Source organism: Lepidochelys kempii, chromosome 1 (assembly GCF_965140285.1).
Source record: "Lepidochelys kempii isolate rLepKem1 chromosome 1, rLepKem1.hap1, whole genome shotgun sequence".
In the NCBI taxonomy this organism is placed as follows: domain Eukaryota; kingdom Metazoa; phylum Chordata; order Testudines; family Cheloniidae; genus Lepidochelys; species Lepidochelys kempii.
Genome location: NC_136380.1, coordinates 144,268,834 through 144,340,922, shown reverse-complemented (window position 1 = coordinate 144,340,922; position 72,089 = coordinate 144,268,834). Strand labels below are relative to the sequence as shown.

Genomic DNA, 72,089 nt, shown 5'->3' with positions numbered 1-72,089 from the left:
AACTCTGTCAAATTTGCTGAGGAGTTTCTGTTAATCTGTGAAACCTATGAACCCTCTGAGACAGATCTCCTCCAACTGTGTAAATTGTTAGCTCCTGCCAGTTATTATGAAAAATGATTGGCTGCTGCAGACTGGCCAGCTGAGGCACACCACTCAACCATAAAAAGTACTGGCCCAGATTCGGCATACAGAGACCGGTGTATGGCTCTTTGGAAGCACCTGCATCAAGCCATTCCCAAAGTGTGGTCTCCTAAAACAAACTGGACAGCAATACGTTGCTGTAAGCAAGGGCAAGGAGAAAGCCCAGGCGACTATAGGTCCCGGCTAACTGATGTTTTCCTACAACATTCAGGAATACAAGAGCCCGATGTAAATGGGGAGGGGGCCTTGGCACATGCATTTGTTGATGGTCTTCTCCCTGCCACAGGCAGCATGTTAAAACGAATGAGTGTGGGATGGGAGACTGAAACCATGGACAAATTGCTGGCAGTAGCAGAGCATTGCCACTGCACTTTAAAAGGAAAGGAGGAACAGTCCTCCCAAAAGTTAATGGCTCTGCAGATACAGCATTATTCAGGATTAAGCAGACCACACCGGGGACAGGGACGGGGTTGCGGAAGGGGGTGGGGGGCTGGATTAACTGGGGTTTGTAACTACTGTAAATAGCCTGGACACTGGAAAAAAGAGTGTCCCAGATGACCTAATAATTGTATGGGAAATCAAGTGAACCCCCCGCTGGTTCCTCTAGCTGATCCCCAACCCTATTTTTCACCCCAACGACGGGATGCTGGGGAACCTCACAAAGTTTTAGCTCCCTTATTACCTCTGTCCCCTACTGGAGAATGTGTCCTGACTGTAAATGATCTCTCTCTCCCTTTCCTTGTTGATACTGGAGCTTCTCTTTCTACAATCCGCACCACTGACTTGCCTGAGGTTCCCCGATCTGGAAAATCTGTGTCTGCTGTTGGCATTACAGGGATCCCTACCTCTTTTCCCCTCTCAAAACCTTTGTCTGTTCAGGTCGGTCCCCTCTCTGAGGAGCATGCATTCCTTCTCTCTGATTCCACCCCTGCAAACCTTCTGGGACGGGACTTGCTATGCAAACTTGGCTGTTCTATTTACTGCTCCCCAGATGGTGTCTATCTGCAAATCCCTCAGCCTTCCGTATGAGATTCTGTAGCCTCCCTGCTGTCTGAAACTTCCCTCTCCACTCCGGTCCTTTGCTGTCCCTTAACTCCGTCCCTAGGGCACCTAATCTCTCAGGTTCCTTCCTCCCTATGGCCATCTCACCCATCTGAAGTGGGCCGACTAAATACTGACCCAGTTCGGATTACTGTAGACAATTCCAAACCTCTGCCTCGCCTGTCTCAGTATCCTTTGAATCCTGAGGCAGAGGCTGGGATTGCTCCAGTTATATCTGCATTAAAAGAACAAGGAATTATTGTCCCTTGTTCCAGCCCCTGTAACACCCCTATCCTCCCAGTTCAAAAGGCTGATGGCAAATCGTGGCGATTTGTTCAAGACCTTCGAGCTATTAACCGTATTGTCAGACCTTCTTTTCCAGTGGTTCCTAACCCTGCTACAATACTAGCGTCTATTCCTCCAAATGCAACCCACTTTACTGTTGTAGATTTGTGCTCCACTTTCTTCTCTGTCCCAGTTCACTCTGAATCCCAGTATCTCTTTGCCTTCTCCTACAAGGGTCAGCAATATACATGGACTACCCTTCCCCAGGGGTATACAGAGAGTCCATCCTATTTTTCTCAAGCCCTAGCCAGGGATCTCGCTGATCTGGTTTTCCCATCACGATCCACACTGATCCAATATGTGAACGACTTAGTCCTGTGCTCCCCCTCTCTGTCTGCCTCAGAAACTGATTCTCTAACACTTCTCACAGCTTTAGCTAACAAGGGTCATCAGGCTTCTCGCACAAAATTGCAGCTCTGCCAAACCTCTGTCACATACCTAGGCTTCCTTCTCTCCCAGGGCTCCCGTACACTCTATCCAGCCCGGGTACAAGCCATCCTTAGCTTTCCCCAGCCTTGCTCTCCACAACCAGGTCAGAAAATTCTTAGGTATGACAGGGTTCTGTAGGCAATGGATTCCCCCAATATGCTTCTCTGACTAAACCACTCCAAGAACTCACTCGATCCTCTGTACCTAACCCCATGCCATGGCCACTTGAAGCAAATGCTGCTTTCATCTCCCTTAAGCAGAATTTAGCCTCTGCCCCTGCCTTAGGGTTACCTAACTATGACAAGCCTTTTACCCTTTTCTGTCACGAACAATCTGCTTGTGCCCTCGGGGTTCTTACTCAGGAGCACGGTGACAGAAATCGCCTGGTGGCTTATTTTTCTGCAACCTTGGACCCTGTAGCCCAGGGTTTACCCCCTTGCCTACGCGCTGTAGCTGCTACAGCGCGCCTGGTCGAGATGTCTGAGTCCCTTGTCCTCCGCTCTCCTCTCACTCTCATGGTTCCCCATTCTGTGGAAACTCTCCTTCTGCAATGCAACACTGCTCACCTCTCCTCTGCTCACCTCACTAGGTATGAACTTTTGCTGCTTTCAGCCTCACATATCACTATTAAGCGCTGCTCCCGGTTAAATCCTGCTACCCTCCTTCCTTTACCTAGTGATGGTGAACCCCATGACTGCCTTGCAACTGTCTCCGCTATCACTGTCCCGCGCCCCGACCTTTCAGGTGTACCTCTCCCTAACACTGACCTGGTATTATTCACTGATGGGTCCTGTTATAGAAATGACCAAGGCCACCTTCTTGCAGGGTACGCTGTGGTCTCTCTCTTTGAGACCATAGAAGCTGCGCCCTTACCCTCTGTGACCTCTGCCCAGGTGGCTGAACTGATTGCTCTAACCCGTGCCCGCTTTCTAGCCGAGGGGCTCTCTGCCACTATTTTTACTGATTCTCGGTATGCCTTTGGGGTTGTGCATGACTTTGGCACCCTCTGGCAGGCTCGAGGTTTTCTTACCTCTACTGGTACCCCTATCAAGAATGGCCCCTACATTGCCGCCCTCCTGTATGCAGTTTTACTACCGTCTACATTGGCAATTGTTAAGTGTACTGGCCACTCAGCGGCAGACACCGAGGTGGCAAAAGGTAATGCACTTGCTGATGCTGCTGCAAAACATGCCGCCACTATAAAACCTTCACCAGAAGCGTTTCTTGGTCCCCTCTCTGTCTCTGTAACGCCACCATCCCTGTCTCATCTCGCTCAGCTCCAGGATTCTGCCCCAGAAACAGAAAAAGACTCCTGGAGTGCTTTGGGTTGCTCTTTGCATTCTGATTCCTTTTGGCGATCACCCACCGGTACCTTTGTAGCCCCCCTCTCACTCTGCCTGTCTCTAGCCGCCCTGCTATATGGTGTTTCGCATGTCGGCAAGGAGGGGATGGCCTCTGCTATGAGTAAGGCGGGGTGGTGGGCTCCCCATTTCAGCTCCTTTGCAACCTGCCACTGTGCCGCTTGTGTTACTTGTCAAAGCCACAATGTAGGCAAATCTGTAAAAGTAACACAAGGGTTCCGGGGTTTGCCTCAAGCACCTTTCCTACACTGGCAACTTGATTTTGTACAAATGCCAAAGTGGCAGAAATATGAATTTATTTTAGTTATAATTTGTCTGGTTTTGGGTTGGATTGAAGCCTTTCCCTGTCGCAAAGCTGATTCATTGTCCGTTGCAAAATGTCTGTTAAACCACATTATCCCTACCAAGGGAATTCCTGCCACTTTGTCTAGTGACCGGGGAACACATTTTACTGGAAAAATTGTTCAACATCTAAACCAGGTATTACATGTCACCCACCTGTTGCACTGCCCTTACCATCCACAGAGTGCAGGGGCAGTTGAAAGGCGAAATGGTGTGCTTAAAAATAAGCTGGCAAAAATCCGTAGTTCCACAGGGTTAAACTGGCCAGCGGCTTTACCACTGGCCCTTATGGAAATTCGGTCATCCCCATCCCAGAGACACAAATTGAGTCCATTTGAAATCATCATGGGACGCCCTATGCGAACAATGGCTACTATTACCCCAGCCCCAGACCTAAACCTAACTCACAGCACGCTCCTCCAGTACTGCAAAGGGTTAATCCAAGCTGTGAGCTCCTTCCATTCGCAGGTGCAAGCAGCTTGGCCGACTGAACCCACCTCTGCTGCCTGTCACACTCTTGAGCCTGGTGATTGGGTCTACCTGCGGCACCACCTTCGGAAGCACGCCTTGGAACCCCGGTGGAAGGGTCCATACCAGGTACTGCTCACCACCCAGACAGCAGTGAAATTATCCGGCATCGCTGCATGGATCCACGCCTCACAGTGTAAGCCAGCGCCACCTCAAGGGGACCAAGCACCTCTGCAAGACCACGCAGAACCAGCTTCAACCCCAGAAGACAAAGAGGAACAGCCTGCAATACCTTACAGTCTGCGCTCTCATAAGGGTTGCCAGAAGCAGAGGGTAAGCAGACAGCAGGACCCAACAAAGAAGAAGCAGTAGTGAGCCTAGCACCTGCTGCCTGGTGGACGGAAAACCGTGACTGCGGTTCCCTCGAAAGGGGTTGTCGGACCAGAAAGGGTCCTGCTTCCAACTTGTGTCCTTTGAGAAGCTTAATCCTCAGCTACTATGTCCTGAAGGTCTGGGGAATCCAGAGCGACAGTGACAATTCTTTCATCCAACAACAGGTGCAGATAGCCCAGATCCTGAATATTTCTAATTGCTGGGTCTGCAGCCACATCCCAGCTCACTCACAAGCTAGTATCCCCACCATGGCAATCCCTTTGAATTCCTCAGAGCTTGCTGGAGAACCCTATCCACTTAAAAGGACATGGAAGGAAAATGACACTTGGGGGCTGGGAAAAACATATGTTCCTAAACTTAAGTGTGGTGAAAGGAAAGGGCCACTGGTGCTGGGTGTGTAATGGGACAGGGCTGAATCTAGGGAGGAGCAGCTGTCTCCAATACATCGTGTCCCACGGTGTATGGGACTATTCAAACAAGGTTGGAGAATGGCGAACCAGGTATGGAAAGATAAACTTCCTCTCAACCTGGGACCAAACCAAAGATTCAATCTCTTGTTCCTCCGACAGCCTCCCGGAGAAAAACAGCACCATCTACAAATGTCATGTGAATACTACCTCTTCTCCCAGTGAAAATCATCCTGTGCCCTTTGGGGGATACTATTCCTCCTTCGTAAATTCTTACATGTCAAAGGGTTGCAGTCAACCCTTCCCAGCTTTAATGGGACATCATTGGTTTGTGGGGAAAATGCTTACACTGTGTTACCAGCAAATTGGTCAGGTATCTGTTATCCTGCTCAGCTTTTCCCACAATTCCGGGTGCTTCAATCCCTCCCACGAATCGTCTCTGTAATTTCAGGCGAAAAAGGAGGGACTTGCCAGATGCTAAATGGTATGTGGATAACATAAGCCCCTAACTCGGGAAAAAGCTGTTGGCATTTCTTTAGTCCCAGTAGGGGGGGTAATCCACCATGCAAAAAGGCTTTTAAGGTTACAAGCGGTGGTTGAGATCATGGCCAATGAAACAGGAGAGAGCTTAAAAGCTCTAGCCAAAGAAGCAGGAGCGGTCCGACAAGTGGCCCTCCAAAATCGTCGGGCATTAGATATAATACTGGCAGCCAAAGGAGGGACCTGTGCTCTAATTGGAACAGAATGCTGTGTATATATACCTGATAATACTGATGAGGTAATAAATCGTGCTAGCCATCTGGAGCAAATTGCATACCTTCCCCACGAAGAACCAAGTTCCTTGTGGAAATGGATAAGTAACTTATTCAATTTCTCTAGTCTGGGAAACTGGTTGTTTCAAGGAATCCTGACTATCCTATTTGGAATTCTAATAATCTTTGTGTGTTTTCAATTGATTTCTTGTTGTATCCAAAACTGCATAAGACACACCATCCATCAGGTTACCCCTAACCAGAGTGCTAATCTAATGTTGTAAAATGTCACCAGTGAAAGTAATGAAAAAGAACGATTGATGTACGGAATTGACAATTTGACAATTTTTAAAACCCTATGACCGTGAAACTGACCAAAATGGACAGTGAATTGGTAGGGCCCTAATTATAACCATTCAGAAGACTGCTGCAAAAATTATTTTCCTAACTTTGACCATGTCACCACTCTTGCTGCACTCAACCACTGGCTCCTCTTTCTCTATTGCATCAAACATAAATTATTTGTCCCCACTCTACCTATCATCTTTCCTTCACTATCAAGCTGTCGACTCCCGCCTTCAATGCGCCCACGATGCCAGCCTCCATTGCCCACTTGTTAAATTTTTGATCAAGCAACATCATGCTTTCTTCTATGCTGCTCCTCATGCTTAGGAGAAGCTACCCATAAACATTTGCAAAACTAGCACATTAATCTTCTTAAAACTCTCCTTTGCTGTGATACCTACCAAAATAAAAACTTGATAATGGTTAGGTTGCTATTATGTTGAGGCCATTGCCCATCATGCTAACCAATACCGTCACTCTCTCTTGGTACCCCCAGTCTGTCTGTATCCACATATTGTCCATTATCTTATACTAGTCTGTAAACTGTTTAGGGGAGGGACCATCTTTTTGTTCCATGTTTGTATAGCACCTGGAACAATTGGGACCTGATCTATGATTAGGGCTCTTAAGCGCTATAATATAAATAGGTTTCAGAGTAGCGGCCATGTCAGTCTGTATTCGCAAAAAGAAAAGGAGGACTTGTGGCACCTTAGAGACTAACCAATTTATTTGAGCATAAGCTTTTGTGAGCTACAGCTCACTTCATCGGAGGCATCCGACGAAGTGAGCTGTAGCTCACGAAAGCTTATGCTCAAATAAATTGGCAAGTCTCTAAGGTGCCACAAGTACTCCTTTTATAATATAAATAGAAGTGGGTTTTAGTTATTGTTAAGCCACAACAGCCATTCAAAAAATATTTACGTAAAATACACAGAATTAAACTTTTTTGCATATACAAGGTATTTTCACTCTAAGCAAACTGAATACAATTTCTCTGTACCCCAATTTTGATTTTACTAGATTTAGAGAGTGAAGAAATTCAGGGCTCAAAACAGTGATAATAATGAGGAAAGTCACAACCTATCAAGTACGGACAACTGTCCTAAAAACAATGACATCTTGTGGGATGGGGTGGGGGGAAGGAGTACACGTCTGATAGTGTCGATGAAAATCATGCCTATGTTTTCATGAAACAGCAGGTTTCTTTAAAATTAAAAAGGATTACAGTTCTCTCCTCCCTGTGTTTACTCCATGCACTTGACAGCATTTCGGGTACAGACATTTACCTCTATGTAGGAGCTTAAAACCCAGCCCGGAAAAAAAAAAAAACACATTCTCCCAAAAAAACCCCAAACCAAACAAAAAAGTGATGCAAAACCACAAATTCAGCAGGACGACGGAGACCAGTGTCAGCACTAGCTTCTTTTAACACGCCTGTGTGTTTATTTTTTTAGGACAGACTCGATTTCAACACACCTTCCCTGTCATCTTCCAAGCAGAATCTTGGAGACACCAATGAAGTGTGTCCCCCCCCAAAAAAAAACCAAAAGCGGCCACTCCCAGCTGCCCCACCCAGACCCTGCAGCACGGCCACCCCCGCCCAAGAACTCAGGAGACAAGCTCAAAGGAAGCCCAAATACAACCCCCTGCACCGCCGCCATGCAGACCCTGCCCCCCGGCTGCGCGAGCCCCCCTGCAGGAGTCGCACAGCCCCGCCCGCCCGCCTCTCACCGCCGCGCCGGCTCTCGCTCTCCGCCATGGCCCAGACCACGCACCCTCCGCTCGCGCCAACGCGCCCGAAAGTGGCGCGAGAGAGGCGACCCAGGCGCCCCGGCCGGCCGGCCAGCCAATCAAAAGCCGCGGCGAGTCCCGTCTTTCTGTAGCCCGCCCCTTCGCCCTGTTCCACCCTCTCGTGCAGGTCGAGGGGAGGAGCCGCAGCTGCGCGCGGGCGCACTGGGTGTTGCGAGTAATCTATGTGTTTGTGGCTCCGGCTCTGGAGGAGAGAGGCGCGGGCGGGTGCCTCATGGGGAGAGGTGGGTGGTTGCTGCGCCCTGACTTGCAAGTTACGACCTGGCTTAGCGCCAGCGGCGAGAGGGTTGCTATTTATGGACAGGCGTTCCTGGGGGGCGGTCGCCACTGAGTTCCGGGGGAGGCCTTTTGTGTCCGGGGAAGGGAGTGAAAGGACACAGCTATGGGGCTTTCTTCTCGTCCTGGCTCCGGGGAAATAATTTGCAATTTGTAAACTCATGCTGGAGGCTTCAGAAAAGAGCTATTTCGGCCCAGCATTGCTATTTGCTGCAGCCCGCACCTAGCCCAGAGGGATGCATGTGCCCTGCTGGCCCCTGGGTAGGGCTCTTAGGTGCTATAGTCATAGAATAATAAACGTGTGTACACACTAAAACTAACATTTCACAGCTCACTCGGTGTATGGATAGAAAATGAAGTCTTCATCCTCACCATTTGACCAGAGGAACAGACCTGACAGAAGAGATTGAGCCATTTGAACGTGGGCTGCAGTGTAAACCAATTCAAATCAGTGGTGTTACACCAAGGATTAACTTGACCCACTATGTTAACTTCCCCTCCTAGAAAAACAACCAGGAGTCCGGTGGCACCTTAAAGACTAACATTTATTTGGGCATAAGCTTTCATGGGTAAAAAAACCACACTTTTTTAGATGCATCGAAAGAAGTGGGGTTTTTTACCCACGAAAGCTTATGCCCAAATAAATCTGTTAGTCTTTAAGGTGCCACTGGACGCCTCATTTTTGTGGATACAGACTAACATGGCTACCCCTCTGATACTTCCCCTCCTAGGTTTCTGAGAGCAGGGTTTACAGGAAATACTGGTAAGCAGGATGCAGCCTTTTTTTTCACTAGCACCTGTGGAATTGCACAGTGGTACATCACCAGTGCAATAAAGTCAGGGTAGCAAAGGCCCTCCAGCTCCTGTGGGATCCCCACAGGGCAGAGGTGTTGGGTCCTTAATGGCCTTATAGCCTTGAAATCAAAAGAAGCTGCAGGATTCCTAATCAGCAGAAACTGTGGCTTGTATAACTTCATCATTTCAATGGCTGAACACAACACTGTGGGAGCAGAGGTAGGAAGGACTATCTGGAGCTAAGTCAGAAAGCAAAGCAGAGCACTGGCCTTTTGCATCAATCTTGCCAGTAATGGAAGATGCTGACTCTTGGCAGAGGGCTCATTCGGGGGAAGACATTTCCTCCTGTTGCTTAGCACCAGATTTCTAAAGTGACCAAGTAACTCGGGACAAGGCAAAGAGCCTTGTCTCCTTTCTCCCTGCCCACAACTGCGGGAGCATACCTCGACTTTGCTTGTGTTACTCCTATTGCTACGCAGATGTCTTCAGTCACATGCATCAGTGCCCCAGCTTCAACTCAGGAGCAAAGCTGGGTCTGGAAAATCATACATTTAACCTGAAATGACACAAAAATTATTTGAAATGGTTTTTAAAAGACTCAGTTGAGATTTTGCTAAACCTTTACTATGATTCAACTGGTGGGATCTCCCTGTAACAAAGTGATATTTAGGGCCCTAGTGAAGCTTTGTGGTCAGCATTTTCTATTGCATTTTCTATTTTCTACTTTGACTTTTCTTCAGAATGGCAGTTTACCAACAGTGCTGACCAATCACTACCCATATTACTCAATCCCTCATTTGTATACAGATTGCGTTCATTTGAGATGCACATGCTGCTCACAAAGGGAGAAATGCAGTAACTCCAGAAATGGTGTGAGAATTCCTAGATGCGCAGATTGTTTATAGCCCTTAGTCTTTTCAGCATCTGAATGAGTAGGATGTGCACCATCATATACTTGTTTCCCCGCTGGTGCTAGGTCATTACAGAAATGGTAAGTAGGACAAGATGGTTTATTCTCCAAAATCTAAAAGAGCTACTCTTTATGGTTCTAAAACAGACTGATAACAACTATTTTACTTCTCTGCCAATGGATTGGACATTCCTTTATGTAGATTAGTGAACCTGTGCTGTGAGGAAAGAAGGAATGCTAATTTTTAATCCTAGTTTCTTACCTGTTTACTAGTGTTTTACCTACCATTATCAGAACATTATCAGACTCTCCTTGCCATACTGAGTCTTAGAGCATGAAGGAACATTGAAGACAAGTAAAACAAATTCTTGAGCTACCTATAAATAACCCTCTTCCACTTGGATGTGTGCACATTTTCCCCTGTGTATTCATTGCCTCTTTAATGTGTGTACAACACAAGATCATATCATTGAGGAAAAGTGGATGACAAGCAAACTAGACATTAAAAGAAATCAGTCCAGTACTGCCAATCCCAAAGGTTCAAAATTCATGAGTCAAACCCCAAAACATCATGTTGGGGGTCTCTGTGTGTGCGCACACATGTGTGTTTGAGAGAGAAGATTATATTGTGGTTTTTTGGTCTTTTCGATTTTTGAACTGCCTCTGTCTGGCCTCAGTGTGTGAATGACAATTATTGATGCCAACTCTCTGAAATTTATTGAGTAAAGTGATTGTAGCTCTTACTGCAGGAGCTCTCACTCCTACATCTGCCAACTAGAGTTGCCAATTTTGGTGGGATGTATTTCTGGAGGTTTCATTACATGACAATCTTTAATTCCTGCAGACTCCAGGCCAATCCTGGAGCGTTGGCAATCCTGCTGCCAACCCTCAAACCAGTCTGTCCCCATCCAGTCCCCAAGTAAATTCTGCCCCCACGTTAGCATGACAAGGTGGGTGAGGTAATATCTGTTATTAGACCAACTTCTTCTGGTAAGAGAGACAAGCTTTTGAGCTTCAGGAAGAAGAGTTCTGTGTAAACTCAAAAGTTTTTCTCTCTTACCAGAAGAAGTTGGTGCAATACAAGATATTACCTCACTCACCTTGTCTCTCTAATATTCTGGGACCAACATGGCTACAACAACACTGCATGCCACATTACCATATCACACCAGTTCTGCCCATATCTCTGCTCTCCCTTCACATAAGTTCTGTGCCTCCAGGCCCCTCATCACTTCAACCCCAACATCAGTTTTACCCGTCTCTCAGCCCCCTCCCATAAATTCTGCCCTTAGATCAATTCAGTGTAAAATATGTAAACCATTTCAACAGTTTGTGTTCATTCAGTGCCTTTGTAAAATACTTTGGAATTTTGAACAGAATTTTGAAACATTTTTTTTTAATTTAAGCAAAGTAAATCCATTTCTGGCTCTTTGTCATCTGTCATACAACCAGAAGAACATCTGTCATTCAGGCAGTACCAGCATTTGAGCCAGTACACAATGGCACAGTTAATTTATCAAACAAATTGTTGCCAAAGCTCTACCGTGGGACAGTGCAGATTAAACAATGTCCTTTTCACTAATACCGGGCCAGTTCTGACATTCAGCTCTGGCACAACAGCAATGAGTTTGTTTCCCAGAGCATAACAACTGCTGCAGAAAAAGGGACTGTGGGCTGCAGAAAAGAATAACAGCTAGTCAGACTTGGGTCTTCAAATGCTAAATGGCCTTATCACAGCAGATTAGTTGGAGCTGATCTTTAACCTCTCTTGAACAATTATTTTGCATCACCTTTGTTTTAAGTGCAAGAAGTGGAAATTTCATTGTGTGCTCAAAGTAACTCAAGTTCGGTCAAGGGAAAGTGTGAAAGCTGCAAAGAGAAGTGTGAGAGAAGCAAGTTAAGGGAGATAGTAGGCTGCCAAAAACGCAGGACAGAGGAGGAAGCTCAGGATACCTATGCACCCAAATTTCAACAAAAGGTGATTTAAATTTTTTTCATGTTTTTTCTGCAAACTATAACAAACATACAGGTTATGAATAGAACAAATTAGGAATTATGGTTACAGCTTTAAGAAAAGCAAATAAAATAATTAAAAAGATTTTTTTCATCAGCTCATCTTTATGTCTAGTTGTTGTAGTATGTACTTTATCTTAAGTATTATTGTAAGATAAATAGTTAAAATAATACTTCCTGGTTGAGGTATTGTACACCAAGTTTATACTTGTAAATGTTAGAATCTCTTGAAAATGCAGGAGTAATATATTAATAGAACGCAGGCAGATCATAAATTATAGCAGTGTTAGCAAATTTCACTGCCATACTTTGTTTAGAAATGTCTAACCATTATTTTATCACTTTTATATACCATATAACTTTTAGTGCATGTGTATATATGCACATGCACACACATATGGAGTGTGTATAGTTCAGTAATTCTTTTATCTCTTCTATATATTGGTCTGAATTCAGACTTGCTGTAACTCCATTATCATCAGGGATGAATTTGGCACTTTGTAACTAATCAAGGAATGACTTATCAAACTGTGCTATTTATACCACATTGCAACGTGACCTATTTAAACTAACATAACCCTTAAAAATGAAGTATTGCAAGGAATTTTTAGAAGAATACACCTTTAAAATAAGAATAGATGAAACAACAGGTTTCAGATAAGGATCCTGATAAGAAAGGTTTCCTCCCGTATATGTGCCACCTACTTAGGTGTTATGTTTGTTTCCAAAACATGTTATTTTTCATGTATAGTTAACTGATTGAATCACCACAAAGAAGCGTGTATTTTTTTCATTTATGTTTATGTAATATTCTGGTCAAACATCTATATTTAAACTGTAGCAATCTACCTGCTTACCAGGTCTTCTGTCTGTTAGACACTGTGTCAAGGTTCCTCCCCCACTCTGAACTCTAGGGTACAGATGTGGGGACCTGCATGAAAAAACCTCCTAAGCTTATCTTTACCAGCTTAGGTCAAAACTTCCCCAACGTACAAAATATTCCCCCCGTTGTCCTTGGACTGGCCGCTGCCACCACCAAACTAATACTGGTTACTGGGGAAGAGCTGTTTGGACGCGTCTTTCCCCCCAAAATACTTCCCAAAACTCTGCACCCCACTTCCTGGACAAGGTTTGGTAAAAAGCCTCACCAATTTGCCTAGGTGACTACAGACCCAGACCCTTGGATCTTAAGAACAATGAACAATCCTCCCAACACTTGCACCCCCCCTTTCCTGGGAAATGTTGGATAAAAAGCCTCACCAATTTGCATAGGTGACCACAGACCCAAACCCTTGGATCTGAGAACAATGAAAAAGCATTCAGTTTTTACAAGAAGACTTTTAATAAAAAATAGAAGTAAATAGAAATAAAGAAATCCCCCCTGTAAAATCAGGATGGTAGATATCTTACAGGGTAATTAGATTCAAAAACATAGAGAACCCCTCTAGGCAAAACCTTAAGTTACAAAAAAGATACACAGACAGAAATAGTTATTCTATTCAGCACAATTCTTTTCTCCGCCATTTAAAGAAATCATAATCTAACACATACCTAGCTAGATTACTTACTAAAAGTTCTAAGACTCCATTCCTGTTCTGTCCCTGGCAAGAGCAGCATATAGACAGACACAGACCCTTTGTTTCTCTCCCTCCTCCCAGCTTTTGAAAGTATCTTGTCTCCTCATTGGTCATTTTGGTCAGGTGCCAGCGAGGTTACCTTTAGCTTCTTAACCCTTTACAGGTGAGAGGAGCTTTCCCCTGGCCAGGAGGGATTTCAAAGGGGTTTACCCTTCCCTTTATATTTATGACACACTGTCTTCATACTCCACTTTAAATCACCTGTTAGGGTCAGGTTGAAGAGAAATGGAAATTGAAGTGCAGACATGAAGCCTTAAAGCCATCAAATTCCAACTGTTCCTAATGCAGTAGACTATCAAGCTGGAAAGTAAAGTTCAAGATGGCATGGTGACATCCACAGTTTTTTGTTTTATGGCCTGGCTGCATTAGTGACACTGAAAGAGTCAAAGAAGAGTAAGAGCATGGACTGAGCCTGATGAGAACACATTTTAAAAACCATAGGCCAAATTCTTAGTGCAGTGACATTAGACTAAATCCAAATAACTCCATTGACGTTAATGGAGTGACACTGGATTTACATCACTGTAACATAGCAGTTTTCAAATTTTTTGAGCTAAGCTCCCCACCCCTTTGAGTTGCAATGTTTGGTTACGCTCCCCAATACCTACCCTTCCCCTCTCAGGTTTTTAGGGTTGCAGAAGGTGCATGTGATGGTTTCTGGGGTCAGAGCCAGCACTGGGCATGGAGGCATTGATACTGACCCACAGGCTGGGTGGCCTACTGTGAGTCAGAGGGTAGAGGTAGCACTCCCTCCCTGAGCCCCCGGAATGTTGCTCTGTGCCCCCCTTGTGGAATATGCCCCACAGTTTGAAAACCTCCGCTGTAACAGATATCGGAATCTGGCCACCTGACTATTTAAAACTCTATTCCCATCCAAACCAAGAAGAAAAGTACAAAATATTATAATGTAAATTAAATAGGGAAGACAAGCCAGTGCAAACTCACTGAGAATGAACCTTTACATTATTATAATGTCTAACAATTAATTCTGGTGCCAATGTCTTTCAAAGCATGTAGTTATTGCCACAGCATGAAAATCTCTGTTTTAACCACTTTCAGCACTCTCACTCTACAGTTTCACAAAAATGAACAATTAATATATAAGTAGCACATTATTGCAGAGCGGCTGTTACAATCCAAGACCTGGCTGAAGATCAAATACACACCCACTGGTGAACTAGAAATAGATGTGAGTTCTGAGCTAGCTCAGTATCTGTGTGCTCACTAATTCAAGTTTTTTCAGCAGATAAAAGGAGATCATCATGATAAAACATGTAGTTTCAAATAACATATTTCAAATAATTAGTAGCTTACTACTAAACACACTAAGGCTCCAGACTTGCCATTAGATTTGTGTGTGTGGACCATCATTCCCTTGTAGATCTTACTGCAGAATCAGGGTCTAATTTATCAAAACAAAAACTTAAACACTGAATTGCTTCCACCATTTATATTTGGTTACTTTTGCATTTCAATCAGTTGGACAGTGAAACTACACAAGCCAAACTTCATTCTTGTTGAACTTTCTAGTTCATACATATAGATATTGGTATTTTTTAAACAAAACTTAGCCTAATGACAATAGTTTGCTATTTTATTTATTCAAAAATTCTCCCCGTGCTAAAACTGGAAAAAGAAAATGATGACTCCCACTCCACCTTTCCCTCTGCCTGCCAACCTCTCCCAACCTTCACACTTTAGCTAGTCTTGCAAACCCCTTCGTATGTCTGTCTTCCTCCCTTCCCATCAGGATCATGGTTTGCTTTATCTACATTGTATCAGTCTCTTGCTGCAGCCTTTTCTTTGTGAAACTGTCTTCCCAATGTGGCTATGCTCAGGGCAGTGTCTCAGACCATGTTTGTTTTGTTTTATTCTATTCTCAGGTTCCACATGGCCTCTCTTGATGTTTAAAGAAGACCATTTCTGCAAATTCTATGGCATGACTCCTTTGATTTGTCAGAAGGTGGGATGTACCAGTGTGGCATACCAGCCCATACTAGCTCACTTCAAACACAGCTGTGAAATCCACAAAAATACCAACACTGTGTTTGTACATGAGAGCGAGGAAGTGAAAATGTTCTAGTTTTATTGTCCATTCTGAGTAAAATGCAAAAAATAAACTATAAAAATAGTCCTGGAACTTTCATGAAGTTACTGTGAGTGTGCTTGGATGAAGCCAGCACTTTACTAAAGTAAAGCTTTACTAAAATAATATATCATCAGTGTAGAGGGTTATAATGTTGCTTGCATACTTGAAGCCTAGTGTTGGATAGGAATTTATATTAGATTAAAATTGTGTTTTACATTTAGTATTTGCGAGCTGGAAATTGTACTATGTTCCTTCCCATCTCCCACAGCACCTTCTCTCCAGCCACTCCATTCTATCCAAAACACCACTATTTAGTAGAAGTAGACAGTCTCTTGTGCTCTACCTTTGGCCTTGTCTACACACAAAGTTAAGAAGCTCAGGACTTTCTATTCAATGAATGAGGCAAAGTCTTGTGGAAACATAGTATATGATCATGTAATTAAAAACCATCATTATACATATTCCCAGGAGAGCCAAGTTAAGGGTGTACAGGCAGCCTTAATTCTGGTATTTCCTAACTTTTGGGTGCTTGACTTTGCAACCTTAATAAATGTCCTTTTAGCATAGCTTTTGTGTGTAATTTCATAATTTATTAAATTGTAAGCTGAGAAAAAAAGCTGTCATGCCATCATATTGACACTATCTGGTTCTTCTTCTGGCTTAGAACATTTATAGCCACTACACAGACCTTTGCTACATAAGCTACAGTAGTAACTAAGAGCAATAGTAGGTTGTCATCTGCTATGTGGACTACCACTAGAAAGGGAGGAGGAATACACTTAGCTAGTAGTTTTCACAAATATATTCAGACAGCAGATGCACGCTGAGACTCAGAAATCTTGGATCCCATTCCAGGCTCTGTGTGCTGAAGTGGGCACAGACTCTTCTGCCCAGTTCCCCCAAGCTTGACTCCTTCTGCCCCTAAAACCTGTCCCTGTCCCATTCCTGTCTCTTCTCTGTTCTCAATGCCAGTGCCCAGCCCTACCCTAGGTCAGAGCAGCTCTTTGGGAATGACACACACACAGTCCAGTCAGCACTAGGAGCTATGAAAGTCTCAAGCATACTCATTAAGAGTGGACTGTTAAGAGATTTTAGCAGCTAAAACCTAACAAGTCTCTACTGAGCATGTACAAATTGTGACCTTTCAAAGGTTTATAAGTTGCCCAAATTTGGGTGGATTTGCGTGAGGATGGCAAAAGATACCTCCCTGACACAGATGCCTCTCCCCCTATCAAATTTTGAGTCTTTGCTCCAAAGCAGGGGAGGTCCTAGAGCATTTCAAAGAAAAGGTCTCCAGAATTATTTGACATGGGTAAACCAACATATTAGATCCTAGCCTTGTTCTTGGAAACTGCTAAATGATTTTAGCTGAATTTTTTTAAAAATACTGAGCCTGATGCAGACACCAGGCTTGGGAAATTTCAGCCCAAATGGTTAAAGATTGGCAAAATTATAGGCAACTGAAAACAGGCATAAATATAAAGGGGAGGGTAACAAACCTTCCTGTATACAGTACTATAAAATCCCTCCTGGCCAGAGGCACAAAATCCTTTTACCTGTAAAGGGTTAAGAAGCTCAGGTAACCTGGCTGGAACCTGACCAAAAGGACCAATAAGGGGACAAGATATTTTCAAATCGGGGAGGGGGGGGGAAGGTTTTGGTCTGTCTGTTGTGTGTGCTTGCCAGACAAAGATTAAGGAAGCAAGCAAACCAACTCCATTAGAATTAGTAAGTATTAGCAAGGGAATGTGTTAGCTTATTTTTGTTTTGGCTTGTGATTTTCTCTGTGCTGAGAGGAAGATGTATTCCTGGTTTTCTTTTTGTAACTTTAAAGTTTGGCCCAGAGGGAAATCCTGTGTGTTTTTGAATCTGTTGTTACCCTGTAAAGTTATTTTCCATCCTGATTTTACAGAGGTGATTTTTACCTTTTTTACCTGACACAGGGTCTTAGAATAGGAAGTGTCAGGAAACCTTAATAATAGGCTGTGCTATTTAGATTTTATATATATATATATATGAGTATAGTTGTTGTTGATCCTTTGAGTTCAAAGATGACCATGACATCACTGAGTGATTTTGTTTTTGTGAACACCTGAGTGGGTGATCAGGCCAATTTGAGCTTTGAATTGTCTGTGGCACACTGAATAAGAGATGCCACTATGGGTTACTTGAGGAGGAATAAGCAATAGAATTTGGACACGAAGAAGAATTTTGAGTCTTTGCTCCAAAGCAGGGGAGGTCCTAGAGCATTTCAAAGAAAAGAAGAAATCATTGTTCTTCAAACCCAATAGGGAGATAAAGGCTCTAATTTAACTCTTCTTAAGGCCTCCAATTTTGGAAATGTTGAAATGCTGTGTTGTAAATTTCTGGTGTGCAACTCTAGTATTAACTTGGGGCCAAGTTCTGAAGCCAAAGTGGCAGTTGTACGTGTGTATATAATTTGTACCCATGTCTTTGGTTCTACAGAGGAAATAGACTATTAACAGCTAGCTGAGTTCATCAAAATGCTTCATAGTCTCATCCCTGTGCATTCAACAGATGAGTCTGACTGCAGAAATGTTTGGTTGGCAATCTGTCCTTCCTTGACAACAGATAATTTAAAACCTGCTTTTAAAATCAGAAAAGAGAATCAAGCCAGCCACTCAGCTAATGACAGAAATGGTAGGTCTACTTGGTCTTACCACTAATTGGTCAGCTATTTATGTATCTGAAAGAAGTGCAAGTGTAAGATTCAAACTGTTATCCTCTCGGGAGGAAATCCACTATAATTGCTCATCAACTGGAATTTTGTTCCAAATTAGTTTACAAAAGCAGTGCATATACAGTCCAACCCCCTTGTGGGGGGGGGGGAGTTGGAAAGGGGGGAATAGGGATACATGGAGAAGCCCTAGCATGGGGGAGGGAGAATATGGGATCCTGGTACAGGGGGAGTAGGGCACACACACACATCCTGGCTGGTGAGTTTGGGACCGTGGTATGGAGGAAGGGGAAATGGGGATACACGCAGATCCCTTGGCATGGGTAGAATGGGGGAACTCTGCAGTAGGGGGAATGGGGGCACACAGAGCTCCTGGCATGGTGAGGGGGAGATTGGGGAATCCAGACCTGAGTGGAAGGACATGCACACAGAGCCATGGGGATGGAAGAATGAGGAACCCTCATATGGGGGAAAGAGTAATGGGCAGCACACACAACCACTGGCAGGGGCAGATTGGGAAACTTTGCTGTGGTGGAAGAGGTAATGGGGGATATGGAGGAAAGTGAGAAATAGGGTCACACAGAACCCCTGGCAGGGGGAGACTGGGGGACCTGGTACATTGGACAAAATGGGATATGAGGGAGAAAGGGAAGAATGGAGGAACACAGAGCCCCTGGTATGAGGGGAAAAGGGGAATAGGGGGCACACAGAACCTTGGCCTGGGGGAAGGGGTGGGGAGAAGCACTGAGTTACTTAAATATTGGGGAATGGGAAAATGGCACATCAGAGCTTGTGTGTTTATAGGGTGGGTGGGAGTAGAGAGGAAGCGAAGAGCCCCTGGTGTGTGCAGTGAGTTTGGCCCGCAAAAAACGCAGAGTGCATGACCCCTTACCATAGCAAAGATCTTCATGTAACTTCTTCAAAATGACAGGTTTCAGAGTAACAGCCGTGTTAGTCTGTATTCGCAAAAAGAAAAGGAGTACTTGTGGCACCTTAGAGACTAACCAATTTATTAGAGCATAAGCTTTCGTGAGCTACATCACATCTGATGAAGTGAGCTGTAGCTCACGAAAGCTTATGCTCTAATAAATTGGTTAGTCTCTAAGGTGCCACAAGTACTCCTTTTCTTTCTTCAAAATGTGTATCAGGGCAGCTATTAAAAGGCCCTATTTTCAGGAGTTTATGACCTTGTGATAATTCACCTTGCGATAAAGTTATTTGTACAAAGTGAATATGCCTATAAATTTAAATTGTGTAATTAGAAGTAAATTAAATCTTACAGGCTTTGTGCCTTCTGACCATACCTAGTTCAACTGTGCATTTAAAATATGTTTTCAGATAAATAGGAACACTGGAAAATAAGCAAACTTTATTTATATACACACATGTTTTGTCACACACACTGAGTCCAGTGGGATTGTACTAGGGCAAATGACTGGAAATTGATCAGTGGCCCTGTTGTTGATGCAAAAGAAGGAATAGAATCCAACTCACTCTCCTTGCTGTGCTAGCTGTACAGAGCTAGCAGGAGTAAAAAGACATAAAAATCTTATTTTGTCACTACAGTCAGCAGATATGACTCAGAGGCAAATCTGTTGAGTAGGCAGGTGCTGTTTTTACATTACTTTCCAGAGTAGACTCACATTTTAAAATATGTAATATATCTCAAAAGCCATAAACATGAGTATGTAAAATAAGAACCCAAAAATATGGACTACCGAATCGCCATTAAAAATGATATCCAAGTGGTAACAAACAAAACTCACTAACTCATAGAAGACTGCTATTCTACCTTTACTGTTGTTCCCTTTCTTCCCCCAGGATGTGAGTTTCTCTTAACTTGGAATTTCCTGACTTCTCACTTTAGGTCATATTATTATTTTTAAATAATGGAAATGCCACCTTTGTTGTCCAAGGGTTAGAACTAAGGTCTGTGAGAAAATCACTTTGTTTTGTGACCTCAAGCAAATCAGTCAGAACCCAATTCACTAAAGCATCATGTTGAGGACAGCACTAAAACACATGATTAAAAGCAAGCATGTGCATAAGTTCTGTCCTGGATTGGGGCATTAACTACTGTCTCGCAGTCTGGCCCCCGTGCAGTAAATAGGATTACTCACATGAGCAAATGTATGCACATGCTTAAATGCTTTTTGGGATCAAGACCATTATCAATATGTAAAATTGGTATAGCATTACCTACCTCAGTGTTTTATGAGGCTTAAATAATGCTTATAAACCCTATGTAAATCTTTGGATGAAATGCTTATAGAAAAATCTGACAGAAGTTAATTTGGTAACCTTTTCACAGGGCCTTTAAGTCTAGAGAATTTATAGAAAATTGTATCCCTTCTGTAGAATGACTCAAAAAGCCTATAGAAAGGATATCATGCTGTCTACAATTCTATATATTTTAGAATACTTTCTAAAGAACCCCATCATATTTCTATAGAACCCTAATCCATAATAAAAGCCTTTATTAAAGGGCAACATATGTTTATTAATTACTTTTTCTGTTCCGGCAAATGACAAAAGATTTTAATCAAGACTTTTTCCCCAGACCGGGATATACAATGAGCAGCAGCAAGAGGATATTCCACTTCCATCTTGCATCATTGGTATAGTTTAGATAGGCTGTAGTATTACTGCAAGAGAGAACCATTATTCTTTAATGCTACCATAAGATGAAAAAATAGCTGTACTGTAAACTTACTAAATCAGAATGTGGACAAGATTTAACATGCAGACCTTAAATGAAATAAGGGTATAATTCACCCTTCCCTGCACAATGCTAGAGTAATGGACTTTGCACAATTAACTAAAGAGGAGAGTGAAAAGGATGGGAAGAAATTTACATTGCCAACTCACACACAGCCAATGAGTTGGAAGAATAGCTACGTCCCCTCTGTACTCCCTGATGGAGAGGGGTTTGGACCACTGGGTCCAGCTGAGTAGACATCGAGTGGTACTCCCGCCTCTGCCAGTTATTCTCTCCACACTGGTCTTTTAAGAACTGGCATGCCAGGAAAAGTTTGCAGAGGACTGCTTTATGTCAATACTCTGCCCAAGTCCCCACCTTACTCAGCCCCACTGCATGATGTGAAGGGCCCTGCATTTACTTTCCATATCTGGGTGAGTATTACCCTAAAAAGCACTGCATTTGTTTCTTAAGGAAATGAGTAACAAATTAAGGTCATGGTGCTTCATTAATCATGTTTATAATTATTTCCCCTGAGAATGTCTTTAATAGTGTTTTGAGTCCTGTATATAGGGAAAATAAATGATAGGCAACTTAATTACAAGAGAAAAGATTCAGCAAGGGGGTTTAGTGACATCAAAAACAAAAAACCCCAAACAAAAAACAAAACAAAACATGTTTTGCCTTGTTCAGAGTTTGCCTCTTTTTTATGTGTTTTCTCCTTTCTTTCCCCAATCCAGTCTCTCCCTTGTACTCTCTTTTTGCATTTTCATGGGTTTACATTCCCCATGTCTCATCTCCTCTTCTTCATCCACACCTCCCCTTCTCTTTTGAAGAGTTCCTCTTCTCTACAGCCTGTGCCATGTCTGATATGACATTTTAAATAAAGCTGCCTATTTATGAAGAACAGTTTTGAGTCATGGTTCTCTTATAGTTCATCATGGTGTCAGCTCACTCTAATTTCTATTTTTCCTTTATTAAGCTTGAATTGGAGCAACAAAATCTTCAAATTATTTTTTAAATAAAAGTTAAAAGTAGCCACAGTGGCTAAGTGCTACTGAAAGCCACATCTTTCAGCCTATTACATTTCAAGCCAACCAATGTATTTTCTTCATTACAAAAGCATCAACTCAAAGTTATCCTGACATTACTGCTATGTACAACAAGTCTGAGAAAATCTGGTATATCAGTAGTGAAAACCCATAACCTATGTGTCATAAAATGGCCGTACAGGATGACTAAAGAACAAGTCAATTCCTAAGACACTGTCCAGATTCCTACCCTATTCACTGGAGGTTAGAGATTTAATTCATATTTCGCTGTGGTAAAAATATTTGGTTATATTTTGGGCTGAGGGCATATTTTGGATCAAAGGTCTAATTCCTAAAACTGTGCCACTTTCTGTGTATCTAGAACACAAATACTTTTTGTTGAATACTATATAAATTTCCTTTACATCAAAATAGCAATTTTTATTACCAAAAACTACAAGCATATATAATGATAAGACTTTTCCACATAAGGTGAAGAAATTTTAAAGAAAAAGAATACATTATTAACCCCTGTGTCCTCCTGCTGTCTTTTATAAAAAAGTATATACATCAAAGCAGGAAAGAAATCTACAACTATGGATGTCGGGGCTTGGAGCGGTTCTTCCCTGTCTGCATCAGAGGGAGGCCACTATGCCTCACTACGCCACTTAACGGCTGAGGGCCAATCAACAGGGGATTAGCACTGTAAATCAGTAAGGAGTCTATAGCCAGCCCTCTGGCTGGGCCAGGCAGCAAACACAGCTAGGCTCAAGCCCTCTGGCTGGAGCTGAGCAGAAGCAGTCTGTGGCCCAGCTCCACATCTGGGGCAGAGAAAAAGTAGATTGTGGCAGACAGTAAACAGTTAGGCTCAAGCCCCCTGGGTAGGGCAGAGAAGAAGCAATCTATGGCCGAACTCCCTGGCTGGGGTAGACAGCAAGCAATTACAGGCCATGCGGCCTAAGGTGGGAGGCTGCCATCTGAGGGGTGGGTTTAGCAGCAGGGGGTAGAGGGTTCTGGGCCCACCCTACTCTACCAGGTCCCAGCCCAGGGCCCTAACAGTGGCGGGAAATCCCACCACTGGGTTAGCGGGGATCCTGCCAAAAAACATGCTGACTGTAGCTTCAGCAAACACAACCGGACTAATGTCTGGTTTCCCTGGGCTACTTCCTTCCCCTACCTAGTCATAGGGCTTCATTCCTCACAGGCACTCGGGCTCCTTGGGATACTCGGCATCTGGCAATTCCAGCAGCTCCTTGGGGTATTCGCCAGATGGCAGTTCCTCCTCGTGTTCCTCCAGAAGGAGAGTTGATACAGTTCAGTCCCTGGTTCACGGGCCAACAGCAAGGGACCAGCGTCTGACTCCGTCACTGGCTCTCCCTCAACTGAGTAGGAGGCCTGTCCTCTTATAATTCCTGTTCCGCCCTCCACTTCCAGCACAAGGGGCAGGCCCAGCATGGCTTCACCCACTAGGGGACGGGAAGTGGTTCCTCCCTGTCTATGTCGGGGAAGGCCAATTTACCTTGCTACAATGGATAATAAATGCCAATATCATCATATTCAATACATCCTTATAAATGGTCTAAGTACAAGTGTCAGGAACTACAAGGAAATACATTCCATCAAGGGGAGAAGTAAATAAACATGTTAATCAAAGATTCTACTACTGGCTCCATGACTAACTCAATGAAGGACAAGCCACTCAGAGTTTCTCAGATTTCTCATTCTCTCTGTGTACTAAGTCCAGCCGGGGGTTTGGACTGTAACACAGATAAGAATTTGTATTCTGAGTCATTTGACTTTGGAGAGGTACCCGAGTCTGAAATTATGTAAGAGATATGAGTTGACTGTTTTCCCTCCAAAATGTCAAAAAAGAAGGGCAGTAGATTTTTGCTTTCAAGCTACCTTGAAAGTCCAACTCTCAAGCCCCTTTAGTAAAACATAGCATTGCAGATTTTAGTGGTGTGCTAGGGACCAAGCCTTCAAACATTTACAACTGTGTGCAGTGCTTACTAGCGTGAGTGGCTGTGGCTAGATGAGCAGGTCTAGATAACATGGTGGTAAAAATAGTAGTAGTTGGTCTTTGTTTGCGCTCTCACAAAGAATCGCAAAAATGGAGCTCTATCAATAATCAATCACCAGTGGACAAAGCCATTGAAGACACTGGAAATAGAGTATTAAGAACAGTGCAATACGGTAAGTGTTAGCATGAACTGGGCCGGATAACCTGTCCCTCTCTATATCTATTTTTCACCAATTGATGCCACAAGTAAAGTTTCCACTTGGAGGAGCTGTCCTTTCAGCACCAAAGAAACACAAAGACACAAGTCAAGAAAGAACAGCAAAGCCATATAAGACTGGGTAAATTAAGACTCTCTTTATAAACAGCATTACCATGTCAGTAGAACACATCCTCTGCAACACAGAATGCTGTATAGGTCATTGATCTTTAGTTAACAGATATATCAAGCTGTTAATTGCCTTGTGATTTCAATTTAGAAAAATAATACTTTGCACTGTTATAGTGAAATAAAGTAAAGGATCTCAAAGTAAAGTATTATTATCCCACTTTATCGTGAAAATCAAAGCAGATGTAGGTTAGGTGACTTATCCCTGTCACATAGGAGGCTAATGGCAGAGTCAGGCCAGTTGGCTGACTCCCAGTTTTACACCCTGTGCATGGACAGTAGCAATGCAAGCTTCACTACATCAGCTTACCATTGTGTCTCAGCCAGGACTTAAGAAATCACCTAGACTCTAGAATAAGCTTTTACATGCATATCTGGTATCTGTATGTAACAATTTATAATTGTGCCTGCAAGTATGGGTTTTGTACGTGCAATAAATGCACACTTTTTTTGCACATGCATCTTAGTCCCCCATATATAAAAATGTGGTCCTCAGTTTTTGTCTATAAATCTCCAACAGAGTGCAATACTAATTAAAGCTTGGTTACATGCAAAAAATGAGTACCTTTCTCTATTAATCATGCCAGAGGGGGGTATAATTTGAGAGAATTTTAATATGTATCTTGGGAAGGGGGGGTTGTCTGATATGTAGAGTGAACTGTGTTTGTTCACATTAACAAAGTTTTATAGTGCTAAACAACCCCTCCTCCCATAAGTTCTGCTGCTGTGTGTATCATCTAATATCAATACAGCACATAAATCAGATGGAGTGGTACTATGGTGACAGGAACCAACCAGAAGACATCATGCAAATGAGAATACTGTATCCCACACCAGCTGCTCTGTTGCTGGCTGGTTGTCATAGTGATAAACTGAGGCCTTTCCTCTTCACTTCTCCTTGAAAGAAAAACCTTTAATTCCTCAAGGGAAGGGAGAGAAAAGAAAGGTGAGGGGGTGCGGGAGGGAATTACATGACAAAGAAAAACATTATCTGTCTGCGAAGAGAACAGCAGAGAGGGCATCGCGGAGAAAAACAAACATTCACTGGCCATGCCAGTGCTCACCACCGATGCTGAGTCAGAAACAGGTATCCCAAAATCCCTTTCTAATGAGCTTCTTTCAGAAACCATGGAGGAGATAGAACACACATGCCCTCAGCCTCAGTTGGTAAGTAAAGACAAAGGATGCATGTATTTGTCACCCAAGAGCTCTTTGCCTTATTAGAATGTAAAGGAATCAATTGTTCAAAGATTTAACATGTAAATATGAATTCAGCTGCAGCCTAATCTATCTCAATTGATTGTGTTTAGGGTCTGCACTGGGAGAACTTGGATTACAAAAAACTATTGTACCAGCTGTGGAAAAAATACAGATGATATAGGATTATTGTATTTTTGTCTGTGAGGAAGAGGTTAATATTCTGTTATGGCAGGTCTCTTTCTATAACAAAACCTGTCAGAAAATGTAAAAATGGCATTTTTCTTTAGCCTTTTTAGGTTCAGATTTACAGCAAGCTGTTCATTGTATCCTTGCTTGTTCTTTGTCTTTGTGCTGACTTTGGGAAATAAAATGACAGATAAGCAGAATTGCCATATCCCTAAACAAAAGACAGTGAATTAAGGATGCATGGGGGGCCAGGGGACGGAATGATATGGCAAGATCACCCACATTTCTAAAAGGTTCTAATGAGATTGCCAGTGTACGCATCCATGATTTCACTTCGGGGTATGGAAAGCATGTGACTCGGGAAAGCTGCATTAAAAGAAGAGCTGCAGGTCTTAATTAGTGTATGACAACAGTGCATTCAGAGAAGCCGGCTGCATATACGGTAGAGCATTCCTTTATCCCTGTATGTCTGATGTATTGAATTCAACCCTCGTCCACCATCACTATTCAGTTTCACTCCCAGCGTTCTGCAGGTCCATTCTGCATCAGGCAGGATTCAGCTTTTTAACAAATAAGACAAGATAATGAAGTGTTACTTGCTGCTTTTCTAAAGTCATGAAGAACTTTGGAGGACAGGCTTCTAATGGAATTTAGCACTCTAAATTATGGTAAATGCCACCCATCCTTTATATCTGAGAGGGGAGCTTGCCAATTGATTAAAAGAGTGCTGTTTGAAGGTGCAGTGTGGAGAAATGGGACTTTGTGGGGCTGGGAAGGTGTGTAATAATTAAACAAGTTATTAGTTTTTGACTGAAGGTGACAAAAGGCTCATTCAGGCAGACCAGGCCACTTCACAGTCAAACAAGCACAGGCTCCATTCAGGGTGCTGCATCCTAAGTGCAAACATCCTAGAACTGTGTATTTTCATATGCTAATCTTTCTTACATTTGGAATGTTTTTATTGTTGTTCCGCATATAAGACTGTCTGGTTTATTATTCTTGACAAGGGTAATTGTTAACCTTTCCCTATATGTGTTACCGCAAGGCCCGGATAATGATGATATATATGAAAGAAGCCCCAGAAATGGATATCAGTAAGGTGTGACACTGTATGACTTATGCAATAGTTTAGCACTGGAAATGAGATCATTTACCACCAGAATTAAATCACAACCTTAATTAAAACAATTTTAAAGAATCCAACTTCAATAATTACATTTAACACTATATTTCAAATATTATACTGTTCTGACAAATAGCAACAGTTGCTGGAATTGGCCTAAATTAACATTTTCCACTAGCTCTTCTTATAATGAACTAACAACTTTTAAAAATAAAACCTGTTAATTTATAAATGGAAAGGCTTTGGGTGGGTTTTTTTTAAAAAATGTTTGTACTGCACTGTGTTTACTAATGCTGTTTGTTAAGGTTTTTCTTACACATAATACAGCCCTTTTGAATACATTATATCCCTTCTATCCTGTCACATAAAAAGAATTTAAAGGACGAAATGTCAGTGTGAAGCAGGTATTTACAGTATGTCATTCCAGTAGAATTCCTATGGAAATGAAGGTGGTAACCAGAGTACATAGCAAAACAGGAACTCATAATGATCTGTTTTAGAGCTTCATGAGTATTAATAAATCAGTAATGACAATAGAGATACTTGGAATAAAGATTTATGGAAAACTCATACTTCCAAGATGAGATTGTGGGACTTCATATCTACCTTACCTCCATACTTGCTGAAATAAATGTGCCAATGTTGAAATAGAGGAAAAGTCAGAATATTTAAGAATACAATATAGTCTACCTAATAGTCCTGAATATTTAAGAATACAATCCACTATCCACATGATAGTGAATGGTCCTGACTGCTGCTTAATCAGAACTCTTTTGGCAAAAGTGTGTCTTAAAGGGAAAATATTGATAGCCAATGCCCAGAAGGGTTAAATGGAACTTAGAGTAATAAAAGGCTTGAATTTCTAAGCTTTGTTCTTTATGTACAAAAATGATAAAGATTAAAAGAACTAATAAAGATCAACTAAACATGGAAAGTAGTGTATATGTGACCAGATCCTTATCTGGTGTAAGTCAGCATAGCTCCATTGAAAACTATGGAACTATGCCACTACATCAGCTGAGGATCTAGTCCATTATTCTTAGTCAGTCCAGTACTGGATTTCATTTTAAGTCTTTTCAGATTTTTTAAATAGCCTCTTCTCTTAGTTGCTGAACCAACTCCTAAGATGTCAATGGGAGTTGAGTTGGACCATTAACTAGGACAGCCACTTAACCGGGATACAAGGCTGTCCACTGGGGAGTCCTAATTAAAAGAACTTTACTGTAATTTTATTAAACTGTATTTTAATTTGCTATCAGGCGATTATGTAATATTAGTGAGCTGAGTTTGTGTTATTTTCAAATTATTTTTTTCATGCTGCTGGATGGTCATTATGTTGGTGTGAGAGTAATGAATAGTCAGGGCACCCAGAACTCTTTGTATAGGCAGGTTTTTTAAAAAAAACCTACTGTTTAAATCTAAATATACATATAATTCAAAATTAGATAAAAAAACATGAAATGGTTGAAGAAAGTGTCCACTAATTAATAATGAAACTTTCATAGGTCAATACATATTTTCACAGAAGGAATTGGAGTTAGTAGACTTCATAAATAGATATTTTGTATTGTAGATATTTACTGTTATTGGCTTTTTAATTAAAAAAAGAATTGTTTATTTGATACCCCCAAACAGCAAATATTTTAATTAATATCTGTCACAATGTAAATATTTCTTTTTCAGTCAGTCAATCCCTCTGACTTTATGTCATGGAGGCTGCCATCTTGGCAGGAAGTGTCACAGTAGGACTAAAGGAAACTTCTGTGTCCTTCAGTGAATGAGGAAAGCAGGAGATACTGAAGTCAGTTTTCAGGTAAGTTTCAATGTGTATTGAAATATGAGGTTTTCCTGTAGGTAGGACTGTTTATTTAAATTGCCATGACTTTCTTTTTTTTGCAGATGCTGTCTGGGATTTTTGAACTAAAAAAAAAAAGTCAGTCAGAGGCTCCACTAAGAATTCATATTGAAATAGATACTCCCTGCTCCATCCTTCCCTCTAATTCTCCTATTCTGTGTTCCCTATTTTCATGCATCTGCCTGCCAATTAATAGCTCCGTTCTTCACACACCTTCAGTGACCTTTAGCCTCAGGTGGCTAAAAATCCACAGTATAAGCAAGCTCTTAGTTTAGCTAGGAAGCAGAGGCATGTGGAATAGAGAAGATCAAAGGGGGAGGGAGGGAGTTAATTTGGAAGATGCAGCAGTTTGAACCTATTTATTTAGTTTGTTTATGATGATGCAGTCTTGGGCTTGATTCTGCAATTAATTCCCTGTGGATAGCTCCTGGTTCCTTGCAGGAACAGGGCCTGTGTCTTTATCCGGGTTTGGAAAGCATCTATCACCCAGTGGGAATTACCACAACCTAAATATTAAATAATAACGACAATTCACATGCTCACGGGTGGGGTTGGAGACAATCCCAGACAGTGTCTGTAACAAAAAGAAGCAATGGCAATTTATAATTACAGTTCTGAAGTTAAAAAACAATACACATAGAAACTTACCTGAAAACAATCCTGAAGGACTACCACTTGGTTTGACCTTTCACTGAAGTGCAGTGGGAGTTTTCTTTACTCATACTGTCTGTCTCTTCCTTCCAAAATAAGTCTCTAGGAGTAAAATTTTCAAAAGCACCTACATGACTTCGGAGCTTAAGTCCCATTAACTTTCAATGAGACTTAGGTTCCTAAATGCCTTCAGTTCCTTTAGAAAAGAGGACTTAGGTTCTCAAGTCACTTAGAAACTTTTGAAATTTTTAATCTTAGGGGCTTTAATAATTTTTACAGTATTTTTTTTAAAATATGCTAGTTGTGTTGGTGAAATTATTCAGGAGTTTTGAAAAATGCTAACATTTCAGTTAAGAGTAGATGAGAAAGATTAGTATATATTAGTCTCACTCAGTGAAGCTATAATAATGGTTTAAACTAGAGCTATAATGGCTGCAGAGATTATTCCCCACTGATGCGACTAAGTATGAAATTTGAAGAAGCTATATCTAAAAATTGTATTGGCCTTGACTTTCAATATTTTGATCTCTGACTTTTTTTCCTTTTTGTCTGATTTGATATTTAAATAGTGATTCAGGATGCTTCATACATAACAGCTCTAGAAGTATTTCAGATATTCTTACCAGTTCACACAAGTAAACTCCTCAACAAATGCATATGATTTTAACTTTTATAGTTAGTAACATTATAGATATAAAGGGCTTTATTATATAGTTATTTATTATATAGTTACAAAACCAGCCATCCTTTTGTTTTTCCACAATGTGATGTGATTTAGGGAGCCTGCCATCAGCGCTTCTTCAATTTGGATCTATGCTGAGGTACAGCTGTCATGGAAAAGGAGCATTAGAACAGATGACTGAGTAATAAGGCTGTGCCTGAAGCTTAAAAGAGACATGGTTTGACTAAATGTAGGTGATCTTAGCCCTGCACAAGGTGTGTACTGTATTTGGACCCGAAACTAGTATTCATGAATTCTGGCTGTTTTGGACCAAAAATTTAAAAAGGATGTCAAATCTGGCCTTCCTTTGTATGTCCATGACTTTCTTTGGCACACTTTTAAAATATTTTTTCTTTGCCTGCAGCACATCACCACCAAAAATTAGAGAGTGATTTGCCTTTCACTTCACTAAGAGTCACACCATTGCTACATATCTAAATTATGTTGGCAACAAGACGTTGCATCATTTATCAGATATATAGAACTACTGAGATGTCATTACAAGAGTCACACACAGCATAGGAGAACTGGTGCGAATATTATGTACTATAGAATGTATTGTATTTCTTGCTCACATGTATGTGTGTTATGCTATTTGGAACTTGCTGTTTCAGTTGAACATTGTCTATTTCTCAAACAATATTTTTTTCAGTTATTGTGAATGTCTATATCACAGCCTAAAGAAAGATGAGTAAAAAGGCTACTGTAACTAGACAACAAAAGCAAGGCATTTACTACATAAAAAATACTAAAGCAGAAAAAACCCATAGGAAGGAGCTAAGAACTATTCACATTTGTCAGAATACATATATAAAAACCACCAACACAGCCAGCTCTATATACAAAGGTTTGCCAAAACTAAGGGTTGGTCTACGCTATAAAGTTAGGTCGGCTTAACTACATTGATCAGGGCCATGAAAAACTTCATGCCCCGTGTGATGTAAGTAAGCCAACCTAAGACCAGAAGTAGATGCTGCTAGGTTGATGAAAGAATTGTTCTTGAGTTGTTCTTTTGTGGCTCTGTGTTGGTGGCTAACTCCCATGAAATGCTTGTCTGTACCGAGGCAGTGTTGAATTGCAGAACTGTGCCTGTTTCCATCTTGTGTACCTGATGTTTGGTACATATTTGGTTCTTTCACTTGTGCTTTGTTTGAGTTTGGGACCCAACATACCTCTAAAATATATTATACTTTCTAAAAGATAATTTCTGTTTGAGCTAGAGCCTATGGGCTTGATGCAGAAACCACTTCTTGAAATGCAGGTTAGACTAGATCATAATGATCTCTTTTGGCCTAAAAAGCTATGAATCTATACATATCACCATGTGCTTTTGTAAAATGATGGGAAGAATTTTCTGCATTGTTCCTTTCTTTCTGAAACTTATACTTGCATCTTGTGATTATTAGTCAGTCAATAATTATTACACAAAGATTAGTAATGCATAACATGACTTTATGGAGGATGAACCCAGATAGTACTTGGGAAAAAGCCTGTCTGGATTGTTTGCAAATTGGATGAATTTTTTAAAAATATTATTAAAAATATAAATAGATTATTCCGAATTACTCTTTATTCATATTGGCACTGCAGAGTCAATAGAAATCTGTAAGAATGAGCTGGATTCTCTTTTGGTTCATGCATCATCAACAGAACTTTTAACTAAATTCCACTTGCAGAATCTTTACCTGGAGGTACACAGAGATAAAGGGGCAGTTAAGTTGTAACTGCAGTGTAATACACCTCAGCTGGGTCATGGTTACTGGTAATATAGTTTTAATTTATAATTGTGAGGTAATATCATGAAATAATAGATGCAAAAAAGAATCTTAAATCAGACACCTATCCCTAGGAGTAAAAATTCACTCCCTGAACACCTGGTCCTTCAAGAGGCATTCCTTGACTACCCAGAGGCAGACCTAGATAGTCCTTAAGGCAGTGTTTCTCAAACTGGGGTCCATGGGCCCCACTGATCAACTCCCCCCCTCCCTCCCAGTGCCTCCTGCACACCGCTGAACAGCTGTTCAGTGGCATGCAGGAGGCACTGGGAGGAAGGAGGAGGAGTGGGGATGGGGGTACTTGGGGGAGGGGTGGAAAGAGTTGGGGTAAAGGAGGGGAAAGGGAGGAGCGGGAAGAGGAGGAGCAGGGATGGGACCTTGGGGGAAGGGGTGGTGTGGAGGTGGGGCCTGGGGGTCCGTGAAAAATTTTAAATCAAAGTGGGGGTCCTTGGGTTGCTAAAGTTTGAGAACTGCTGCCTTAAGAGATTCTTCATCTGCAAGGAATGCTCATATTTTAGGCCTAATGTTTTATAGACCCAGCATGTGTATATTTCTCATTCTTCAGTTACTTATAAGATTTTTGGTAGTATTTTATTCTTAACAAACATGTTGAAAACTGCTTTAAATTTTCCCCTCAGATTTTCATGTTCCTGATTTGTAGTCACTGTTTGCAAACTATGGGTCCAGTGCTACAAGTCCTTACATGAGTAGTCTATATACATGGGATTAGTTCCATTGAAATCAGTGTTCAGTTTGGAACTGGTCTAAAGTCTCTCTCTGCTTTTAAGAGACTGTCAACATGAAATGTAGGGAGTTAAAAAATGAGATAAAAGTAGTGTAAAGTATTGTCCCTGAATCCTCCTGCTAATTCTGTGGTTTTACAACATTTTCCTATTTTCAAAAATGTTTTCTCTCCCTTGTTGCTGTGTGAAAGACCCACACAAACAAACCCAACCCACCCCTGTTCTAAGGGATATAATGAAACTGACTGTACACTAAGTGCTGTCAAACATATCAAGTAAACCAACTGAAAACCTCCAAGGTGGTGGTGGCAGCAAAAAGGGCCGAGTTCAAGATCTACAGTTCCTCTTAACATTTTTATAATGTTCCTCTTAACAATATAAACCAGAACCAGCTTGAATCCCCACTCAGAAAACTGGGAAAACTAATCACCACCCGTAGAGGCATCCAGGGGAATGTCTACACTGCGTTTTAAAATCTGCAGGAATGAGTCTCAGAGGCCAGAACTACTGGCTCAGGCTCACAGGGCTCACACTATGGCACTAAAAACAGCACTGTAGACATTGCATCTGGGGCTGGAGCTCTGAAATCTATCCACCTCTCTGGGCCTCAGAGGCCAAGCCCAAATGCCTATACAGCTTTTTTTAATGCCGTAGCACAAACCCGAATTTGTAGACCTAGGCTCTGAGACTCACAGCTGTGGGTTTTGAAATGCTGGGTAGACATACACTAAGAGGCAAGACTTCCCTGCTCACAAGCGCTGAGGGTGTGCACAACAAAAGAAAACTTATTACAAGAGAGAGGGAACACAGTATTACTTTGGAAAAACACCACAGTGATTCAAAAGCATGCAAACTACAAGTAAACACCTGCCTCCACGGTATCTTGGGCAGTGTCCTTTGCTCAGTTTTCCACCGTGCAGTGTGAAAGTCCAATAGACAAATGGCCATTAGCATGCCACTCCCCTTTCCCTCCACTGCACCCACTCACGGTTTGTTGTGTGAAGTCAGCAAAGTCCCAGAATCCAGTGGTGCATTGATACAGCTTCACCTCCCACCCCTGAAGGGAGGGGAATGGTTGAGCAATGCCTGCGTTGCCACGGGTGACCCCTGCCGCTGTCATCCCTGCCACTCCTCACTGCTGCTTCCGCTTGCCACTTACACTGCTCACTGCCTCTAGCCACAATGCTAGAATGCTAACCACCACTTAGCCCACTTCTTAGTGATTTCACTGGGTAGTGGGGAACCTCACTTGATGCTGAATCCGCTGTGTTGCTTTTCACCACGACACTGTCCACAAACCAGGTCTAATGTTCAGGCCCCTAGACCTGCTGAATGATTTCAGTGGTAGTGATTACTGAGCAGAAATAAGGACTCTCAATGGAGTCTATTTTTAAACACTGGAGAGGGAGGATCAAATGATATCTAGGACTCCTTAAAAAGAGGTCACACCACTAGGTAGAAACCCCTGTCTCCACGCTCTCTGACTTTCACTTGGATTTGGCATCCTTACCCACTGCTTAGCAAATGAGGTAAACTTAGGGTAACCCCCATCAGTTAGGGCAGGCTAAGGACAGTTCTGCTGCCCTTTCATTATACAGTAAGGATCAACATTTCATTACCTCTGCACCCAAAATTAAAGTACATTTTAACCCAAAGCAGCCAAAATTGATCATTTTTTAAAATAGGTCTCTCTGCTGATCACCTACACAAAGTAGGTGCATCTGTGCAAATATAATCTGCTCCTCAGATCTTCTGTCTCAGTTTTTCAATAGATGGAAGGGGAGAGAGCTCCTTAAATCAGTTCCCCACCCCATTCTCATAAAGTTACAGAAATTGTAGGGGTTACAAGTAACAGCACTTTGTAAAATATATTTAGACAGTGTGCCTTTAATAATTGGTGGACAGCCATCTGATTTAGAATCCACAAGCCAAATTCCTCCTTGTATAGCTCTACCAGTTTCACTGTATTGAATGAGTTTATTTAGAGAATTGGAGAAATCTCAGCAAACGCTTCATAATCTGATATCAGGGAAACTTTCTAGGAGAGTTTCCCTGGCAAGAAGGGGAAAGCTGGGCCTACAGGTCTATTCTTACTGGTTTAAGGAAGTAATCCGGACTGGGGGCTTCTCCTGGCAAGAGTTCTGATGATTCCCCCCCCCCCTTTGGAGACATTTGAATTCTTCGCTAGCACATAGAGTCAGATGAAGGTAACTCAAACCCTTTATAAAAACTATTCTCTTTTTTTTTCTTTTTTTGGGGGGGGGGCGGGGAATGAGGAAGTCAGTTCCAAAATTTTCTATAAATTATTGCCTCCAAATTGTCTCTGTTCACCTGTGTCCTTTTCAACAGTAAATCAGCTAGGGTTTAACAATCAAGGCATAAAACATGAAGAGACAGATGAAAGAAAAATAAGGAGCCAGGCTATATTCTGCAACCCTCTCACTGCAAATTTCAGGCATGGGAATTGCACCAGAAACAGAAGGCAGTTCCTGGATAACTATATCCAGGTAGATGCCACCATGGCAGAATTAACCACACTGTTCATTAGTACTCTTGTTTTTGAACTAAAATATTATTTGTTTACATTTTCTCTGGCTCAGTGTTTTTCTGAAGTCACTGGCACAGGTGGATAAATGGGGAGAAAAGAGTTACCTTCAGTGTCCTGGTTGGCAAATTTCTTTGAAATATAATATGCTGGCAAATGGATGGAGAGAGATATTTCCTTGGTGGGGACATAGCAAGCAAGCAAGCCCTTTTATTGCAACATTCTTTGTACACTCAAATAAAAAGAAACTAAATAATCTGATCTGTGTTGTCAGCCACAGCTAGTGATTTGAGCCAAGAACACATGGTTATCTTAGAGTAGTGTTTCCCAAACTTGTTCTGCCGCTTGTGCAGGGAAAGCCCCTGGTGGGCCCAGCCGGTTTGTTTACCTGCCGCATCCGCAGGTTCAGCGGATCGCGGCTCCCACTGGCCGCGGTTCGCTGTGCCTGGCCAATGGGGGCTGCGGGAAGCGGCGGCCGGTACGTCCCTCGGCTCGCGCCACTTCCTGCAGTCCCAATTGGCCTGGAGCGGCAAACTGCAGCCAGTGAGAGCCGTGATCGGCCAAACCTGTGGACATGGCAGGTAAACAATCCGGCCAGGCCCACCAGGGGCTTTCCCTGCACAAGCGGCAGAACAAGTTTGGGAAACACTGCCTTAGAAATTACTTATTTGAATGGACAGAAACCAGGTGCAGTGGTAATGTGGATCTCAAACCAATCATCATGCCAGATCCTCCACACCCAAATTTGATAGGCCGGGAGACAGCATGCAAAATTAGATCCACTGCTCAGCTGGTACACAGGGATCTTCAGGCTAAAGAGAGATGGCTTGTCTACACCAGGGAGATTTCCCCACAAATTCTAACCATTTTAAAAACTAATTGGAGCTATAGGGTTGGGTGGCCTGAAAAATTTATACTCACCTGATTTCAAAACCACTGATTTTGCTGAACTGGTTTAAGGTGATTTTGAAACCAATTCAATAAAAACAGTTCAGGCCACCCAAGCCTGGTCTATACTATGGCTCCAGTATAGCTGAAACAGTTTTCAAGCTGGTTAGAACAGAGCGGGAATTTCAGTGTTGTCAGGATGATTTCATATTGTTTTTACAATTACTATAGCCAAGGGCTAAATTGGGCACTTATGCCCAGATTTTTAAAGGTATTTCGGCATTCCAATTTGCTCCTCTCAGGGCTAAGTAACTTGGATGGCCAAGTTCCATTTTCAAAAGTGACTCGGTTCAGCGAAAGTTTTTCCTAGTTTAGATTCAATGACACAGCCTCAGGTACCAATTGAGAGTCTTCTTTGTATTCTGTTTGATCCAGAAGCACATTTTTATGCATTTCTGAATGCGTGTTCCTCCTTGACATATTCCTGATTTTACTCTCTTGTCCCTAATTACTGTCTGTTTTAATGTCTGAAGGTCAAGAGGGCACATGGTAAGAAAAGAATTGGCAAGACCTTTTCTAACAAGACCCAGGCTAGTGGGAAGCTAAAACAGGATGTCCTTGGCTTTAGTAGGGGCTGAGAGAAAAAGCTGCTCAGTATTGAAAAAGACATGTATATGGGTAAAAGGTTTACTCTGACTCGCAAAAAATAAATAAAGAAATAAAAAATCTCTTGCTGCAAACCAGACCTATTTTCTTCAAATAATCTTCCAGGAAACAGCCTGTACCTAGCTAGGATGTGATTACCAGTTGCAGGCCTCAGACCATGGCCATTATTGTTTTAACATTCCTCCCTTCCTCTTTATCCCAGTATGGAGCAGCCTGTGTGGGATGTTGTGTAACTTGACATTGCTTGGAGATAAAAAGGCAGTTTAGCACTCAACAATCACGGAGACAGAAGCAAAAAGACAGTGATTAGAAAATAAAGAAATGAGTGTGCAGTGTGCTATGTAGGCAGCTAGTTGAACAGGATTCCCTTCCACAGAACCCAAACAAAAAGTTTGATTTTCCCATATTTTATTTTTAATTTTGGCAGTTACATTTAACATGATGAAGGCATCAGTGAAAGTAGGGCTGCTTCACTGCAATACATGAGATTTTTTAAATCTGTAGGAGTGATAAGAGTTTTATAAAAGCAATATTGGTGGTGAATCCCAACCAAGATAGGCTACAAACAAATCCTAGAGTTCACTTTTATGTAAAGTGGAAACCACCCTCTCAGCTCAAGAAACAAAGGGTCCCATTGCAAGTGCCTGTCAAGTATGGAGATTCATCATCAAGAAAAAATAATATTTACAGGAATGGCCTAAATTAAGAGCAAAGTTAGTCATCAACTTGAAACCATATCAGCCATTCCAAGAAAATAAATGAGATAAGTGGGCAATTTTTGGTAAAAGGAGTCAGACACAGTGTTCTAGCATTGCTGAGAAATGCCCACTAAATGACACAGCAGTCTTCTAAGTATTGAAAAATGTAAATAAAGGGCAAGAAATACTTTGTTATGGCCAATGATGAGTGCTCAAATAACAGATAGGACAACTTAGTGTGCTCCATTCAGTCTCTTCCAAAGAACAATAAAACAAGACAGATGATGCAAGGCCATGAAATCCCAAAGACTAATAGGGGATGTATTTGCGTTTGACAAAGGAGAAAACCTTTTTATTGTTAATTGATTACTACTTTCAACTAATGGAGATTTCAAAACTAACAAGCAAATGGTATTTCCCCCCCATATCAAATCACAAGGTGCAAGGCATATAATACCAGAGGTTATAATTGCTGACAACTTCCTGACAAAACATTTAATCTCTCGCTGCATCAGGAGGTTCCTATCTGTAAAATAGGGATATACCACCTCATTTCTCCCACCCTTTGTCTTTCTTGTACTTTTCAAGAATAAACTCTTCAAGCACTCTCTCTTATTATATGTATATATAGCCCCATCTAATAAAATGGGGCTCTGATCTCAGGGTATCTAAGTATTACTTCAATACAAAAAATAATAATGAAAGAAATTCCAGATAAATCAGTCAGAATTTCACTGCGATTTCCTACCTTAGTCCAGCCCTGGCTTTCTATGCCCTTTATAAATAATAAAATGAAGTATCAAGGATCCTTGCTTGATGAAAAATTCAACACAGGTAGTTTATATCTAATTTCTGTCAGTGGGTGGAGTTTGTGCCCAATCCACTCAAAAGCTAGTGAGGAGATGGTCAGTCAGTGTCTTCCAAAATCCTAGGGTCTAATCAGTTTTTCAGTTACTTCTAGTATATATGTGAGTGTTTTATCTCCTGGGCATTTGGACACTGATCTGAGTACAACCATCCCGTGCTCACAAATGATAAATAGCAAAAAGTAGATGTTTTATCTGAAAATTGCAGGAAAGATGCTAAGGAAAATGGAACCCTATTCACCCTGATTGAGTTCTCCAGCAGACAAGCTACTGTGCCAGCTGATTGTTTTGGATTTCCTCAGTACACAAGACGTAGCCCAGGGAAAGAGAAAGCTCATACAATCAACAGTCCAAGAACTAAGCTTCTTACACTCTGGGCCTGTAGCCAGAGAGACCTGAATTCAGTGTGTGGATAGATTGTTTATTTTCCTGAACCATTTCCAAAACATTAGAGCTTCTTGACTAAGACCAAGGTTTAGTTTGCAAGGTGTTTTATAAACACCATAGTCTCTTCAGTGGTTAATTGGCACTTTTTGTATAAATTGCGTGAGCTCATGAGTGATTTCAAAAAGGAAACAAGCCATCATTATGCTCAGTTAGGACTAGCTGACATACAATGAAATGATTCAGGTTTGTCTTCCTAGTTGAAGAACGAACTAGATATTTGCTCATGTAATTTTTTTTTCTGTCTCTACCCCTCCATTGCCTTCCAGACTCTGATTGCACCTGCTCCATTTGCCGATGAAATAAGCTGTCAGTGCCAAGCCCCGCATGAGAAACTAACCATCACTCAGGCCCGCCTGGGAACACCAGGTGAGACGTCCAATTAATCAAGACTTTGCCGACAGCGGCATTAACAGGACTAAGAGCAGCTTCCACAGACATGGCCTTTCAGCTGTGAAAGTATTTCACTATTACAATAGCACTCTTCATTTGGGAGAAGGAGGAGCAGGGTGTGCTGCCTTGGGGCTCAGGGAGGTGTAACGAAAGGATATTTATGGTTTCTTAATGATACAGCCCACACACTTTAATGTAGTTATTAAATATACAGGGTTACTTTCTCAACAGGTATAAAAATGCTGGGGAGTGAGATTTGGACATAAGAGGTAACTCAGCAAATCTCAACACACAGGTTATTTGGATACCGAAATCATATGGGATACTGGCTAAAATGAGTGTTTTCCTCACATTTTGAAACACACTTCATGGCCTCTGCATCACAGCTGTGATATATCTCCTCTGACAGCACCACAGCTTATGAGTGTATATATGTACTCTGCCTGAGTATCTATAGTGGTGAGAAATCACTTTTTCCTTTCTGACATTACCATGACAGTCAAGGCCAGCAGTGCAGGCAATACTTCAGCATCAGGGCCCCCCACAATGATAGTATAATGTTTGGCACCCATTCTTCAGTTCCAAATGGTGTGGGGTATGAGCTGATTCATGATGACTGACAGGAATTACAGCCCTAGGGAATCAGGGAGCCTTTCCCTTTATTGAGATCCTGGATGGCCACATTACAAGTTCCTCCCTCCGCCTGTCTAAATGGAAATGTTGATCCACTATTTTTCTACATAATACAAACACAAGTGTTAAACACTTCACCTGTTCCCCTCTAATCTGGTATCATGGCAGAGGAGTTTAGGGTAGGTAATACTCTTGATCATGGACCTTTCAGATGGTGGGGAGGATCCCAGCTGATGGTTTTACAGGGGGCCCCAAAAAGCTGCCTGTTACCCTGCTTTGAGGAAGCATCCCCATCTTCCCGGTGAGTTTTCCAAGAAACATGGTTTTCTCCACATTTCACCTGAGTCATGGGAGATATGATCATCCTGAGCCGTGACCTGCCTTTCTGCTGCACTGCAGCAGCAGCTTTGAAGCTCAGAGCCCCAGTTGTTTGTCTTTCAGTTGTACAGGGACTTCCTATCTGTAGCAAAGTGGCCAGGCATGATGCTCAGTGACCCCTTTAGGCCTGCAGCCCAGTGCTAGGGCATGATGAGTGGGGCTCAGGAAGAGATGGGTCGTAGGGAGCAAACAGGAGGAGGCAATAAGAATGGGAAAGATAGAAAGGTTAATCAGAAAGGAGAAGCGTCTGAGGGAAAAGGAAAGGTATAGCTGCAAGAGGAAACAAACGTGTGTACAGCATTAAGCTGAGGAAAAGAAAAAGGCAGGGAGCAGAGAAAAAAGTGAAATGACACAAAGGGAGTGAGACAGGAAAAAGACCTTTTTTCCAAGTGAGAATTCAGGGAAAAGGGAGGATAATAAGAGGCCAACTTGGGGAGAACACAGTAAAGAGGATTCTGATGGGATGGGACTCACCACTGAGGCACCGCCTGCTGGATGTTCTGGGGATCAGCTCTACTAGCCAGGGCTCCCTCTTCTGGTGGCATCTCATCACAGTCACTTCTGCTCCAGGGACCCACATCACTCCCAGGACCAGGGCATTATCTTCGTGACAGAGCCCTCCAGCTGTGCCACTGCACTCTGTACTCCCTGCTTCCAGGGGAATGTTACAGTCCCTTAGTCTAGCCACTTCCGCAGTGGCAAGTGAGGGCAGGGGAAGGACTCATGCCCGCCCACTACTCCGGGTCCCGGCCCAAGGATCCTGTAGATGGCCACTGCTTGTGGCACCCCCTCTTACTCCTCAGTAGATTTCCCTGGGCCACTTCCCCACGGCCACAGCACCCTCTTTGCCCTTGCCACAGGGCCTCAGCCTGCAGATCCCTGTGGCCCACCAGCAGCTGCCTTTATATCCCTGGATCGCTGCCTGCAGCACTGCTCTATCCAGGGTGCTTACTGCCTTCAACCTCCAAGGCAGCCAGTCTACCTCCCTCCTCAAGCTCCAGGGAGTGACCAAAACTGCTCTGCAGCCCTTCTTATATGGGCCAGTCCAGCCCCTCTCTGATTGGTCGCCTCCTGTGAAGCCTCCAAAGGATGTAGAAGAGTAAGTAGACTAAACATTTTAAATTTACCCACTGTAATTCTGCATATCTGAGGAGAAAAAAAACAAAAACACAACATTCTTACCAGAGGCTAAAACTTATCAGCTGGATTTACACATAACTCCTGTTAAAGCTGAAAATCATAAGAACAGAAGAATGGCCATACTGGGTCCATTTAGCCCACTATGCTGTCTTCTGGGTAATCATCAAGTGATCAATCCCCTGTCGCCCATTCCCAGCTTCTGGCAAACAGAGTCTAGGGACACTGTCCCTGCCCATCCTGGCTAATAGCCATTATGGACCTATCCTCCATGAACTTATCAAGCTATTTTTTGAACCCTGTTATAGTCTTGGCCTTCACAACATCCTCTGGCAAGGAGTTCCACAGGTTGACTGTGCATTGTGTGAAAAAATACTTCCGTTTGTTTGTTTTAAACTTGCTGCCTATTAATTTAATTTGGTGACCCCTAGTTCTTATATTATGAGAAGGAGTAAATAACACTTCCTTATTTACTTTCTCCACACTAGTCATGATTTTATACTCCTCTATCATATCCTCTTAGTCATCTCTTTTCCAAGCTGAAAAGTCCTAGTTATTAATCACTCCTCATATGGAAGCTGTTCCATACCCCTAATCATTTTTGTTGCCCTATTCTGAACTTTTTCCAATTCCAATCTGCATGCAATATTCAAGATGTGGGCATATCATGGATTTATATAGAGGTAATGTGATATTTTCTGTCTTATCTATCCCTTTCTGAATGATTCCCAACATTCTGTTCACTTTTCGGACTGCCACTACACATTAAGTGGATGTTTTCAGAGAACTATTCACAATGACTTCAAGATCTCTTTTTTGAGTGGTAACAGATAATTTAGACCCCATCATTTTATATGTATAGTTGGGATTATGTTTTCTAATGTGAATTATTTTGCATCTATCAACATTTAATTTCGTCTGCCATTTTGTTGCCCAGACACGCCGTTTTGTGAGATCCTTTTGTAGCTCTTCGCAGGCTGCCTGGGACTTAACTATCTTGAGCTATTTTGTGTCATTTGCAAATTTTGCCACCTCACTGTTTATCCCTTTTTCCAGATCATTTATGAATATGTTGAATAGGCCTGGTCCCAGTACAGATCCCTGGGGGACACCACTATTTACCTCTCTCCACTCTGAAAACTGACCATTTATTCCTACCCTTTGTTTCCTATCTTTTAGCCAGTTACCAATCATGAAAGGACCTTCCCTCTTATCCCATGACAGCTTACTTTGCTTAAGAGCCTTTGGTGAGGGACCTTGTCAAAGGCTTTCTGAAGATCTAAATACTCTATATCCACTGGTTCCCCCTTGTCCACATGCTTATCAATCCCCTCAAAGAATTCTAGTAGATTGGTGAGGCATGATTTCTCTTTACAAAAATCATGTTGACTCTTCCCCAACAAATTATGTTCAGCTATGCATCTGACAATTTTGTTCTTTACTATAGTTTCAACCAGTTTGCCCGATACTAAAGTCAGACTTACCAACCTGCAATTGCCGGAATCACCTCTGGAGCCCTTTTTAAAAATTGTCATCATATTAGCTATCCTCCAGTAAAATCATTGTTGTGTTTCTTTCCCCACAGTTGACAGACCAGTTAGAGTGTATGCAGATGGGATATTTGACCTCTTCCACTCCGGCCATGCTAGAGCTCTTATGCAAGCCAAAACTCTCTTCCCAAATAGCTACTTATTAGTAGGAGGTAAGAACACATCTATTTACTGGATTTTTGGCTCTATTATGCAGTAGCAGAGGAGCAGTATTGCCACATTCTCGACTGCAGCTGTTTATACACTCTGACTTTGAGCACTACTTCCCGTTTTGATGGTATTTTACACCTTAAAAAAATAGTCCAACTTAAAATGATGTCAAACAAAGTAAGAGTCAAGTCATAGAGCTACATATGCACAGTTCCCAGTCTAGTTAAAGGGAGATGCCTGCATGACTCTGAGGGCAGAATGTCTCCATACCAGTGTTTATCTTTTTTTTTTACAGTCTCAGGAGTATAAAATGGTAGAGATGAGTGAATAATCTATAACTAATAATCTAATTAATGATTTTTAGCATATTTTTCAGCTCACAAAACATCCATGAGCTGATTTTGATTTCTTTTTCATTTATTTGGGGAACTTTTTTGAATTTGTTAGTCTATGGATTGATAAAATACATTCCAAAGTTGTCATATATCAGAGAAGTATTGTTTTTGTTTCCTGACTGGATGATTGTGCAAGCACATCTAATGTGAATACTTGCACATGTGCATTAAGTTTTGGTGTCTTTGAACACTAGTGCATGTTGCTTTGAAATTTGGTTTTCAAAAATAAAACTCTACTGCTCAAACATTAACAAAGTGTGACACAAATGAGTTCATTGAAACATTCAAATGAATAATGTGAGGAATTATTTTGTATCATTGCCTCAGCTCTGCCAAAAAAAAAAGAAAATTAGAAAAGCAGCATCTTGTTCTTATTCACACTTTGGTTTTATACTTAAATTATTTCAGTTCAAATGTAGGTAGTGGGAAGATCTGTTCCATAATGTAGGAAACACTTAAGAGCTCTCCCATGCTCTTCCAGCTGACCCAGACAGAGTAGAGGGAAAGCAGATGGGAATGCATAGGGGAGCTGCTCTTTGTTGGGGACCTTGTCTCAAACTGGGGAGGGAGCTATGAGGTGAAACCTGGCCCTATTAAAGTTAATGGCAAAATTTCCATTGAGTTCAGTGAGGCCAGCATTTCACCCACTGTTCTTTGGGTGTGGGAGCAAGCTTTCAACCATCTTCATCAGTTTCCCCGAATAATGTGCTGTCTCTTGGTGGGTGTGAAAAACTGTCAACTATCAATCCCCACATAAAATTTGCACTGCATCAAAGTCTGGTGTCACCTGTCTTACTGTGTGCATCTTGTCATATTTCTTGTTGTGGAAACATTTATTTGGAGTTAAGATTTTTTTTTAAAGTAATTCACTAAACAGATCTTATAAATAACTTGCAAACCAATAGGCCCAGAAGAGTGTGGTAACCAGAAAGAAGCCCTTGGTGGCTGATGGGTGTGTACCATAGGTGGACAGGCACAATTAAAAGGAAATATTTTCTACAAATCAGAAATAAACTAAATATGCTACCTCCTGATAATCAGTAACATTGATAGAGCACGTCTCTTCGAGGAGAACCAGACCCTAAGGTGATTTACAGACTGTAAATAAAAATAAATACATGGAGAGATATTTCCACTCATTATTGAAAATGCACTGACCTGTGGCACATTTGTTGCCAGCATACACCACAACTCCGTAATGGGAAGTGAGGCATCCCTTACCCATTTGAAAGTCTAGATGAGTATATAACTATTTGAGTTAGAATTTGGCCAGGACTCCAGCAATAAGGTACTCCTCCTGCTTATGTATAAGCGCCTTAAAATCTTTAATGATCATGGTAGTGAGAACCTCTATTTTACATCTTATTCAAAAAATGACACCTTCAGCAGAAGAGCATCCACCAGCACCACACTGGAGTGTTAGGTCAGCGCTGATACAGAGGGGAGAGTGTCCAGCTGGTGAGTCATCAATAACCCTTCCTGCAGCCATAATAAGATTTAGCATTTGTATAGTTCTTTACACCTTCAGAATGCTGCACAAACATTAACTAATCCACACAACAACCCCGGGATATAGGCCATTTTTCCCAGCTTCTTAAAAACCAGGATTAGAATATAAAATTTCCTGAGTCCACATCCTATGCAACATTCCTCAAGAGCACACTGCCTCTTACAATCCCACAGCTGGGCTTTCCTCAGAGATTTCCTGTTTGAATACGGATCAGGTCCAACCTCACATGCTGTGAAATCTGCTGAACCCATAGCCCAGGCCACTATGACTGCACTTGTTTGCTATTAATTTGTGCTGGTTTCAATATAGCTGTCCAACAGTGATTTAGAGACGTGTAGGCAAATTTCTGGAACTTTGCAGAGCATTCCTCCTATTTAGCGTGAACTTCTGGTCTCTGTTCTAAAGACAGAAAGAGGCACATCTTTATTTGGGTTGAAAATGGAATGTAACTGAACAAACAACTTTAAAATAAGGATATTGATCAGAAACTTCTTACTGGCCAGATGCGCTAATTGTGCAAAGTTAACATAGAAATATTTTGTTGATTTTTCTTTTGTCAGTTTGCAGTGATGATCTAACCCACAAGTTCAAAGGCTTCACTGTAATGAATGAAACCGAGCGGTATGAGGCACTCAGACACTGTCGCTATGTAGATGAAGTCATCAGAGATGCTCCTTGGACGCTCACACCGGAGTTCCTAGAAAAACATAAGGTACCATTCTTCTCCAGACCCCTTCCCTTCCTTCTGTAAATTAACTGCTGGGAATACATAACAAGGATATGAGATTCTATTAGCTGGAATAAATTAAGTAATTCAATTCCTGACAGCCAATTATTACAAATCACCTGCCAGTTCTAAATCAGAAAACTTTCTGTTCTCTAGCTCTTTTTGATGTAAGTGGAAGTGGGCACGTATTCTGTTTTTTGGAGACTGACTCAAAGTACCAGTGCGTCAATAATGCAAACTTAACTCATTGACCTGTGATAACAGGACACTCTTCTCAGATCTCCTGCCTTTTGGAGCGAAGCATACATCAGGGATTTATATCATGAGACTTTCCATGGGTTAGAAAGTGACTAAGGATTGAAAATACCCACAACTTGCCAGGTACTCCCATATTCGGAGGCATCCAGTTGTTATTTCATACAGTTAAAGTCTAACTCCTGAGGCTATACTATAAGTGAAGTGCATGTTATCTTCTTGATGCCATGGCAAGTGAGATCCACCAAATAAATGCTAAGAACAGAGTTAGCATTTTTTAGGATTTGGATTAAAGCAATAGGACGAGAGATCATGGTGGTGTCCCACATCTGGATTAATCAAGTGGATAATGATTAGATTAATTTTGTTAGCCTAACTGTAACAAATAAGAATACTCTTTTGTGTTAATGTTCAGGGGCAGATGTAAGGGACTATTCTAGCAACAAACTATATATGACCATGTCTACACTACAGAATTAAGTTAATCCAATTTATGTCAGCATACAGTAATTACATTGCTTGTGCGTATCGACACTTTGCTCCTTCTGTCAGCAGTGCGCATCCTCACCAGGAGCGCTAGCACCAATTGAACTGTCAGTGTGGGGCATTGTGGGACGGCTTCTGAAAGCTAGCAACTGTCAATGTAAGCAATGCAATGTTTACACTGACACAGCATCAGCCTAACTACGTCAACACTGACACGAAGGTGGAGCTATTAAATCAGTATAGCAGGCGAGTTAGGTTGGCGGGAGCAAAATTTTAGCATAGACACTCACAGAGTTGGGTCGATGTAAACTTTTCAGTGACCTAACTCTGTAAGGTAGACCAGGGCTCAGTCTCTCTTTAGGAAAAACCTGGGGCCCAGTTATTCGGTGTGCGTGGGCTGATTTGCATGGGGGATCCTCAGGTGGCATAGAGCTGCTGAAGAATCAATTGCAGCAGGGTCATCATTTGCTGTGGGGTAAGAGGGACAAGTGCTCTCCCCGACCTTGGTTTGACCTCCTCAAACTTTTCATAGCTCTTTGAGCTCCACTTTTGTTGTCCTTCCCCCCAGATTTTGCAGGATATAATACAATCACATATAATCTTCTAAACACTGACAGAACTTGGCCCCCTGCCTCTGAATTTTTCTGAAATGATGCCCCTGAACTGCTCCCACCAAATCAAAGGCAAATCTCCCAGTGATTTGCCATCATCAGTCAAAAGTATGTACGTGTGCCATTGTCCTCTAATGGATAGAACTTCAGACCTGGTCAAGTGCATGTGAGTTTTTGAGCACCCTACTGACTGCCCTACAGTGTATATAACCCCAAATGCAGCTACAGCTCACTGGACTTTACTTTAGCTCAAATGAAATAGTCCTTTGTAGTGAATCTACAGTTTGATAGACAGTTTCTAGATAAACAAAACACATACATACAAATATGGAAAGCTGGGAATAGAAACCCTGCTCCTTCAGTTTTAAAAGTCAACTCTCTAAAAGGAGATCTCCTGTAGGTGACAGTAGCAGCAGTAGGTCCCTTATCCTTTGTGCATAGAGAATGACATCACACACAAAGCAAGGGTATGTTATACCTGTGCTCTTGGAGCCAAAAGTCCTGAGTGCTACCGTAATTCCACATGGTGCGCTCTGTTGTAGCCCGAGCCCCTAGTGCAATGTTTTGAGTAGTACCTTTCAGATGAGACTTTCAAAGGCAGGCAAACACAGTTCAGAAAAGAAACTGCTCTTCCAAAACCAGTGCAGATTACCTGATGGCTGCATCTGATTGTTTCTTCTCCTGTATCTTTTGCAGATTGATTTTGTAGCCCATGACGACATTCCATACTCCTCCGCTGGCTCGGACGATGTGTACAAGCACATAAAGGAAGCAGGTGAGGGCAGTTTTCTGTTTTAACTCTCTCCATTTCAGCCTTTATTTAAAGCCCATCTATGTATTTTACAGCCGTGTAACCACACCTGCTGGAGGACGGAAAACAGAGATAAATGCACATTCCTTTCTGGCCAGTCAACAAGTAAGTGCTGCTGACTTCAGCAGAAAGGTTCTTGAAACCACCGGTGATGCCCTGGGCTGGATAAACAAAAATAGGTTACAACTGTAACCTTCCGGAAGCCATTTGGTTTGGCGGTAAACATTCCTGCTTCGGTTACTGTTGTGATTTGTGATGGTTCGTAAGTAGTACTGAAATGCTGGAAAAGGAGTTTACTTCCCATGTACCTATAGTACCATGGCCAACATTAAGTCATCTGTTTTCCCTAGGCTAAGGTGCAGCTCTATTCTGACCCACAAGTGTAACTCCTATTATGGGGAAAATGTACAGTTAGCAATTAAAAATCATTAGGACCAGATACACATTTACACCAAGGACCCTGTTACATGACTCCGGCACTGCAAGAGGGCCTTAAAGGAGTTTAATGTGGCCTTAGGATAAGTGAGAAAGAAACTCATTCATGTCTGTCTTTGAGTGTGAGCCCCTTTCACATTCCTTCTCCAACCATAGTGCAGCTCAAACATATAAAACAAAAAGGACCCTTAATTTTAAATTAAGCAAATAGTAACTGTTCTTGCCGCAGAGAGAGCAGGCATGATTCTCCACTGCCTCGCACCATTTACATTTGCAGGTGTAAATCACATTGCTGGTGTAAATGAATGGATTAATCTGATCTGATGACACTGTTTAGCCACTTTGCACAGGCGTAAGACAATAAAGAATCAAGCCCTGCCTCTTCCTCAGTGTCCATGGTAACAACTGAGACCAGCTGAGCATAGCTTTCGTTCCTGGGGTGTGAGGATAGGTGTCTAGGTATTCTCAGTGCAGAGTCCCACGGTGTCGAATTTGCTCTCTCCCTTGGTCCATCAGGGACTCAGTTTGGTGGCCTTAATGAATTCTGTCAGCGCATGTTGAAATTGATCAGGGTTTGGTAGCTGTCTCCCACCAGGATAAACTAAATCAGTGCGCCCGCCAGTTGTCCTGGCCATATCCGGTCCTGGGTTACACTGTTCTCTTTGGGGCATGCTGGCCATCTCCAGGGCCACTGGCAGTTGTGCCATTCCAATCCCCACCCCTCCAAAGGCCGACTTTTCAACACCAGGGCCTTGCAGCCATAACCCAATATTAAATCAAGGCCACTGCGGAATATAGTATTTGCTAATCTTGTTTTCCTTTTCTTTTTTCTTGTTAACTGTTTAGTTTATGACAGATAGCTAACGAGTGAGTATGGATTTGTATGTGTATGTTGTTAAAGGTATACAATACATTATACAATGATATTATAGGCAGAACTGGTAGCACCACCTACTATGAAGGTTGCTGGACACTTCCCATTATAAGACCATGGTTTTGGTTGCTTTATAACTTTGTCAAACCGTAATCATTTGGGCTGAAGCTTCCCATGCTAAGGTATCCACCTCAGGCTGAATTTTTTGAAACATTTCAGCCAAAACAGTTTGGCCTTCTCCAAGAAAAAGACGAGGGAAATACATGTTGTTTTACCCATGTTAATAAATTCTGGTGACAGTTTCTTTGAGAGGCTCTTGTGCCTCTATACTTTGGAGCAGGGACTTGAAATTCGACAAGCTGGGCAGCCTAGAAGCCTGGATTGCTGAGCAACTGGGAGCTGGGGCGCCCAGGCTCTCAGCTCCCTGTCAGTCCACCACACGGGCTGCTGAGGAGCCAGCAGGAGAGGTGGCAGGAAATCAGAAAGGTTCCAAAATCTGCCTGGCAGGAAGGCTTCTGTTGGAAACCTGCCTGGTTTCTGGCAGAATTTCATAGGAATTGAACTATCTCCACTGAACAAGAGATCTGAATTAAGATTGAACAGACGACCTTAATTCTGGCATTTCCTAACTTTTGAGTGCTTGACTTTGTAACCTCAATACTGTTCTTTTCGTATAGTTTTGGTGAGCGTAGCATATACAAACACAGTGGGTCAGGTTTTCAGAAGACCTCAGATCCCATTCAGGCATCTAAATGTCTAGCTGGATTTTCAAAAGTGCTGAACACTGACGCTACTAAGAGCAAGTTGAGCTCTTTTGAAAATCTAACCAATGTGCAGCATGGGCAAAGTTTCCATTGCTGTAGGAATGCCAACTTTTATACAAACCCCGAGTTCATTTTATTTCCCAGCAGTTTTCCCTCTCCTTTTCTTTAGCAAAAAGATATTTAAATATATTTCAAAAACTGTTTATTTCTATAGTACTCAGCACCATAGTATCTAATAAGTACCCAGGTAAACTAGATCTGCATTGGGAGGTCCATATTGGACTGCCTCTACCCTAGGTATGTTCATCCATAGAATCTGCCATGGAATATAGGCAGAAAAGGCCCCAAATTCTATTACAAAAATCAGTAAGGAGAAAAAAACAAATGCATAAAGAAGGCTTGAAAATTGTATCATAAAGCAACAAAAATAAAAGACACAAACCCATTTTCCCCCCTTCTCATGCCACCTTGAAGTCAGACAATTGACAGAATATTCCACCTGCCATTCTAAATGAATGTTATCATGATAGGATGTTGCTCTTTTTCTCCATCCTACATCTATTTTAAAAAAAATCAATCCTTTAAATGCCTTGCTGGCTTCTGTTACTGTTGTGATGCTCGCTGACTCACAAGATCTGCTGAGTCTGCTCTCTTGCACCTATGTCTCCTCCATGTCGGACAAATGATTTGCCGTGTGATCTGTGGCTTCAGAGGCAGTGGATCCAGTCCAACTCTGAAGTGAATGGGACTCTTTGTATTTGTCTTTAATGGGAGATGGATTGGGCCCTGTCATAAATATAAAGGGAAGGATAACCACCTTTCTGTATACAGTGCTATAAAATCCCTCCTGGCCAGAGGCAAAATCCTTTCACCTGTAGAGGGTTAAGAAGCTAAGGTAACCCTGCTGGCACCTGACCCAAAATGGCCAACGAGGGGACTAGATTCTTTCAAATCTGGAGGGGGGAGAACAAAGGGTTTGCGCTGTCTGTGTGATGCTTTTGCCGGGAACAGATCAGGAATGCAGACTTACAACTCCTATAAAGTTAGTAAGTAATCTAGCTAGAAAATGTGTTAGATTTTGTTTTTTTTAATGGCTTGTAAAATAAGCTGTGCTGGAGGGATTGTATATTCCTGTTTTTGAGTCTTTTTGTAACTTAAGGTTTTGCCTAGAGGGATTCTCCATGTTTTAATCTGATGACCCTGTAAGGTATTTACCATCCTGATTTTACAGAGGTGATTCTTTTACCTTTTCTTTAATTAAAATTCTTCTTTTAAGAACCTGATTGATTTTTCATTGTTCTTAAGATCCAAGGGTTTGGGTCTGTGTTCACCTGTACAAATTGGTGAGGATTCTTATCAAGCCTTCCCCAGGAAAGGGGGTGTAGGGCTTGGGGGGATATTTTGGGGGAAGATGTCTCCAAGTGGTCTCTTTCCCTGTTCTTTGTTTAAAACGCTTGGTGGTGGCAGCATACTGTTCAAGGACAAGGAAAAGTTTGTACCTTGGAGAAGTTTTTAACCGAAGCTGGTAAGAATAAGCTTAGGGGGTCTTTCATGCAGGTCCCCATATCTGTACCCTAGAGTTCAGAGTGGGGAAGGAAACTTGACAGGCCCTGTGACAAAAATTTAAACCATTGTGATGTCAAAAGCCTCTTTATCTTGAGCAGCTATCATAACACAATGAACACTGCAGAAGAGGGAAGCAATTAAACCTTCCTCCCACAGCTCTCTGGAGCAGACTGCTTCAGGCACATGAGACTTCTCCCTCTTCCCAGCCTACATCAATGTGTGCACTCGAGAATTTCCTAGGGCCTCAGAATCTACTATGCGGTAATTTGCAAGTGTTAAGTGAAACGCTCACTGTGTTTGGTAACTATTACCTTGTAGTGAGCTAAAAGCATTAGCCTGTACGATTGAGCTAAAGTGCCAGGCTGTCAAACTGGGCGCTGTAACAGACTCACAACCTCTGAGGATTGGGAACAGAGGAGAACACACAATATGCAGTGCCCAATAGGTTAATTATGTGTTGATTCCTTGAGGAATTCACATTGTCAAAAATGAACAGATTAAGAGCATATTAGTCAAACATTACAGTATCATTACTAATCAGTCTTTGGCAAGCGCTGACAGTGAGGGCTAATCTAGCAATTCTCAGGCTGCTGCATGGAGCCAACACTTACTTCTCCATTACTGTAAAACAAAGGTGTGACACAGTTCTGACAAGTAATTGTAACTTTATTTCTTCACTTAAGTCACATAACCTAGGTCAGGTTTCAAAGGCCAGTCCCCATCACAAAGGGTTACTGGTACAATTGCATACTGCACTCTTCCCCTATGACCTTAGTTAGCTTTCTCAGGTACATTTGGTTAAAAAGGGAGCAGAAAAAGCCTTTACAATTTTTTTAATGGCCATTATTTGTAACTGGAATCAGTGCTGTGTCCATAGGTTTCCCAGTAACGCCACCTCTCCTGTTCCTACGGTCAGCCCAGCTTGCAGATTTAATTTTACATTAAAATCTCACGTTGGCTCTGGCTGAGGGGTTTCACTAGATAATTGAAGTAAGCAGATGTGTGTTTGGGATCTCTGAAGGGATGGAGGGAGATGGAATCTGTTCCCCAAGACTATGGAGCATCATGGCTGAGTGAAGAGAGCACTGAACTGGGGTCTATTCCAAGAGCTACTACTGGCCTGGTGTGTGGCAAGTCATTTCATTGCGCTGTGCCTCAGTTCCCACATGTGATGCCTACCTCCTTTGTAAAATGCTTTGAAATCTCCGTAGGTGATATCCTTGGCCACCATATGAAAACATTATTACTGCAGTCAGTCCTCCTGGCCTGTGGGATTTGGTCAATGAACCTGCATAGTTGTGAACCTAGTCACTTCTCACTTTCCTTAGCCCCACAACCCCTTTCACATTGCCATGTAGAGAGTTGTTGGGGAGCAGTGCTGTGTATGGGGATTGTATAGCCCTTTACAAAAGTTCTCCATGGTCTGCACCCCTTCCCCTTCCATGTTTTCTGCAGCAAATTGGGTCTTCAACACCATGGAAAGGAGGCTAGGTTTGGTGCTGAAGAACAATAGCATTAGAACAGGTGAGGGGAATGGAAGAAAAGGAGACAACCAGATTTAATAGATGAGGAGAACCTTAATAAAAACGGACTGTATAGCTTTAAAGGAACTATGCAGTGGGCTCAGAAAATCCTTAATTTTTTTAATTGATGATTGATAGAAATGCAATAGATCAGAAAGTTGTATTGAACCATGCTTAATTTTATTTCTCAGTTTTGCAAGGTTATCTGTCCTACATATGCCCCAGACAATCAGTAATGTGACTTGTTTAGCTAGTAACATTGAAGACCATTCAGTAAATGACTAACCAGCATCAATTTCCCATTTTAAGAAAAGTATGGGCTGATTCTCCTTTCCCGTCCACGCTTATCCTCACTGTGGATCTCTGTTGGATGTTTTGCACTTGATTCTTGCACCAAACTACCTTGGACAGCAGTAGAAGGTTCACACACAAAATGAATATGGGACAGGTAACAGAGATTAACAGCAGGTAAAACTGGTCAGAAGGGTGATTCTTGATCTCCTATTGTAAAGATAGCTTTGTTTAAGACTATAAAAAAATTTCAACTTCGTAGCAACCTGCATGAAACTTGGAAGGAGGAACACAGGTTACAGGAGGGAGGGTTTGGAGGAGGTGCCAAGAAGTCAGTCTGTGTGCACGTGGCTAGAATGCTAGCTGCAGATGCAGCATGCCTGCAAATAGTTCCCTTAATAAAGAGTCTTTTTCATTCTAGAAACATAAGCATTGCTCTCCTACCAATATTACATGCCAGGGTCTGTTTGTGAAACCTGACTAAAAATGTGGTTTAAGCTAAATCAATTGCAAGCCAGTATTTTTTCAGGCATGCTCTTAGCTCTAACCTGTGCTTAGATATGTTTTACTGCTTCCCATAATAGCTTCCTTAGCAACTGCTGCAATTCTGAAAAGCATGCTAGGGAGAATATTGTGACAATGATTAAAACTGTTTAGCAGAATATTAATCAGAATATAGAGGGGGGAAATGATGTGCTCATCATTAAATCATGAGAGGTTGTTGCCTCTTGATTCCCTCCCTGAACCCTGTGAAATTGGGCTAACAATGCTTACTTATCTCTGTGACGAAGTGGGAATGTTCTTAATGTTTTCTCTGAATACCGTGTGGGTGCCTCAGTTTCCCCTATGCAGTTCTTAAGCATCTAGGTGGTGGGATAAGGGTGTGTGATTGTTGCAGAGCCCTAGAGGGCCAGTGTGATGGTGTATGCACAGAGAATGGCTGACACCCTGTCTTCTGGCAACTGATGGCCTGGGCCCCTCCTCTGCAATAGTGCCAACTGAAGGTGTTGGAGAACAAAGAGATCAGGTGGCCTCCTGGCCCGGGAAAGAGATAAAGGTGAGAGGAGGGATGGGAGAGTTTCAGTTTTGAGCTGGCTGGGGAGATGGAGGGGGGCCCAGTTGGGGCTCTGGCCTCCCTGCCCCTCAAGACGGACTGACTGAGGCGTCCTGGTTCCTGTACCTACAAGCTCTGTTTTGGACTGTGTTCCTGTCATCTAATAAACCTTCTGTTTTACTGGCTGGCTGAGAGTCAAGTCTGACTGCGGAATTAGGGTGCAGGATCCTCTGGTTTCCCCAGGAGCCCCGCCTGTGTGGACTCGCTGTGGGAAGTGCACGGTCTGGAAGGGGATGCTGAATGCTCTGAGGTCAGACTCAGGAAGGTCGAAGCTGTGTAAGCTTCTTGCTCTGGAGACAGTCTGCTCACAGAGAGGAAGCTCCCCCAGAGTCCTGACTGGCTTCGTATGGAGTAGTTCCAGAGCATTGCCCAGTGTCTCCGTGACAACCTCACAGGGGCATTGTGAGGATTAATTACTTAATATTTGTACAATCCTTTAAGTCGTTAAGTAGTAAGTACTATTATTTCACAAGACTATTTCCAGTCCAGCCTCACAACTCCGTATCACCTGCACTTTCCTATATAAACTGTTAAAACAAATGGTTGGATCTGGAGCTTTATTTGGCTTGTTTGGACACGGTTACTCTATTGGCCCTCAAAGTGCGTGTCCTTTGCATTTCTATCTGGCCTACATAAGTCTGGGCCAGACAATGCCCTGAGGTTCTCCTCCCTTTATTATTTAATATTTTACATATCCTTCCATCTCTATGACACTCTGAGTTGAAGGTGGGAGAACAGTGTTTTCTCAGTATAATGCCTCTCTGGGCTGTGAATCATTCACCAACAGTGCCTTTAAACTGCTCTCCCTTCCAAGTGGAAGTGTGAAACCTGAGCTCCGCTGGCCCAAGGCTCATGTAGTGGGTGGCCTAACCTCCGTCTCCATTATCTACTTAGGTCATTACTAGGGCTGTCGATTAATTGCCGTTAACTCACACTGAACTATCAAAGCCATTACTCTTTTTCCAGGTTGACCAGTAGAATTATTTTATTCAAACTAGTTTGCCTATCCCTAGATGAGAGCTTGGAATGCTTAACACAGTCATCTCTACTTCATAAGCCAGACACTGGCTCTACGAGTTGAGTTTTCATCTTTGCATGGTGTGCATTGTTTCACTCAATGCTGTACAGAAGATGTATTCACATTTACTGCTAATATTGCTTCTGCCTCTGGCTTTATTTAACAGTACGCATGGGCTAGTCTTAATGGCAAACAGTTAAAAACTAGTCAAATATTTAGAGGAAATAAGATAGTAATAATAATAAGTAGCGCTCTTCACCACCCCGGTTGTACTTCCTCTTCCTGTGAAAGAGTACAAGCAAACAACACTTCCTTTGTACTACCCCTTCAGCGCAATAGAGAATCTCTGCTATATGAGAGAATCAAAGAGCTCAAGGGAATGAGAATAGCAATAGAGAATAACAATTTGCCCATCTTCAATCTAAAGATCTTATAATGCCACAGACAGCCAACTAAACCTCACAATAACACTGGATGCTGGCAAATATTATACACGTTTTACAGGCTGAAAAAATGAAGCACAAAGCAACTAAATGACTTCTCCAAGGTCATACAGGAAACCAGTGGCAGACCCAGGATTAGAACACATGAGTGAAATCCCGGGCCCATTGAAGTTAATGGCAAAACTCCCATTAGCTTCAGAATTTCACTGCATATCTCTCAGCTCCCAGTTACCCACCTTATCCACAGGAGCATTCATGCTAAAACATGCATCCCTGCCTAACTGCTGTGATGTCTTGTCATGTCATTCATCTCTCTTTGCTTTCCACTTTCACCAGGAATGTTTGTACCAACACAGAGAACTGAAGGTATCTCAACATCAGACATCATTACTAGAATTGTACGAGATTATGATGTCTATGCCCGACGCAACCTCCAAAGAGGATATACCGCCAAAGAGCTGAATGTTAGTTTTATAAATGTAAGTAAGCACATCTTCTCTTCTCCCTCTTCTGATAGGGTTTCCATTAGAAGCCCAACCTTGGAGTAGGGTTTAAGATGCACAAGAGGAAAATTAGTGTCTTTGACATGGGAGATGAAACAGAGGAGGAGTTAGTTAAAACTAACTGGGAAAAATGAACATTGGTGGGCTTGAGATTTATTTTTAAGAAGTCCTGGCAAGTATCAGTTTCAAATATACCACTTGGCATAGTTCTTGGAAACTGTAGCTCTTTAAGTAAAGCCAATACTCCCAATTTCCCATTATGTTTCTGAACTACTGCATACTTCTCATGGAGCTGCTGATAATTTAATAACACTGCTGCTAAAAAAAGCTTCCAATCATGTAAGGAAGACAGTCACAGTCTCTCCAAAAAGCAGCCTGCAGTTTGACTTTGTTTCCTTATTGTTGCTGTGATGTGGCCAAATGCCAGAGATCAGAAGGAAAAGGCGTGGAAAGCACAAGTGTCTGCAATCAATTTTCTTCCTCTACAAAGCAATTACATTGAAGAAAAGAAAAAAAAGATGTTAAAGTAAGCTTAAAGGGTCCAGTGTAAGCCCAGGGGGTGAAAAAGGAAATCTGTGGTGAGCCACTGTTTTGACAAATTTTGCAGAAGTCAGAGAGCAGTGTGTCAAGTCATATAACATGTGACACAAAACCTAAGCAGAACGGAATGAATTAGAGAGCTAATATGAAAGCTCAGAGGTTGCTGAGGATTGCTCTGGAGGATGCAGTATTTCAAATTAAGCAGCGTCTAATGACAGAACTCTCTGTACTGTCCAGGAGAAGGGTAAAGATGTGAAGGAAACATAAGTTTTCCTTCCGCCATTTTCTCTTTCAAGTCTTAGCAGCATAGCCCCGGGAAAGTGACAATGCTGAAAAGCTCCTCTGCACTGTGCCATATTACAAAAGGACATTGTGAATGACTACAGCTAGTTAATGAGAAAAAATTTGAAAGGAAGGACAGTGCATCACAAAATGTACTTCTCCTGTTTATTTGCCATGTACAGGATAGTTGTATTTATTTCATTAGCCCTCACTTTAGCACTTTGCTAAAGAGAAACACTTAAGCAGATGTCTAGCCAATTTTGAAAAAAATGAGTAAAAAGTATTGTCAAGTCTTACACCTTGCCAATTTTTGTGGGATTGCAACTATATTTTCCTACTTTTTCTTTAATAATCTATCCCCCCCTTTTGCTGTGTCAAAGAGCCATATGAGCAACAGGGGAAACTGTAAATAAAATGCTATCAGGTCACAAAGTAGGCAATGGGGGGGAAAGATTTTTCTCCCTCCAAATGTTCATTTACAGTAATCTGAAGTGTTACTTGTTCCAAGAGCAAACAAACTTATTTCAGACAGATATGTAATTTTGAAGAGTGCCCCCTTAAATATTTTCTAAGCAATGAGGACAGACTGTGTGTGTGGGATTAGACCCTGGGACTTGCAATGGGAGTTAGGCACCTATCTTGATTAGGCACTTTGGTAAGTCCCATTCAGTGGTTAATTTGTATCAGGGCTTGCCAGGGCTGAGCCCCGGCATCTCTCGGCTTGGTGGTTCATAGCCCCAGCACCTCTGGGCTTGCCACGTCAGTAAAAAATAAAAAAAACTGCTTGAGCCCTGGCACCTCTTTCATTACAAATTAAGCACTGGTCCCACCAAAGGCCTGTCTGTCTCTTTAGGCACCTAAGAACCTTTTTAAATCTGGCCCTTTCTCAAGCCAAGGAATGACAGGCTGAGTGGTACAATTCTCCCGTACTTGAGATAGAATAAATCAGACAGTCTATAGATTTTTTTGTAATATGCACCTCTCAGCTGGAGTTGGAAACACAGACATAGGCATTTTCTTGGTCTTTGTTTCATATTTCATTTCATTTCGGAGCACTGGATCTTATATTTCCCACCTGGAAATGGCACATCATGAAGGGGTTCACTAATTTAATTCAGGCGGTGACTCAAGATTTATCGGTCATTCCAATTTAGGAGGATCCTTGGGATCCTTAGATTTTCCCTCTGAACCTTCATTCTCAGTCCAGGTCTACTGTACTGCTAGTTTCTATGTTCATGTTTGAGGTGGGAGTAGGGGCATCTTATGTATCCTTCTTTTAGACCTAGAGGCTTCCCCATATTTTCCCTGCTGTAACTATCCACGCAGGAGGATCAATACTGCAGCCATCATTCAGACAGAGGAACACTGGGTGTGAATTTGCTTTGGAGCTCATCAAATCTGTTTCTTAACTGGTCAGAGGGTATTACTGTTGCATAGCACATGCGGCATTTCTTCACCCCACTTCTAGAGACTCAGGCTATGGCTACACTAGCGCTTTTGTCAGTCAGGGGTGTGAAAAAACACACCCCCTTACCAACATAAGTTACAGCGACAGGAGCACCGGTGTGGTCAGCGCTGTGTCAGTGGGCGACGCTCTCCTGCCAATATAGCTACTGCTGCTCATTGGGGGTGCTTTAATTATGCCTACAGGAGAGCTCTCTCAGGCTTGCAAAGAGCAGCTACATGGATGACCTTAGCCTGTCGCTGCAAGGTCTGTAGCATAATGGTGTCAACCTAGCCTAATGCGTTCTGAAGTCCCTGCTGGCCTAGGGTTACACTAGTTTAACAAAAGGAGGACTTGTAGCACCTTAGAGACTAACCAATTTATTTGAGCATAAGCTTTCGTGAGCTACAGCCCACTTCATCAGATGCATCCGATGAAGTGAGCTGTAGCTCACGAAAGCTTATGCTCAGATAAATTGGTTAGTCTCTAAGGTGCCACAAGTCCTCCTTTTCTTTTTGCGAATACAGACTAACACGGCTGTTACTCTGAAACTAGTTTAACAGGAGACGCTCTGCTCTTCTCCAAGGGCTTCTAGTGTTTCAAAACAAATAAAAGGGACCAGTAGACAATCAAAATGCTGGCGTTCCTAAATTAAGGCTTGGTTGCTTATGTAACTGTGGGGTTTGGGGTGGTGGGGTTATCCTGATTTAGCCACTTTGGCTAGTCCTACTAAGCTGAAAAACAAATGCTCCTGTGTCCTTTTGAATTTCTGTGTCAGCAACAGCTTGGAGGTGCTAATATTTTGAGTTTAAGATAAAATGCAATTGCTAGTTCCATTAAATGTTTAGCATAAAAATGACTTAGTAAAAGTATGGGCCTGTGTTAGAACTTGTAAACTTTGAAGCACACGTCAACTCTGAAAGTAGCTCTAAAATGGCATTGTAGAGCTCCTTTTTCACTGTCCCATGGTGCTAATTTTTAAAAGTTCAAGTGCACAGGTGTGTGTGTGGGTGGGTGTGTGGGGTGTGTGCACATGCGTCTAATTTGTGTACTTACCATAACTGCCTGCTCAAATTGGATATTTAAGCATGCAGATAACTAACGAGCTGCACCAGAAGCACAAAACTAATTTGCATCTGCAATGTGGGAATTGTGCATGTAAATCAGGTGTGTGAATGCTCACATATTTTGGTGTATGCATTTGCATGGCCACATTTGAAAAATCAAGACCTCAATGACTCCCTATCATATCTGATTAATTAACAGGTTTACAAAAAGTTTTCTGAATGCCAACCCTGAAAACTCAAACTGGAAGCTGGAAGTCAAGCTGCGTATTTTCTGGCTTGTTCTTCCTCACAACTAATAAAGATTCTGCAACTGGACTTCAACAATTCTACTGATGATGCTTGAGCTGGAATAAAATCCATCTCACACTCACCTAACTGCAATACTAACAAGACCCGCAAGGAAAATATGACTGGCTATACATAGGAAGTAGATTCTCTTGAGTCATAAGATGCCAAATTTACACTCCCACTTCTTCAACCAAAGCTGCACTTTTATAGGTTAAGCTGCCACAGTGGAGCTAAAGAACATTTGTCTTAGAGGAAAATTAATTAGTTAATTACTGTGTAATCCAGATTTACTCGAATTCCAGTTAACTGAAGTTCCCAGGCCGCCAAAAGTTGGTTGTGAACTGACTGAAGCTCTGCTCCTACAGAGCTCATAAGATCTCCAGAGACAGAGCTTCAGAGCCTTTAAGCTCTGCATGACTGGCTGTGCTTCTGAGGAGTTTAGAAGCTTTTCAAGACTAAAGCTTTGAGTCTGAGGCACTTAGCAGCGCTGAGAGCCCATTCTTTTTCTCTTCCGATGAGCTGAGCGGATCTCTGAACATTGATTCTTTTCCTCCACTCCTCAACTGTTTGGTCAGCTATCCTTCTGGCCTAGACAAACCTCTCAGGTATAACCAGGGGACCGCTGATTATCCAAAGCCACAATCATGAAGATTCTCTTCTGTTTTGAAGAGATCTCTTCACAGGAGATACCTTGGACTGGGATAGCATCAGGGCTGCAAGCCAGTATTGGGATGCACTGGCAAGAGAGTGTGGGGAAATTTGCATGTTGCCTGCTACAGGCCTGGGTATTAGTTCTTTACTTGCACGAATACTAAATTGACATTATTTTTAAAGAACACTCTATTTTAATGTATCTAGAACTCTGTTTTTCTACTGGGGAACATAACACATGATAAGCACTAAATGATAAATATTTTCAGAACATCCATACATTTACATATTAAAATATTACACAATAGTAGTCAGAAAAAGCCCTGTGTATTTAAGCACAATTAACAAGCTTTCTTCTTTCCCCAAACCCACTTGATAATTTTTTTGTCTGTCCACACATACTTTTCAAACAGGAAAAGAAATATCGCTTTCAGAACCAAGTAGACAAAATGAAAGAAAAGGTGAAAAATGTAGAGGAAAAATCAAAAGAATTTGTTAATAAGGTGGAAGAGAAGAGCCATGACCTCATTCAGAAATGGGAAGAGAAGTCCAGAGAGTTCATTGGCAACTTTTTAGAGCTGTTTGGACCCGACGGAGCTTGGGTAGGTACTTCATTCCAGGAATTCTGTCTGCCTTCGATTTATTCTTAACACAGACCCATAGCAAGTACTTTTGCTGCAGTCTTTGTTTTGAAAGCCGATCTAGCAGGTCAGGGCCAATTCCACTCATTTCATCCCACAACATGTACTAGAACCACAGTGCAAACATCTCCCGCTTCCAAATGTCCTTTTCAGGCCAATTTCTGCATTTGTATTTTTAAAAGGCACTGCCAACATTATGTAGTGACCAAGTATGTTACAGTGTAAGACTGCATTAGGTAGTACTGTGTATTAACAGATACACTGGACATTTATACACAGAGGCCTATTTCCCCCTCCCTCCCGCATCATCAATAAACAGGAGTTATGCACCTATATCAGGGAAAGCTTATACTCCAGAAAATGGCAATAAAGAGACAGGGAAACATTAAAAAATCTGAATTTGGCAATATTTTAAAATAGCATAATAAATATAAAAATGGTCATGTTGTAGTCAGGTGTAAATTTATACTGAGAAATTATTTCAGTCCCTAATAATCAGACTCATAGGGATGCCTGCAGAGAGATACACATCTTAGGCCACGCTTCAAGATGCACTTTTGTAAGTCACTTCTTTTTGTGAACAATTGACCCAGCCACTTTCATCCAGAGATTTCATGGAGCTTCCCAAAGGTGGTCATAGGATTATTTACAGTTCTCGTTTTACAGCTGGGGAGACTGAAGCACAGAGGGGTTAACTGAGTCAAAGAAAATTGCACCTCTGGGCCTACCCTTTCCTTCATTCCCCACGTTTGTTACTCTAATTTAGTGTGTCATGTCTAAAACTGGACTGTAAGCTGTTCAGAACAGAGAGTGTGGCTTATTTGTTAGGTAGAGTGCCTAAAGCCAGGTCTCCACTGCAAACTTTTGCCAACATAGCTCTGTTGGTCAGGGGTGTGAAGAGATGTGAGCTGATCGGTGCAGCTGTGCCAGCAAAAGCCCCTAGTGCAGAAGCAGTTATACCAGCAAGCATGTGCTTTTGCCAATATAGTTCATTTCATGTGGCTGGAATAAGCATTACTGGCAAAACTGCTTTGCTAAGATAAGTGGCATCTGCACTATACTAGGCCATGCTCTGAGTCATTGGCTGAGCTAGGAATAGAGGCCAGGGCCTTGACTCAGTTCCCTGCTCTAAGCACTAGAAAAAATACCATTGAGAAATATTTTATCTTCAACATTAGATATTTTTATAGACTGAAATTCCTTAGTGAAAAACAGTCGGCTAAAACTCCTGCTAAAGAATATTTGTTGGCTCTCTGATTTAGGATGGCAGATGCAGAGTAGGAAACCAGATGTAATTTTATGCAGACACATTTGCAGAGCAAAGTCCCATAAAAGCGTCTGGTAAAGAGTGAAATCAGAGCTGGCACTGTTCTAAGGAAAGCTTTAGTGACAGTGAACTGAGGTGTTTTCAGAAATCATCTTCAGCCTGGCAACTGGAAATTGGTTGGTTTTTTTAATAATGATAACTTGTTATTAGTGTCAAAACTGTTATTAACATTAATTTGCCACATCATTGTTAGTTAGATGTTGCTTTGAATGTTGACATTAAAAGTCCAGGAATAGTTATAGGCATGTTATATTCCTAGATCAGTCATTTGCATTCCATTAATATGCTATTATTATAATTACTATTTGTGAAATAATACACTTTGTGCTGGCATCCCTTTTCTAAAAGATAAACTAAGGGCTGGGCAACCCACTTAAAATCATATATAATTTCTGGAAAAGGTTAAAATGCTGTTTTTCAAAATTGCAAAGGATGGATAGAATTCATTTGAGAATTTGTTCACCAAGATAGTTTTATACACAGTTTATTTCCTTCAGATAGTCCCACAGGTGCTGTGATACAATAATAGTGAATGTGATATAAAACTCTAGGAAAAGAGCCAGACCGAAAGCGGTCTTGCAATCTCACACTTGTGTAGTGCAGTACAACGTAAAGCAGATAATGAGCAAGTTCCCTGCGCAAACCTGCTGGTGGTGTGAGTATAACAGCCTCTGCTGCTCTGGGCTGAACTATTTGAAGAAAGATGTTCAAAAAGGTCCATGTTTTTAAAAAATAAAAATGGTTACAAAAGTCCCTCAGAAATAGAGCAACATTATAGGAAACTAGTTTAAAGAGCAACCTGCTCAGTTCCCCAACCGGGACATCTCAGCTTGTGGAGAGCAATCCTGATCATTGTTGGAAATATGTTTGACTGGCCAGAGCCTGAAGTCAGTCATATGTGGGCTTCAGGGTCCAGATTGAAAGTATATTGTGCACTAAATGCGGGATCCTGGATTTTGATTAGACTGACCGTAAACTGTGGCAGTATGACCCCACTGAAATGTCTATAGTGTGTTGTAGAATCAGAAGCTCAAATAGCAGCAGCTGCAGACCGTCAGAGGGAGTTTTCCAATGCTTAGGTTCTTTACCTGGTCACTTTTATTTTGTACAGAAAATGAGACTTCCATACACAGGAAATGCAACTTTTGCACAGCCCCATAGAACTTCCTAAACCCAACAAAGACTCTTGCACCAATACTTTACAGAGCCAGACCACATCACTTTCCTCTCTTAACCCTCCACACTAAAACCCCTCATTGGGACTGCTACTGCAACTGATTGTGATGCTGCTACAGGCTTGGGATCTTTGCCAGCATTGATTACATTCTGACAGCGCTGGACTAGTCACACTATTAACCCTTTCCTTCCCGAACCGGTCCTCTACTTAGCAGGCTGGAAGCTACTGCAGAGAGCAAGAACTTTCTGCTAGCCCAGGAGATTTACAAAGCATTGAATAGTTCAAACCTAGAGAGCAGGACAGGAGTAGAGACACATGGCCATGGGTGTGGGAGGGATACCAACCTGAATATTGTGCTGAAGTTGAATTTACTGGGGTTGTATCCTCTTCTACCATTTGGTTTTGCAGCTGAAGGCAGAGTGTGACATTAAGTTGATAAAGGCTAGTTAATTTTTAGAGTTCTATTCAAATAGAAGATAAAATATAAGGTTGGTGTGGGGGCTCTGGAGTTAATTGAGATTTGTTATTCTAGTTTGGTACTTCACTCCCTGGGCCAGTAGCAACCAGGAGCGTGGTGGAAGAAACTAGCTTAGTCCCCAGAAGTCAGAAGGGCCTTCCATTCATTTCAGCAATGCCTCTCGCTGCTGTTGTAGTAGATCTGACAAGCTCCAAAGGGAGCCATCCAACCTTCTTGGCCAGAAGGAAGGTCACCACAGCACAAGATCTTGATGACTTGGGGGAAAAAATCAAATTGAGAAAAATCATGGAATTCTTGGGTCCTCCAAGAGGAAAAGAAAAGCAGAAAATACTCAGCAAGCTGTATGATCAGAACATTGCTAGCTACTAGCTACTTATGGTTTTTGAAATCATACTAATTGTTAGAGTATGTGAGCACCTCATACACATTCATAGATTTATCCTTCTCATAGCCCTATGACTGGTCTAATAGAAAAGTATTGCTATCCCTGATAGAGAATAGAGCTATAGCATGACTGAGCAATTTACATAACCACACAAGATGTCTGGGCACAGCTGAAATAGATGATCTCCTGTATTCCTGTACTTCAGCCATGAGGCCATGCATGGCACTAGAAACATGTGATGTGCCATATTAGAGCAGGTCATTCATTCATCTAACCCTTATTCTGCCTCCAGCACTGGCAAGTACCACATATTTCAAAGGAAAGTTAAAAACCAAATCATAACACACCTTGCCAGTTATTCCTCTTTAGAGCAATGGAAAATGAAATCCAACCCAAGGTTTTTGTTACGATTTCTGGCCTGTATTTGTATGGGTTATGTGTGTTGTGGTTAGATGTGTAGATCCAGCTGGTATTCGGCAGGCACAGAATTGGAACTGTAGCACTGAGCAGGAGGGGGACACATCTCCATCTTCCGTGCAGCAGTGGAAGCTAGCCATGAGAGGGTGGGGCAGGATTCATCTGGAGATTATTGTCCAGCTCTGACCAGGAGAAGTTCTGGCAGCAAAAAGGGCTCAGAGTTTGGACAGAGAGAAAACCAGCTTCATGAGACAAAAGGTGACCCAAAAGCTTAACACTGCCAGATGAAGTTGCGGCTAGTTGGCAGAGAGCAAGTCACGCAGTTTTGTTGGACAAGAGCTGGCTGACAAGGCCTTGACTTGCTGTGCAGAACTGTTAGCTAGAAAGTGCTCTTCTTATTTTGCGTGGAAATACTCTGGAGGAGGAAGTCTTGGGGCAAAAACTTAAGGTGTGCTTTTAAATCATGTTAGTTAAACTGGTGTCAAAGGCTGTGTGGACACACTTATTTTGGCTTAAACTAGGCTTATTTAGGTTCGTTAGCCAAAAATAAGAGTTTGCAGTAGTTTAGCAGGTTCGTGGTGCAACTTTTGCATGTAGATAAGGCCTTATTCTTTTCATTAGAACTCGGGCTGCAAGCAGCCACTTGCTCTGTGCAGACTAAAAATATAGGGCATTTGCGAGTAAACACATTTTAACTAACCATCTTTCTAAACAATGGTGTAAACAGGGTTTAACACCTTTCAAACCGTGTTAGTGGGTTGTGGTCCAATCCTCGAAGGAAGCCCAGAAGGGGCCAAGGTTGTTAACATTGTTGTCAAAAGTGTCAACCCTGCCTCTGCTGCTGTTTAGAAACATGTTAGTTACAATGTGTTAGCTCACACACGGTCACACCTGAGCTACACTTTGCCCTGAACAAGAGCACAGTCCAGCTGCAAGCTGTTGAAAGAATTACCAATACAATTCAGTGACTCAGGCAGTAGTAAGAGCTCCAAAAGAAGTATCCCAGACAGCACCTTCCCCACTCCACCTTGAAGGTTAAGCTCTATGTCTCCTTTGTCACAAACTTAACAGTACATTGCTGCTCTCAAAAGTGACTACACCAAAATGTGGCATCTTGTTTTGCTCAAAAGATCTATTCCATGGGTGAAGTCAATGGAGAACTTCCTACTGACTTGAATAAGGTCAGGATTTCACCCCATACTTGTATCCAGAGTCATCTCCGCTGGCTACAACAACAAAGTGAAGGCCGGTTTGTACACACATCACATAAGCGTAGTCCCATTGACTTCAGATGTGAATAACCAGGGCCGTCTCTAGGGAAGTGCGGGGCCTGGGTGGAAGTGACTAATCCGTCACTTCTGGGAACGACTGCACCGGCTAATTGCACTGGCCCACATGGCCCCCCAAAGCGTGGGGCCCGGAGTGGTTGCCCCGATTCGCCCTACCTAAGGGACAACTCTGTGAATAACCACCAGGTTGCCCAATCTGACTTTACATTTCTCTGACTGACTCCTGTTGGTACAGTGGAGCCAGCCCAGCTAAGCGAGAGTGAAACGAAGTCTGTTCTGGCTCACCCAGGAATCGAACAACTAACTAAATTCTGCCCTCAGCGTCTCTGCAGAGATCTGCAGGATGTGTAGTGTAGCTGGAAAGCTCCCAGCAGCACTTTTGCATCCACACCAGTTTGCTGGGTACCCAAACCATTTGGCTTGTAAAGTGTGAGCATTTGCCTGGAATGAGTGAGAGGCAACACCACAGGGGACTCCAGGGTGCCATTTTGACTGGCCATATTTCAGAGCAGAAATGCATGTTAAGCCTCTTCCTTTCCTCAAGGTCAAAGAACCTCTCCCCTTATGTAGGTAACTATCCCCAACTGGCCTCCCAGCACCCAACCCCCCAGTTGTTGTGCCTGACTCACACAGTCTCTTTTTCAAACTGCTTTTCAGAAACAGATGTTTCAGGAGCGAAGTGGCCGAATGCTCCAGGCTTTGTCGCCGAGGCAGAGCCCAACCAGCAGTCCAACGCGCGGCCGCTCTCCATCCCGCTCTCCGTCGCCGCCCTCCCCCTGGGTGTTCAATAAAGCTTCACCCCCTTCCTCTCCGAAAGCGGCCTCAGCCTCCATCAGCAGCATGAGCGAAGGAGATGAGGATGAGAAGTAAAGAAAAATAAACAATTAAAAAAAAATAAAGATACCACCACTCATATAACCTGCAGGTGGCTGGGAGGAGAGGAGCTACATACAGCTGTTTCTAACAGAGGCGAGTGCACTGTAGGAAAAGGCATTGCAAGGAGAGTGGTGCATTGCAAGGGACGAGATCTCAGGAACAGCTCATCTCTGCCCCATGGGGGCTCAGACACACCCGGACAACCAACACACACATGACCTTGGAGTAAGTACCTGTCACTAGTCACCACTTGCTGCAGCTGCTAGGGCCAGACAAGAACCTCGGGGAAATTGCACTCAGGGGAATATTCAGCCCCTGAGCTAGGCTGAGTCAGCATGGGCACAGCAGCAGCACTGCGTGAAGAGATAATTGAGCCACTTCTGGACTCTGCATGTACCTTGGGTGACCCGACAATATTAGGGGCTTGCTCTTCCATAGGCATCTATACCTCCACCTTCGGAAAAAAAATGTGTCCTGATTTTTCACACTTGCTCTCTGGTCACCCTACTAAACTTGAGCCCTGCCAGTGTGATGAGGTCTCTTGTCACAGCAGCAAAAAGCTTCTTTGTTACAGGAAATGTGGTTTTTTTTCTTTCAAAATAAAAAAAGCCACCAAAAAACTAAACCAGGCCAGTGCAACAGGGATCTGGCCAGTCGGCACTGGAGATGCATTGAACAGATTGAGTTTAATGAATGTTTGCTGACCAGGCCTTTGTCAGGGCATGTGCAAAGGTGAATATAGTGTGAATCCAATTTGCTTTAGCAAATCTCACTCCTTGTTCCTAGTGCCTCAGAAGCCACCTGTTGTGTTCTGGTTTTCTTTGTGACATTGCTTTGAAGGTTGCAGTGTAGGACAGTGAATGTTCTAGCTGGGATTTCTTGTCTGGGGGGAAAATATTTTAAAGAATTGGGCTGTTTTAGTGATCACCTTAAGAATACACAGGAACCAAAGCCCCTCAGCCACACTTCTCCTGGGACTACCACGCCTTTGGAGATGTCAGTTATCAACCGACTGTCTATGCAACAGCGTTTCTACCCATCCCATGTATCAATCAGATCAATTTTAAAACTTTTGGCATATCTCTAAACAAGACAAAAGCATATACGGACTGTACTTTTTTACAGCTATGTATACAGTACATGCATGCACACACATGGATATGCATTCCCAGTCTGGGATCCAGTTAGCTTCCTGCTGGCAACTGCCTTTAATACATCCAAACATGGGGAGCCCAGCTGGAAAATAATGAAACTTTATACATAGAATTGGATGCTGGTGTTTTCTCTCCTTCCCTCAGAGCATCCTCATATCCCTAACGGAGCCACAAAAACATCAACTTTAAGAAATTTTCTCCTCCTTTTTACACGATCATGTTGAAATCACCAGCCTCTCAGCTCAGCATGAGATGAGACTTCCCTCATACTCCATCTACGCCAGATCAGCAACCACTGGGAGGGGTGGCTGTTGGATTGTGTGACATACCGCTCTGTGGCTGGCTGAACTACCTCCCATAAGATTCCCGTGTTCCTCCCAGCCTGGAAAATTAGATTAGAAACTGATCAGACAGCACTACAGAGAAATGATCTGCTCCATCCACCTCTACAGCAGGGGTCCCCAAACTGTGCAGCATGCCCCCCTAGGGGGCCCAGGAGGAACATTTGGGGGAGGCAGCCCCCACAGGGGCAGCAAGGGAGCACTACCCAGCTCCACTCCCACCCCGCCCCTAGCTATGGTCCCAGCCTTGGCTCCCTTACTCCTGTCCATGTCCCCCACTCCTGGCCCCAAGGGGGGGCACAAGGTAAAAAGTTTGGGGACCACTGCTCTAGAGGCTGCTGTACTGGACCTACCTATGTTCTTATGCTGGCATGTCAAGTGTTTCTCCATCCAGTCCACTGAGTGGTTTGGGCACCAAACCAGCAAGGCATACTAAACCTGCAATAAATTCCAATTTGCAGCCTGCCCGGCTGCCAGAACAAGGAATGGCATGGACAACAGTAGCCAAAAGCCAACTGCTTCACTTGCTTCCTTCATGCTGCGAGCACATCACAGTGTGAAAGTTACTGTAGATTTTAGTATTCTTCATTTTGTTGGTTTCCTGTACAGACAGGACAACACAGCTCCAGTGGGAAGGAGAGAGAGACAGGGGGATTAAAAAGGGTGAGATCAACCAGCAAAAGAAGAGGACTTTGCTCCAGCTCATGAAGAACAGACTAACAGTAACATTTCAGAGAGGCACCAAGAATAGGAGTTTGTGAAAAACAGGTGTTGGTGTGTAAATGTACAGTGTGTGTTCATGTATATCAAGGTCCTGGCAGCAGTTTACCCTCTGGCTGCATTCCCTTTCCCTGCAGAGTTAGAAATTATTGGTAATGAGCCCCACCCTCAGCAGTTTCCAGGTGGGCCACTGAAGGACTCTAGCACCAGGCCCCCAAGCCAGCCCCGTGTTTTCCCTCTAATAGCCAAGTACTCCGTTATCCACCCAGCAAGGCCTAGCTGATTGTTCATATGCAACCTCAGCCCAGCCCTTATCTGACTCTCTCTCCAGGAGAGACATCCTTGCTGAGTAACTGGTTTCCTGGAGACACCACGAGACCCTTTACAGAGTTGCAACAACAGGCAGCTATCATGGTACCAGGGGCACTCACTGCTTTTTACTAGTGAGAATGACAAGAGGGCCACAGTGTCTGGCTGCCACCTGCCCTGTGAGAGAGGATAGTGTAATTAAAACCTTCCTGTTCACCTTAGGCAACCAGCTACTGTAATTTCATCCCTAGGGTGTGCTTGTTTGTTCTTCTGATTTCTCCACTCTTCAGTTTTTCCCATCACAAACCACCCCTTCACAGTGAGAACAGCCTGCTCTCTACGGTGCTGTTTATACCAAGAAGCCCTGTCCAAATGAGATTGAGGCTGTCAGGGTTGGTGGTTTTTTTGTTGTTCAAACAATGCCCTCTGTTCAGCAAAGTTTTGGAGGAAAATTAAACTGCTTGGCTAGTAATGGGAAACAGGACAGACACTCACCAGAATGACCTCATTTTAAGCTTAACTATTGCTCCCAGAGTCACGTGTGGTTTACCGAGTGACAAAGCCATATACCTGTACCAGACGTGTGGTCTGCGTTTGGGATAAGACTAAGCCCGAACGCCTGTTCTCTTAGTAAGGATACCACCCTCCATGCGTATCTCCACCATGCACAGAGAAGACAGCCAACCTCCTTACCATCTCTGGACATACAGATGATGATTTGCACTTTTTGGTCATCACTGGGTTTCATTTTTTATTTTTAACAAGTGTTGCTTTATTGTGTTCCTATTTATAAGCCCAAGCTCCATGGGGAAAATAAATTAAATACAACAGAGAGTGCAGGTTGCCTTCTTTATTTTACTACGGCTCTGCCGGAACGTTCTTTGGTAACATCAAGCCCATGTTCTAACCCCAGTGGCTCCACTATGGACATCCCCTGTCTCTACAGCCACGATACTAAGTGAGCTGAAAAACAGCACAGCCAGCCATTCTGACTTGTCCAAACCCCTGCTGCTAAACTCATCCACCTCCCAATTGTCTCTCCTATTAGCTCCTTGCCAACCTTCCTCCTACTCTTAGCTTTGCAGTGTATGCCTTGTGTTTCCTTTACTCCAAGCACCTGCCTTCACCACCTTCAGACCCATTTCTTCCAGGAGTTTGTCCTGTGTGGCTGTCTTCAGTATTGCTTCCTCCCTCACCTGCACCGCTGTCCCATGTTTTGTCTCATCCCAGATAGACTGTAAGCTCTTCAAGCAGGGAGCAGCCATCTCTTATATATAGTTATACAATTAATTAAAGAGTAGAAAACAGGATTTTACTCTCTTTCTGCTACAGTATAGCTTCTGTTAGACGGCACCCATAATTGGTAGGCATGTAACCTTTTAATTAATTTCCAATTAAGTTGTTAAAGATAAGGGCGCAATAAAACCCAGCTTAGCTTTCAGGTTCAAACGTCTAGGTCAGTTACAGAAAATGTATTTAGAGAGAACCACTAGGAAACACTTTAGGGATAGCACTGAACTTTATTCAAAAGGAAGATGATTAGTTAGGCAGATAGGCATGCAGTTACCACATACACAAACACTCACACTCAAAGATGAAATGGTGTATTAATGATCAGTCCACTGACAAGAATGAAGTACTGTACACCTTGTAATCCTGGAAACACCCACCCCTACCCATGATGTTAATTGGAACTCCCATGCAATTAGCAAAACTACTTTTTATACTTCATAACTCGGCTAATTAACATTAAACTCCCCTTCATCATAATTATATTGCCACAAACTTATTGGCTCTTTATATTATACATTATTTAAATTAACAGCTGCATCAATGTCCTTCCCATACTATCAATATAGATAGCATTTTAATCAAACTTTTATAATTCTTAAAAACATTGAAAACCTTGCTTCAACTAGCTATAACAAAACCATAATGGTCATGTCTTTGCTAACTCTTACTTTCCCATAACGCACTTTCTCCAACTTGCCTTTAACTTCTCACACTAGCATCTTCAGTTTCCTGTATTCCTCTCCACTGAGGCTCCTAACTTCTACTTATTCTTAACCCAAACCATCCGATAGGCTACAGGTGCACTGAATTTAAAATAATGCAATTCTAAAACATCTGGGCATTTATATTCAAGAATCAGTCCCTACCCTTAGTGTAGACATGGAAAAGTTAGTTTCCACATACAAGACTATTTCCTTCCTTTGTCAAGTTCACCACCACTAGGTTTGGGCCAAGGGTGCTTGCTCTTGGCTGGGTTTTGGAGGATCTTTTGTTGCTGGTTTTGAAATAGATATTTCATCTACTCCCTTTCCTCCCGCCCCCACCTCTTTATTACAGCTTCTCCCTCATTCCCCTCTCGCTACAAGCCCTGATTCAGC

General features: G+C 42.4%; 2 protein-coding genes across 8 annotated transcripts in view; one reads left to right on the top strand and one right to left on the bottom strand.

Moving 5' to 3' along the window:
- The window catches only part of POLA1 (DNA polymerase alpha 1, catalytic subunit), a 351,812-nt gene extending 343,976 nt beyond the window's left edge, over nucleotides 1-7,836 (bottom strand). For all 4 annotated transcript variants that reach the window (XM_073357730.1, XM_073357757.1, XM_073357749.1 and 1 more), the window contains exon 1: nucleotides 7,756-7,836. In XM_073357730.1, coding sequence (XP_073213831.1) covers nucleotides 7,756-7,783 — 28 coding nt within the window. In that variant the 5' untranslated portion in view covers nucleotides 7,784-7,836. The remainder of the gene's footprint in view (nucleotides 1-7,755) is intronic.
- Nucleotides 7,837-25,245: 17,409 nt separating this feature from the next.
- Nucleotides 25,246-70,533, top strand: PCYT1B (phosphate cytidylyltransferase 1B, choline). Of its 4 annotated transcripts, XM_073357691.2 has the most exons (9): nucleotides 25,465-25,552; nucleotides 28,578-28,707; nucleotides 39,016-39,115; nucleotides 42,873-42,989; nucleotides 45,453-45,604; nucleotides 47,668-47,746; nucleotides 56,147-56,289; nucleotides 60,999-61,187; nucleotides 66,957-70,533. In XM_073357691.2, exons 2-9 carry the CDS (start codon nucleotides 28,672-28,674, stop codon nucleotides 67,167-67,169), a joined length of 1,029 nt encoding a protein of 342 aa, XP_073213792.1. In that variant the 5' UTR covers nucleotides 25,465-25,552; nucleotides 28,578-28,671; the 3' UTR covers nucleotides 67,170-70,533. The 4 variants fall into 4 exon arrangements, with proteins under 4 accessions (XP_073213803.1, XP_073213783.1, XP_073213809.1 ...); XM_073357702.2 differs by lacking the exon at nucleotides 28,578-28,707 and having other exon boundaries at nucleotides 25,246-25,472; XM_073357682.2 differs by lacking the exon at nucleotides 28,578-28,707 and having other exon boundaries at nucleotides 25,246-25,552.
- Nucleotides 70,534-72,089: the final 1,556 nt, after the last annotated feature.

What these genes read in the sequence shown, in the direction of transcription:
- PCYT1B (XM_073357682.2), top strand. Translation starts at nt 25,436, where the DNA reads ATGCCAGTGCTCACCACCGATGCTGAGTCAGAAACAGGTATCCCAAAA. An exon ending in CATGCCCTCAGCCTCAGTTG is followed by an intron (nt 25,553 to 39,015) that starts GTAAGTAAAGAC and finishes ATTGCCTTCCAG; the next exon opens with ACTCTGATTGCACCTGCTCC. An exon ending in AGTTCCTAGAAAAACATAAG is followed by an intron (nt 45,605 to 47,667) that starts GTACCATTCTTC and finishes TATCTTTTGCAG; the next exon opens with ATTGATTTTGTAGCCCATGA.